This window comes from Rhinolophus ferrumequinum, chromosome 7 (assembly GCF_004115265.2).
Source record: "Rhinolophus ferrumequinum isolate MPI-CBG mRhiFer1 chromosome 7, mRhiFer1_v1.p, whole genome shotgun sequence".
NCBI lineage: Eukaryota > Metazoa > Chordata > Mammalia > Chiroptera > Rhinolophidae > Rhinolophus > Rhinolophus ferrumequinum.
The window spans coordinates 83132027-83204115 of NC_046290.1; the positions used below are offsets into that span (position 1 = coordinate 83132027).

Genomic DNA, 72089 nt, shown 5'->3' on the forward strand with positions numbered 1-72089 from the left:
TTGGGGATTATTGAGTTAAACATATTCTCATGGTTTACTGAAAAATGCTCAGATTTTATAAACTAATGTGCACTTTGAATCTTCATGTCGATGACATTATGCATTGTTTTTCATAATTATTTGACAAGAGAAGTATACTTTCTTACAGCATTTGGGAGGATTAGTGTTTCATGGAACAGATTTTAGATATACTGACTTAAAGTCACTGAATTTATCAATTATTCCATACTCCTTTGGAAATAATATGTTTGAATAATTTGGGTTATGTCAACATTTAGTTTATCTTTGGATATGTGTATTCATTTTTAATGTGCTTCCCTTGAGCATTTACAAAACTAGGCAGTTCTTAATTTAACTTGGCAGCTGGGACAGAAAGATAGCATGCACAAATATGTTTATAGATTATTTTTAAAAACATCTTTTATCCATTTTCTTTACACCTCCCCACATAATAAACATCTTTTTCTAAGAAATGAAAATCTTGTAATATTTGCAGCGTTTATTCTCTTTTCTTATGCTTACCTACTAGGATTTTAAAAAAATAAAAAGTGCTGTAAAGGGCCGAGAGCTAGGAAATTGGACAAATGGAACAAAAACTTTCAAAACCCATAGGTGGAATTTGATCCTAATTATTTCGAATTATTCAGAATACTAATTTAAATATGTATGGAAATGAGGGAGAGTTGATATTTCAGCAAATGTCAAAACAAAAACTGCTAACATGAAGTTGAGAAAGATAAACAAGTAAGGAAGACATTATTCAAGGTTATTGCAATAGGGTGAAGCGGCCAGAATTCAAACTGAGCTAAACTTGACTTGAAACATAGGGCTGCAGATCTTTTAAGAGCTAGGTTGGGAAGATCATAGGGCATTCTTTTTGATAACTGGCTTTACTAGAGGAAAAATAAACATTATCTTATTTTCATCATAGGAGGTAGTTTTACAACTTGGAGCCAAGTCATTCTGACAAAGTTAGGCTCCTGTCTTCCCACAGAAACTGGGAGAGAGGGGTTCTATCTTCCGTGATGATTGCATTTCAAAGGGATGACTCCCAGGTCCTTGAGAAAGACATTGGCAGGTTGTAAAACTTACAAAGGAAGCCTTTAAAAAGATTTACATCTAAAGAGGCAGTGAAAGGATTTACAATTAAATGCTTTCTAAAGTAAATGTTCTAAGAAAAAAAGAGGTCAGGGCTCTGTAGTCAGGAAGAAGCCTGTCTAAAGTTTCATCAAGCTGAGGGGAAGATTAGGCACAAAATATAACCAGAGATGGAGAGTGTGAAATTTTCTGGCCATTTTCACAATACTAAGTTTTAAACGTACACATCGCCAGATACACAGATCAGTAGAAGAACATCTCTTCTTAGGAACTGGACAAAACCAATATTTTTACTCTGTCTCTGTTTCCAAAGGAGTCTGTTCACTAAAAAGGAGAGCAGCAAGGGACATGCTTTTATGCCTCTCCTCTGAAATTGCTCTCTGAAAAAAAAAATTTTTAAATGTAAGAACCATCATAATCCTAAAATTCCTACTGCAAAGGAAAAATAGCTACACACTAATATTTAACACTTAATTTTAAGTTATGTGATTATTCACAGTAGAAAATATATATAAAATGGATTTTTCTTCCTTTGTATTATTTACTCTGGTTTCCTAATTTCCCCATGCCTAATTAGCTAACACTTACAAATGAGGGCACATTTCATGGCTCGTCATATCTCCTTTATTGGTACTTCGCAGCATAAATACTTTTGGAGATGTCAGGGTTATCTCATATGTGCTCATGTATAAATCTGATCAGCCATCTTTTGACTTTTTTTACACAACTTCTGCCATTGAGTTTACTTTTCCACCTAGGCTGTGTTTCACTGCACCCTCAAGGCGGTTCAACTGCTGGATGCGGGTACTATTTTACGCAGGTACTGTGGTCTTAACCAGGACTCTTAAAAATGCATTGATGTTCTCAAGATGATGTTTGTGATGAACTGGTACTTCTTATTTTCTTCTTTTTGCATAAAGTTATTTTATGCCGCATGTACTCTTACATATAACAGAGTGTTGAGTTAACATTTTCCCATATTTATGAGTTGTTCTTCTCAATAGGACTCACAGGGAAGTCCATGACGGAAGGGATATTATATTGATTGCATGGATATTATATCGATTGCATTTCTTAGCATTCTTCTCCGTCCTTGAGGCTTTAGGAGTGTGTTATGCTTGTCACATCCGGTTCCCTCTTCTTTCAGGATTTCTTTCCAAGAATCTCATTAGATACTTATGCACACAGATTTCTGGCTGAACAACCCCACACATTTTCTTGACTATACTCAGATACATCTAATTTCCAGGTTAGGTTTAATCTGGTATCTATAATATTTGATTTTTGGAGTATAGATTATTTTGCTTGCTCGTTTTTTTTTTTCCTCTTAAGTTCCATTAATTCAAGTGTGTCCAATTACGGTCCCCAAAATGTAATCATTTTAAGTAGGCATGTAAGTTTCAGTTCTACTTTACATAAATATTAAACACAATTTTCAGAAATATTTAGAACATTGATATATTTTACAAGTTACAAGAAAGTCATGGCCCACATACTACTCACCTGCATTTGCAAACTCCTGTTTTGCTATTTCTTTCAAGAAAATGCTATCTTGTGTCAGTCTAGGCATTTAGTTACACTAGTGAACAAAATAGACTACAATTCTTGTCCCCATGAAGAATATCATATGAAAAAATAAAAGATTAAGAATTTGTCTTCCACATACGAGTATGTGCCAAATATTCTCTATTGTTTCTTTTGGCCTTATCGTGTTCATAAATGTTTTTATGAACACAATAAAATTTTCATTTCCTTATAATTAACTGTGACAGCCTCTTTACTTAAATGTTGGTTCTTTTCACAGAAACTGTCACTTAATTTTTGAAAAAAAATAAAATTTTTCTTTTTTTCTTAAATGGAAATTCATGGTAAGGAGACAAGACAATGGAAAAGATTTCAAATGTAAGAATCCATGCTCCACCACAAAAAAACTGTGTTCTTGATTACTGTGACTCTGTTTCCTCATCTGTAAAATGCAGCTAGTGATAATTTCTTGAAAGGGTTGTTACAAGAATCAAGGAGCATAATAATTATGATCATGGCTGCTAATATGCCTGGGACTTAGCACTTAATAACACTGATTGTATTCCCTTGTTACTCTGACTCTCAAAAATTAAGTCTGGCTATTTGTGAATCAAAATTGTGTCAAACTTAAGAAAACTAGTAAAATTTAAATAAAAATGGCCCTACCAAATTTAAATCCTGTCTTTTTCAACCCCCTTCATACTTAAATTTTGAACAAAACCCCTATCACCTTATGTCTTGTGTTATACTTCTTACCTTCTTATCTCATGGCTCCTACTATAGTAGGAAATCCTTGATGGTCATAAATATACCAGAGTCATCTCTATGTTCTAAAGAGAGCCCTCGGAAAGGGGTTTGCCCAAAGTACATTCTTAAAAAGTAATTTCTGTGTTTTTAATTTGTGGATGTAGCCCTCTAAGTTCACATAGTTTTCCCCCGGTACTATACTGTTAAAATAATAAAAGTATGCCTTTTATATAGTTTATCTGAAAAAATTGATGACATTTACCTTTAAAAGATATTCTCAAGTTCTGTTTTTCTCAATTTAGCTTTTAATTTTCAATATTTCCAAATGCACACAAACATAAATTTCATTTCTTTCTGTATACCCAGGAGTCTCTTAAATATATTGCTTCTGTTGTAAGGGACAACCAAGATAAATTATATTACATTATTATGCATGACAGAGCAACAGAGCACCGTTGGGCCCAATGCATTCAACTTCTACATGTCTTTTATGAGGTTTCCCACATAGAAGCAGGAGATTTAAATACTCAGAAAGAGTTATGTATCCCAACTATATAAATTCTCTTTTTATAAGTGGAACACAGGCTTTGCCACATGCAGCCTCATCAACTATGTGTCTCAGGGGTAAATAAATCACCAAGGAGATCAAGTTGTAAAGATTTTCACTTCACTAAGTAATAGCACTCATAGGGAAGAAATTCTAAAAAGTTTCCAAATATGCCAGATGCATATGAAAACATTTAGGAGAAATCACAACCAGAGACTCCCTTAAGCGTCATTTTACTTCAGTTTAGCCAAACAGAAACCTTTCTCTGAAAAACAGGCAGTCAGATCAGAAAGCTGTGAGTAGTTGGATGCTATTCTCACCCTCCTTCTGACTTAGGTCATTTCAGCAAGTTCTTTAATGATTCTATGCTCTTTTTATCCCTTCCAGAAAACCAGGATTGAAAATTGGGTGTCTTCCATTAAACGGACAGAAAAACAGTGAAGACAGAAGTAGGTTTCAGTTTCCTGTGAAAAACGTCACTGACTGATAATAACATGAACAGTATGTAAATTTAGATCTCTTGGGCTGTCATCTAAAAGACTGAGAAATGCAATACTTTGGACGCAAGAGGCTGAAAATACATTAGGAAAGGTATGATTACTAAAACTGGCATAGTTGATTGTCTTAAAGTTTTTATTAATTTCATTCCTTTTCATATATTGACCACACCTATCCTGCCTTCCAACAATGGCAAGAACAACAAAGGTTTAGGGAAAATTATTCTTTAAAGAAAAGGATAATGGATGGTTTAAAATAATTAGATTTGTTAGTCTGATCATGATGTTTCACCACAACTGAGCCTTATACCAGGGTATAAGAAAGAGAGAAGAAAGTATTTTTCAGTTTAGAGAAAACTGGGAACCAGGGCACACAGGCTATGATGTCAGTGCTGAGAAAGTTCTCTTGCTTGAGATGCTGCTGCGCTTACAGGAAAGCCACAAAAACATGACTGAGAATTAGGAGAAGTAACTAATATTTATATATTGACCTCATCATGTTCTTTAATTCTGGTTACCTATGAGGCAGGTCTCATTGTTACTCTAATTTTGCAGATGAGGAGATGGAGGCTCAGAAAAGTTAAAAGAAATTGTCGAAGTTCAATACCAATTATTTTTATATTTAAAACTTGGTTCTCTTAATAGCACAGTCCAAGTTGTTCCTAACTGTCCAGTAACATTGCTTTTTAAAAGTCACTGAGTACATAAAGATATAGCTCTAAGTGAATAGTTTAGAAAATATAAAATGCATACTAGAAGTAGTGATTGGCTCTTTTGTGAAAGGATGAGACAGTCTATCCAAATTCAACATAATATCAAAGATGCATATTTTAAAAATGAACTGATGAAAAAGTAGAGAAACCCCTCACCCTTAGCCCCTGCACCTTGTAGGCAGATCCCCTGCCTGCACCCCTCAGTGACTGCTGGCAGCTCCCTACCCCCTTTTCTGAATTTAAAGGGGGCACAGCATTATTGCCTCCCCCAGTGGGTGACCTCTCAGGGATCTCTCTGCCAGAGGTGCCCAGCTGCTGAGAAACAGGGCAAAAGCAGAGCAGGTCTTGAGTCTCAAGCTGCAGCACCAGATCAAATTCTGAGGTCCATTCACCGACATTGTCGCCACCAGCCTAAAGCTTGGCAACACAACAGACCCAAATGTGCGTTTTCAAGTGAAGACCGGGGCGCAATGTGGCTACTGTGTGAGGCCAAACCGTGGGAACAGTGATGCAGGGGCAGCAATGAACATATCTGTGATATTACAGCCCTTTCATTATCCCAGTAAGAAAAGTAAACACAAGTTTATGGTTCAGTCTATGTTTGCTCCAATAGACACTTCTGATGCTGAAACAATATGAAAGGAGGCAAAACTGGAAAACCTTATGGATTCAAAACTTAGATGTGTGTTTGAATTGTCAGCAGAAATGATGAACCACATGATGTAGAAATAAATAAAAGTATATCCACAACTGCGTCGGAGACAGAAACACCAATGGTGTCTAAATCTCTTGAGTTCTTCTTTGGATGACACTAAAATTAAGGTTATGAAACAATGTAAGAAGCTGCAAGGTGAAGTTCAGAGGCTACTGGAGGAGAACAAACAATTTAAGGAAGAAGATGGACTTGGGATGAAGAAGACAGAGCAGAGCAACAGCTGTTCCTGCCTTAGCCATGGCTGGGGGGAGGGCCTCAGCACGTGGCTACCGCGCTGCAGGGTTTGTTCTTCTGTATGTTCAGTTTAATCTTAGGGAAGATCTCATTGCAGAGGCAGTGTGCGAAGGATGGTCAACTGGATTGTTGGATCCTCCATAAAAATTAAGACCCCATATAATGGGATTTAAATTATCATAACCATGTATAAAAAGAAATTGATATACAATGCTATCTCACAGGTCTTAACCTTTAAATTACCCCTCCCTGTGCATGTACTCGGACACCCACGCAGACACATGCACACACACACACACACACATCTAACTATCTTTTGGAAAGTTAAAAGTGTATATATACTAAATGATTGGGGTTAAAGAATGGTCTTTATTAATAACAAGGGAAACCATGATTAAATAATGGCATGTTGTATCATTTTCAGCATGGGTAGCCTTGGTACATGATGTCAGAAAATCCTCTCTAAACCTGACACTGCTCTCCACCGGTTGGTGCGGGCCCTCCAGGAGCCAGCACAGTGGGGAGTGCTGTTCCCTCCACATAGTAATCACCCACTTTTCACTCACTGCCCAGGATTGTGTTCCATGCGCTGCCCAGGACATCAGTTCCTTGGGACTGAAGAACAGAGTCAGAAGTAGAAACAAATTGTGCTGTGGCCGCATCAGATGTGCTCTCAAGAGTGGGAGGTGCATGTTGACTGATTGACTCAACACTTTGGAAATTAAAATCAATTCTTTGTTCTCTTAAAGGGACCAAGCTAAATTACTGTTGGTTCATGTATTGAGATTGAACTCTTACTCAGAGATGTTTAATGCCTATTTAACTTATTTAATGCGTTTCATCTCATGTTTTCTTATTATCATGAGATTAGAATTAATGCTGTGGCCTGAAAGTCACTTGTGCTACCTAATGCAGGTGGGTGAAACTGGCATTGCTGCTGGAGAGCTTTGGGCTCCTCTTTGGAGGTTCTGGGCTCTACATACATATGTAGGTATGGTTTCCTTGATAGATGTTGGAGAACAGTGGCCAGGAAGTATTTTTCTGTGTAAATAAATAACTTTCATAGAGAGGAAGGTTTTAGTGTGACAGCAAACTCTGTATTATCCTTTTTTATTTTTATTTTATTTTTTTAATTTATTGGGGTGACAATTGTTAGTAAAATTACATAGATTTCAGGTGTGCAATTCTGTATTATCCTTTTTAATAGAGAAGAATAGCCGATCTTCCATATTTTTCTTTCACTGCCTGTCCCTCAACCACTACTCAGATTTCCAGCACATATGCCCCTAGTCTGGTCCTGAACTTTCCGGCATAGCCCTAGCTTTGGATCAGGGTGAGTGAGTCAGGCAGCAGAGTAGTTAGGAGAGAGGGAACCAAATAGGTGGGGGTGGGGAGGGAATGCTAGAGGGTCTCTTCAGATAATCTATCAAGTAGTAATGGAGAGTTTGTGAATTAATTTTAAGCCATAAAAGACTAATCCAATTCTGTTTGATTATGTAGCATCTTAAAAATAAAAAAAAAAAAATAAAATGAAGCCCTAAAATTCAGAGTTAAAAAAAAGTAAAGAAATAGATGTACAAAAAAATGCCTTGGATATTATTGAAATAGTCCATTTAATTGGGTTCTTAGTCTTCTAAATGCTAAACCGAACACTTTAGTTGCATTAAAAGAAAATATGCAAGCTCACATATAGAGAAGTATTTCTTTCTAATATTAAATTACTAGAGTATTTTTTTGGCTGTTTTATTCTTTATAGAGAGGACATTGGGAGTATAATAAAACATAGCATCTACTACAATTGTGCCGAAAGATATATTATTAAAATACATATTTACTTTTTCACCTAGATGTAAAAATAAAGAGTCCAAGATACAAATCAGGGAAGCCAGTTCTTGGGAAGTTAAGATTACATGACCTCATCTTATTTCTTTATATCATCTATTTTCACACTTCCTAAAATGTGCTATAGGAAAGCCAGTTTAGCAGGATTATAATAGGGGTGATTGGTTAAAAAAGCATCCCAAGATAAATAAGCTTGGAAATTCTGGGTCAAATTAAACAGTTTTATTTACTTCAGGGTGATGAGATCTTTAGTTGTGATAGTAGAAACTCAAATTTTCTGGAGGTAATTCTGATGTTCAGCATTTCCCACAATCATGTGACCGCACAACATTTATCATGGAGCATCTTGGGGGAATCGACTTTGGAAAGTAAAGATCTAATTTCATACTGGGGTAGAACATAGGTAATCTAGAGAATTAGCCACACATCCATGATAATTGCTCTCTAAGTGCTAATTACCACAGAGTCATGGCTGTGACCCAAATATCCATGCTCTGCATTGTTAATTACGTTGTGTTATAGATTCTTTAGTTACCCGATAAATGTCATGCTTTGAAAAATAGAAATAAACGCACTTGCTTTATCACCTTCCCACTTTATTTCCTCAAGATTCAGAAAGATAAAGTTGTCAGACCACCAGGCTTTTTAAGTTCCTCTATTTTTTGATCATTGTATTCAGGCATTTTATCAAGCACTTGATAGAGACAAAAGAATTCTGAGACATATGATGAGGAAGAGATTATTTTGTTTTGAGAAATTGTAAGGGTAGGATTATCTCTTCTATATCACATACACCAACATTCTTTTGCTAGGTAATGTACTACAGACAAACCCAAATTGGATAGTTTACAAAAATAAAGATTTATTTCTTCCTCATGTTACTGGTTAGCCATAGGTTGAGTCTTCTGTAGTTCTGTGCTGTGTGTTTCCTATTCAGACTGAAAACAAAGCCTCTATTGTATGTCTCTTCTTTCATTGTGGCACGTATTACTACTGCTCATAGATATGTTATTGGTTAAAGCCAATAACAGAACTAAGCCTGACATCAGTGGGTAAAGAGATGTATTACTTCTATGGGGAAAATTTTAATTGGGGGTGGTTTTCATGCTTCTCATAAGAAGGCACAGTTTTTTTGTTTGTTTGTTTTTCTACATAAAATTACTAATTTTGATGTAGAATATATATATATATACATATATATATATAGATATATATATATATATATATATATATATCATAGGAAAGAACAGGGACTGTTGTGTGTTATGCTCAAGAAGGTTTTCACAACTTCTTATTTATACATATTTTTTTCCTTTAATCTATTTCTAGTTAATTATATTGAGTGCTTCAATTGGTTATGAGTTGATTTTTAGGGTCCGTGTATCAATTTTATTCCAACTGTATTGTAATATACAGTGTTATCTTACACATTCTTTTCATACACATTTGAAAGGCCAACTTTTCTTATACTAATTTCTAAAAAAATTTTGCATTATAAAATTTTACCTTGGCATATTTGTTTAATACTTAATAATAGCACACTATTTATCACTAACCTTTTTGCTGCAGGTTTTTATAAATGACTACACAATTTTGTAGTTACTTTTTGTCTTTTCTATATTTTTCATAATCTTGAGTCATTTGCACATTTTTTCTTCTAATAAAGTTTAGAATAATCTGGTTGTTATTACATCTCAGTATATTTTTTATTACAATTTCAGTGATGTTACAGATTAATTTTAAAGAGAAATGATGTTTTATTTGTCCCACATTTGGTTTAGAATATTTTTCTAGTTATGGAAAATGAGCAAAAGAGTAATATAATAGGCCTAAGATATTACAGACAATATTTTGGAACAATAGATGTTTAATAATATCTTGGACCTTATGGGGCAATGGAAATATGTTGCTCCAATCTCTCGCGTGGGGAGCATAACTTACTGACAGCTGCACACCTCTGAAACCATTTCTGTCTTCACATGTGGACATACATCCCACAGGCAGCTCCCAGCCAATGACTGTGCGTGGCAGAGATATTAATCAGGCCCATTCCAGCAAGACGTGTACTCCTCCTCCGATGACTAACTCTGGGAGGAAGTCTCAATGTACTCGCCAAAAATTTCTTGAAACTTGCTACTGCAGTCCTATTTTTCCTATCCGATTCTCTTTCTTCTCTCACTGCTTCTATAGGTGTCATAACTGCATCATGGTTTGAGGCTCTCTCCTGCTCCCCCCTCAACAAAATTCTTGCACATTTAATCATGTCTTGGAATTTACTTTTAATAACTCAGACTTGTATACAGTGGAGACCTAACAAAAGTCATTCACTATTAAGACTAGCTATTATTGTATCTAAACAGTCAGCAAGTGGCTTGTGCAAGTTTACATTGTTATTTTTGAATAGGCATTTAGTTCCCTGAAAATTAATATCAACCCAATCTAATAGCCAGGATGTGAACATTTGGTTCAGGAAGACTGGAAAGCAGTTCTATTTCTATGTTGCCCATTCTTATATTGCTTTTCACATCACATTCTATCTTAGACACATGCATAGGCATGCCATTTAATATTTGGATTTCAAAAATCATTTCCTCCTGGGTTTGATGTTGCCTTCAAAGCCAGAATTGAGAAAATAGGCAATATCTAACTACAAATTGAGTAGAGTAGATAAAAATTGTCAAATAATTTAAAATTAACATGTATTTCAGGTTATCAAACTTATAATTAAAATAGACAAAAGGATGTTCTCTTAAGGATTTATTCTTCTGCCAAAAATCATATATGTTGTACATTTTTAAAGTAATATTATATCACATTTGTAATATAGATCAATAGAGAATAATTTTAGACATTGTATCATATACATGTGATATGTGTATATAATTAGATATGTTCATAATTAAATAACTATATGTTCAAGCTCAAAATCACTCACTGTGAGCCATGATTCGCATGACTCAAATCACTGGAAGAATTTTTTAAGGTTCTATCACTGTACAAATAGAGAAACAAATTTAAAAATATTTTGGCCGGCCCGGTGGCCCAGGTGGTTGGAGCTCCATGCTCCTACAGCTGAAGACTGCCGGTTGGATTCCCACATGGGTCAGTGGGCTCTCAACCACAAGGTTGCTGGTTCGATTCTCGACTCCAGCAAGGGATGGTGGGCTCTGCCCCCTGCAACTAAGATTGAACACGGCAACTTGAGCTGAGCTGCCACTGAGCTCCTGGATGGCTCAGTTGGTTGGAGTGCATCCTCTCAAACACAAGGTTGACTGTTTGACTCCTGCAAGGGATGGTGGGCTGCGCCCCCTGCAGCTAACACTGATAACTGGACCTGGAGCTGAACTGCGCCCTCCACAACTACAATTGAAAGAACAACAACTTGACTTGGAAAAAACCCTGGAAATACACCCTGTTCCCCTATAAAGTCCTGTTCCCCTTCCCCAATAAAGTCTTAAATATATATATATATATATATATATATATATATATATATATACACACACACACACACACATATATATATATACACATATATATATACATATATATATATATCATGCCAGATGTTCTTCTTCTGTTTCATTTTCTGCTGTGGAATTTTGTGAGAATGTCCCTGTCTGGTTTGGTAACCCATGTAGTTAACTGACTTTGTAAGTAATTCCTGTTTGAAGCCATCATTTATCCTGATTTTATTGCAGTTGAACTAATGACTTAGTGGATAGATTTATCAAGACCTTCTGCTAGAATTAATGCGATCTGTCTTTCCTGGACAAGTGAAAGAACAAGCAAAAAGAAGAAAATAAAAAGCAGAAAGACTGGAGAAAATAGTAATCCATATAATTGGGAATTTCAATTGTTCTTATTGGAACTTATCTCAGTAGTCACCATTTATATATATTATAAACCTTATGATAAATTTTGCTGATCTGTTATTTCCATGGTACTATAACAATTTATTTGATTTACCCAAAATATGTATATAATAAATTAAATTTTATTTGAAATGACCATCTTTGTATTTGGCAAAAACAATAAACATGAAACACTAGAAAGGCATAAAATACCATCAAAATTAACAATACCAAAAGAATGAACGAGAATAACATTATTTTAATATAAAAAAACCTAAAGAGATAATTTAAATAGGCAAAGTTTAGATTCAAAGGAAATAACATCAGAATTGTAGTAAAATATAGTTAGCTATTGATACATTGCGGTAAAAGCAGAATTGTACATTATATCCTAGAAAAAATGTAAACTTGCATTATTTCTATTTCCAGGTATCAGTTAAATCATAGTCTTTATTCTAGTAATGTTCAGTTTTTGAATAATAATAAACTATTTGAGATAGAGGTTTGAATAAAATATTTTTGAATAAAGGATATGGAGAAATATTCTTATGTAATTATTTCTCCTATTTAACTGATTAGATTATTTTGGGGGGAAATTTGATATGTAGAAGTGAATAAGGACAATGTAGGTGATTGTGTTAATGGATCTGCTTTTTACTTGTAATTTTATTAGTACGGGAGAAATTTTAACAAAATTATTGAATCTAGAACAGACGTACTAAATTACCATTGTTCTCTCACTAAATACACTAAAACTAAGCTTCACCACAAGATAATAAAGTACAAGAGTTACTTTGGGGTAATGTTCTGATCCAATTGGTTTACTAAGGTATATAACATGTCCTGGTCAGTTCTGGTGTTATAATAAAATACCGAGAACTGGGTGAATTAGACAAAAGACATTTATTTGTCACAGTCCTGGAGACTGACAGTCCAAGTTCAAGGTGGGTCCTGGGGAGAACTCTCCTCCTGGCTTGCAGATGGCTGCTTTTTCACTGTCTCTATTTGATAAAGACAGAGAACTCTGGTGTCTCCCCCTCTTCTAATAAGGAACTAATAACCATTGTGAAGGTCCCACCTTCATTGTCTCATCTAAACCTGATGATCTCCAACGGCCCCAACTCTAAATACCATCACATTGAGAGTTTAAGCTTCAACATATGAATTTGGGAGGACACATTTCAGTCCATAGCAGTCTGTTTTTAAAATAGTCAATCTGCATTTTGTGCTTGCGTGCCTGAATATCCTAAAGAGAACAAACGAAGCTGAACTTTCTATAATCCTGTCTTTAGAAAGAATAAGCTGCTGAGGCTTTGCCAACAAATTTTCTTTCATTTTCTTTTTTCTAGATGTCCAACTGCTTATAGGATTTGGAGAAGAGGAAAACAGACAGGAGGACCCAGAAAGGTGGGAAACAATTGCGTTGTGTTTTTCTTAAATGTATACGCGTATGTGTGTCTTTAAAATTAGTTTTTAGTATGTCCTTCTAGCAGTTGGAAAAATGCCACACAGTAGAAAAGCGTAAAAACAGTAGACAGTGACATATTTTGTGTTGCTTTTGTGCTAACTTGAATTTATATTTTATTACCTGAGAGCAATGCCGCAGGGCAGGGAAGTGGTACAGTCTATTTGCATGTTGACAAAAGTTCCAAAAGGAATATTAAAAGAAGAGACTTTATTCAAGTGAACAGTTTGCAAACTGGAGAAATGCAGCCTCTGATGTAAATCGAAAATGTGCTCCCCTGAGACAAAAGAGAGGCCGTCTTTTATAGAGAAAATCCATGCCCAAGTTTTCATTTAGGTATACATTTGCAAATGAGGTTTTGTGAAGTTCCGATTGGTTGGGGCATGTTATAGTCTATTGGCTAGACAGTAGTATGGTGATGACTGAACAAGGAACTTCCCTGCAGTGGTCTACTCAGACTGAGTAAACAGGCAGGGCATAGTGTAGGAGGTTAGAAACACAGTCTGTGATTCTTCCTAGGGTGCAAGGTTGAGAGACCCCTGTCAGCAAAAGGCCTCTAGACTATAGTTTAAATATAGGCCCATTTAACAACGGGGAGTCCGTCTTGGGTTCACATGCATGATTTTCAGGTGTGCAATAGAATTTGTATTGCCTCTCTAGTCCTTGCCCTTTGTTGTCTAGTGTTTTCATATCTTAAGTTATGATTAAGTTTGGATCTCTATTCTGAGTCATTCAATTTTCAAGTAAATATTTCTGAAGTTACACTGATAATCTTCAATATATTTTTGAAATGCTTGAGAGTACCTGTCCATTGAATGCCAGCGAAAGCATTCATCTCTACCCAGTCATAACACACGATGGAACAGTGAAGGCTTAAGTGGTTAACAACAGAAACACAGAATGGAATGGTGAACCATGAAATGATCTGAATCAGATCTTAAAATGTATACGATGACTGGACAATCTAACACAGTTGTAGGTACACAGCTGTCACATGGAAAGGCTTGATGCTGATTCTATCCTGTTTTATAGTGTTTGGTATAGGATAGTAAACAGTGGCTCTTAAAGGTTACCTGAATTATTATTCTTGCGTGTGTGTGTGTGTGTGTGTGTGTGTGTGTGTGTGTGTGTTTGGGGGAGAGAGACAGTGAGTTGGGGGGAGAGAGAGAGAGAGATCTGTGTTAATAGTAAAAAAAAATAGAAAATTTGTTGATTCAAAAATTATGCTGATCTTGAAGTATTTATACTTCTGTTACTGGCTTATTTCATTTACCATAATATTCTCAAGTTTCATCCACCTATATGAAGTATCTAAAGTAATCAAACTCATAGAAATAGAAAATAGTATGGTGGTTTTTCTTCAGCTAAATACCCAAAAGTGGAATTGCTGGATCACACGGTAGTGCTAGTTTTAAAATTTTGAGGGAACTCCATACTGTTTTGCAGTGGCTGCACCAATTTACATTTCCACCAAGAGTGCACAAGGGTTCCATTTTCTCCACTTTCTCACCAACACTTGTTATTTCTTCTTTTTGATAATTCTCATTCTAAGAGCTATGAGGCAATATCTCCTTGTGGTTTTGATTTGCATTTCCCTGATGATTAGTGATGGTAAGCTTCTTTTCATGTGTCTGTTGGCCATCTCTACGTCTTCTTTGGATGAAAGTCTATTTAAATACTCTGCCAATTTTTTATCTGATTGTTTTTGTTTGTTTGTTTGTTTTTGATATTGAGTTGTATGAGTTGTTTGTGTATTTTGGATGTGAACCCCTTATCTGATATATAATTCGCAAATATTTTCTCCCATTTGGTAGGTTGCCTTTTCATCATGTTGATGGTTTTCTTTGCTGTGCAGAAGGTTTTTAGCTTGATTTTGTTCCATTTGTTTATTTTTTTCTCTTGTTGCCTTTACATAATTATTTTAAGATCAGTTATTTAACCTCTCACCCCCAATATCTTTATATTTAAAATGACAATTAAAATAATACTTGATTTATGAAGCTTTAATAATTAGGTGACATAATGCACTTAACACTGTGCCAGCATATGGTCAAGCTTATTATTAATAATAATTACTATTGATTACATATTTAGTAAAATGCAGTCACCTTATAATGCATGAGGTAATGAGCATTCACAGTGTTTATGGTATTCTGAATTAATATCCATTCTTTTTATCTCAGAGTGATGTGAACTTCATTCATTGATTCATTCAATCATTCATTCATAAGATGGAGCATCTGCCATGTGCTGGCTCCTGTTGGGTCTTAGTAAAACAAAGATGAATAATAAACATTCCCTGCCAATAGTTGCTTATGGACTATAAGGTCGGGCGGGTATTTGGGCTATCAAATGAAATAGAGTTTGGCAAATGTTGTAATGGAGTTACTGTGATGGTATAATAGAAAAAATAATATCAACTTTGTTTCATAAAGAGAAAAGCAAGGAAGTCTTCCTAGAATTAAAAAAAAAAAAAGTTTGACCTGAGTCTCAATTAGTAGGAATTTGCCATGAGAGCAAACGAAGAAATGCATTCCAAAAAGAGGAAAAATGTATTAAGAATAGCTTAGTGTCATGGCGATTATAAAAATGCAAACATTTTGGTGCGAATAAATGCTAAATTTAGGCATAATTTCTTGGTTTAGAAAATATTTACATGTTACCTCTTTATTATTGTAGAAGAGCACACAGCGTAATTCTTGTGTTAAAGCTGTGTCACATTCTCTGCTTTCTCTTTCCATCCCAATCCTTAGAATTCTTTAAAGGCAGCCTCTACATTCAACACAGGTAAAAAATGTTTTGTAAAAGGCAAGTTAATTAAACTATTGGGTGAAGTTTCATGACAACAGTTGCTCCTCTTGTTTTTGTGTTTATAATGTGCAATTTAACAGGATGGGGGAAGCGTGGTGGAAAAACATCTTTTTCCTTTCCTATTATTTAATAGACATGGATGGAAGTGGGCAAGTTGTTCACTAAATAAATAGCAGTTCTGGTGATTACTAACTAGTCTAGAAAGTCTGCTCTGTCCTGAAGTTGAGCCGAAAACCCTGTCTGCTTTGGTCATCTAAAGCCAGCTGTATTTACTACAGTAGAGGTAAGTACAAAATCAAATCTACCTTTTAAAAACATATTGCAGAATTTAAAGGTGAAAAAAAAGTGATGTCAGATTTAAATTTCTAAAAATAACTGAAGCAAGAAAACGTTGTCTTTTGAAATAAAGACTAGTGTCCTTGTGAAAACAAATGAAGTAATTCCTGCGGGGCTGGTTCCAGACGCCTACATTTTATCATACTCACATACTCACATAAAAGATATTTTACTGCCAATGTAGCCATATCAGTGATGTGTAGCTGTCTCCTTCCTCCATACCCCTAAAAAGAAGCAAAGGACAACATTTTGCATGTCAGAGATAACTACTCTTATCTCTACACAAAATCAGTGTAGCTGAGAAAAGGAACAACATTAAACAGATTTAGAAATAGCATAAACACTTTATGACTTATGCACTAGGGAAGTATAAGCAGTATAAATCATATAGCTGGAATAAAGTTGAACTTTCAATATGTTCTTGTAATACAAGTTAAAGCAATTAATGTTTAAATTTATTTAAGCTGTAAGCATGCTAAAAATGACAGGTAATTTAATTATTTATGACAAAATTTTAACCCTGATTTATATATCAAATTATTTAATTTTAAACAGCATATCACTAATTAAATGTAGTAATAAGCAGTAGAGTTTGCATATTTCTCCTTCTTGATTGAAATGGTCATATTTATTAAATACATCTTCAATGGGGTTCATCATTGGAGAGTATGGTGGTAGAAATAATAAAGTGTTTCTTGTCTAATCAACAAGTTCATGTACTTAGTGGGTTTGTGGAGGTTTATATTGTCCAAAACAAACCACACTTCCTCCAGATTATCTTCATCCAATTTCTGCAATAATTTCTGAAGAAATTCGCAAAAAATAAGTAACCGTACAATGTGCAAAAAAAAAAGTAACCGTAGAATGTGCAATTACTTCATGCCACACCATTCCCTGAATGTTTATTGCTGCAATTAGAGAAACATTCTGTCCTCTAACCATTGCCACAGTCACACGAGCTGGTGCATGTATTAACTTTCAATTGTGCCTTCGTTTTTCAAAAATTACGTTCTGCGTAAGAAATATTTTGGCTGATCCATCAAACCATGAACATTTAGTAGATGTTATTAATCATTCTGTTGCAACTATTACTCCTACAGCTTGTCATAATTATTTTATGAATATGTATATGAAATTACCATGAGCAGTGGCAGGAGAACTGTTATAAATGAAGCTATAAGTAAATAAGTATTTCTGATGTTAAATATAAGTATTTTATGTTAATTATTAAATACATACAATACAATGTTTAATTTTAACAATAAATTAACATTGGATTTATTTTTATTACAAAGATTAAGAAAACATTTTTGTGGAAAAATTTAATCTGCAGAAGGATGAATTTGATTTGCAAAAGGGTGAATTTGGAGCGCAAAACATGTATCTCTTCCTCTCCTCTAATGGACGAACCCGCTTGGGCTAATTAAGGATGGACAAAGCTTCCAGGGCCCTGGTAATATCGCTCTTCTCTGGAGCCACCCAATAAAAAACTATTCGGTTGTCAATATTTTGTTGTCATATGTTATATAAGGTAAACATATCTTTTTATGGAGTTAATATTCTTTTGCATATTGCATTATTGATAGCCACCTTATCTTAGGTGGATTTCAATACATCATCTCTGTTTTCCTGAAAGGTCCTTCCTCAGAGTTCACTGTGTGTGCGGTTTAGTAAGATGAAATACTCTACTTTCTATTACCACCTATCTTTGGGTGGTTTGTTTTATGACTGCAGTGAACTGATGTTACTGAAGTGATTATGGAGAGTCAAACGTTTCAGGATGCTGAAAGTTGGGGCCTGATTTTAGGGACATTTTTATGACCCTGAGGACTAAAGGTATAAAATGGAAGGAATCAACACTGTATCAAATGACCTGATACATTTGGATTCACTCAATGTTTTAAATATTTGCCATTATAGTTTGTCCATGTTAAACCACACGTTGATGCAGACTCTCTTTCTGGGGCTGGCCCTCAGTACTAGTTTCGTAAGTCCACAGTTTGAGCAGTAATACTTCATTCTCTCGATACCCCCTTACCAATGAAAACTCACAGATTCTTTGCCCAGTTCCTCAGGACATTGTTCTCTAAACAGACCAGAAAAGTCAGTACTCCACAATGTTGACTGTCTCTCCATTTCAGTGAATTTTAATTTCTTTAGGAATTCAGCAAGTGTAGGTGGGCTCAGGGAGGCTGACTGGGTAAGTCAAGATTATTGTTGTTTTTTCATTTTAGCATGAAGATACAAATGCAGTGCTTTTAAACAGAATGTCCTAGGCATTCTTCAAGGGCTTCTCTTCTATCTGTGCAACTCTTCACACATACTATGATGCCATGAGTGAGGCCAGAGATATTGAGGACGGAAATACAGTTAGCAAGTAACAGTTTCTATACATTGGCTCTTGGAATAGGCTGTAGGAGGGGAATGGTTGGAAATAGAAAGATTAGCAAGAAGGCAATTGCAGGAAAGGAAATGGAGATCTCGCAATCCAGATGGTAACAGTGAATGTGGTCAGAGAGATGGCCAGAATCTGGATATATTTTGAAGCCAGAGACCATAGCATCTCCTGCCTCATTAAACATGAAGTGAGAAAAAGAAAAGGTGAAGTTTAAATTCAAGGTTTTTTTTTGTTTGTTTGGTAAAGGAAGGATGGAGCCACCATCAGTTGAAAGTGGGAAGGTTCTAGACAGGATAAACTTGAGGAATCTAGTCAACATTCAAGTAGCAATGTTAAATGGGTAGTTATATATATGAGTCTAGAGCAGGGGTGTCCAAACTTTTATCAACGTTTTTTACCAAGGGCCACATGCGGTAAAATACACAAACAGCCGGGCCACTCACTCGAGGTGAAGTACGTATTGCCTCACCTGGTTTATTTAAGTAAACTAAATATATTTTTGGAATTTGCTGCGGGCCAATTAAAAAATGGATTGTGGGCCGCAGTTTGGACACCCCTGGTCTAGAGCTATCAAAAAGATCTGTACTAGTTATACACATTTTTTAGTAGTCATCATACAGATGGTATTTAAAAACTGGATGAGAAAATTAAGGGAATAAGTTTAATTAAAGTAGAGGAGTAACAAATGAGTTCTGGACACTCCAATGTTAAGAAGTCCATTTGATTCAAAATAAGATAAACTTGAATTCTACATCAATCATATATTCCAAAATGAATCAAGAAAGAGACACGATTTTCAGTGCATAACCAGTGATATTCTAAATATGATCCATGTTTTTTGTTTTGTTTTACAATAATATTCTGCAGTTAGCCACAATATTAATTTCTAGAAAGCAAGAATTATGCAGTTCTCAAAGTATTTTTTGACTTTAATTAATAGTACAGAAATAGGAACTTTATATTTTTAAAGTAATTTTTATATTCTCAAGAGACTATCTAGAGATAGGAAAATTATTTTATTTCCAAAAGTCCCATTTTAATTAAACATTAAAATGATATTTAAAGTTGGTATTTGCTTTGTATTTTTTACTTTATTATCAACTTTCTTTAGATGTTGTTTAGTTATTTCATTATTTTTTGAACATTTTGAGTGAGCATTTCCTTCAATTATTTAAGTGAAGTTGCAGAAAAATAACACAGATTTTACCCTAGGAAATAGACTCTAACTATAAGATTTCTTATCTTCTGTAATTCTATTATATTGGCAAAATGTTTATTATGTCATGAAATAATATGTTTTGGATGTGGTTGACTTACTGAAACAATAGAATTATGCATTGCAAGTCAGTTTACTCTTATTCAAGAATTATCATGGGAACTGGGGTGCCCAGATATGTATGTCTGTGCATGTGTTTGTGTGTATACGTGTGTGTGTGTGTGTGTGTGTGTGTGTGTTTTAGGTGTTTGTCCAAGAGCACATTTTTAGTGTTTTTTGCTTTCATATCAATCTTCATAAGTTACACATGAATACATGTAAACCATAAAAAAATTAATATATATTGGTCATCTCTTACAAACCAAGCAGCAAGGAAAGTAATAATTATACAAAAAAAGGCACAGTACCATATCCCAAACTGATAGTTTACCTCCTTTTTTATTGTAAGTGTTCTCAGAGGCTCTATCTAACTATCTATCTATCTATCTATCTATCTATCTATCTATCTATCTATTTATTGAATTTATTTTCCAATTACAGTTGACATACAATATTATATTAGTTTCAGATGTACAGCATAGTGATTAGACATCTATATACCTTACAAAGTGATCCTCTTATGAATTTTTAAAAACGCAGTGATTTGTTTCTGTAAATTTGCAAATAAAATTCCTTCATGTGGACTCTGCCTTTGAAGAGCTCCTAGTTTAGTGAGGTAAAACAAGGCTTGCCAAACATCATTATGATATTGTGTGGAAAGTGAAGCAGAAGGGGATCAGCTGTCATACAGCTAAGGGGAACGAGTAATTTGATCAGGTGTAACAGGGAGGGTGTCCATATGGTAGTGGCAAGTGTTGTACTTCTGGAAGGGTGTCTAGGACCCTTAAATTTCTGCCATCTCATCCCCTTTCTCCTTAGTTAACTGCTATCATTCACTGTGTCTCAGCTCCTGCCATTTTCTCAGGGATGCCTTCCCTGATGACTCTGGCTGATTCATGTTCCTGTATTATATGTTCACTTCCTAACAATGGTTTTCCTTTCCTTAATTTGTAATAATACATTCACTACTGAAATTATGTGTCTGCCTTTCCCCGAACCTCTCTCCACATTAGAAATCCCATGAATGAATGCATGGAATGTGTCAGTTTGTTATTCCCAGCAGCTAACAGAGTGCCAGGCCTGACCAACAGGAGAAGTCATTAATTACTTATCAGATGTAGAATTAAGAAATTTAAAAAATGAGTTGAACTTCCGGGTGCCTTAGTGAAATATGTTTGTATACTTATCAGATTTCTAAATAATTAATTGACATTTTCAGGTCTCTTCGCATTGATTTTACTACACTAGAGTGATAATTTGCATCATTGAATTATTAGATATGGTAATTAACCAATGTACTTAATCTTTTGGCTCTCTAGTAAATTTAAATATTGTTTTCAGTAATTCATAAATTTCCTCTCATGTTTACTTTCCAAGCCTCCTCATAATTTAAGTCTTTGTCATTTTAACTTTTTCATATCAGATATCTTACATTCTACATTGTTTTCTTGATCATTGTTTTAACCTTAGCTTCCTCCTACCCCCAAACATGCCATTATAGGCTTGTCAGTACTTATTTCTTCTAAAGTCTATTTGCAATATTTACAATAATGATAATGTATGACTCTATTTGTATTTTTAAATGATGTATAATTTTTAACCATTGTTTTATGTGTTGGAATTCTAACATCAGAAAGAGAAAACTGTCTTTCACCTATGGAATGTTTTTATCAAAGGAATAACTCTGAATGTACTGTTTCTTTTTCCTATAAAGAACTTGCCATTTTCAGTGATTTATTACTGAGAAACAGTTATAAGTAATAAGACTAATTACTTGTGTCAGACAGAAATAAGAGAACCTAATCTTTCATAGCATCAAATGTTCTCTGCTTGTTGGCAATTCTTCCTGTTGTATTATTATTTTTATCATAGATGAAAGCTGTAAATTGGTATCAAAAGGAAAACAATCCAAATTTGAGAGATCAAATTTGGGAAAATAACGTTAAAATCCCAGGGAGTTCCAGTCCGTCAATTTAGGAGATATACCTATATATGGGAAAAAAATCATCACACAAACTTTAGAGAAAATAAGGATCACCAAATCTATTTATGGGCTAAAGCTAACTCTATATTGTTTTTAATATGAATTTTTAATGGTAAAGGACTCTGCCTATGCACAAAATAATGTCCACTGCCTTTCTAGCTGAAACTTCCACTGTTTAAATAATAAAATCTTCCTTAGAGTTAAAAATTTGTGAGCATACCTCATTGATACATATTAGTAAATTGGCATGGACTGTATATTGATTAGTCAATTAACTAAAATCAGGATCCTGAGGTTACAAGATATTTTTAATTATATAGAAATGTCATGTAAATGTCATGCTGTGAAGACTCTGGATTCTGTTGTATTCCTTGGACGTGTCGATTCCTTTATTTCAGCAGGCAGGCATTAAATTAATTGAAATCAAACTCTAAACTGGCATTTGGGTGTCAGCTCATACCTCAGTTCTGTTCTTTCTCTAGCTGGAATGCTCAGAATATAACTACTAATGCATAACTCTGGTTTGCTTGGAAATTATGGATGAGATTATGTACATATTTTGAATATCCCTCTCTAATTCTTTTTGTGATCTCTCTACCTCTACAAGAAGTTTGGTTGTCTCATATTCTGTCCAGTTCCTCAGCCCAGTTAAAAGTTTTAGGAGTTTCTAATGGTCCAACTGGACTCAATCCAAAAGAGGCCTGGCCTCAGTCCAAAAGCCACAGAAATTTGAAATTCACCCCTACCACTCTCTTCCTCCAAAAATCAGCCTGCTTTCAGAATCAGCTGCCTCTGCTCTCTCTCCAGGGCATTTAGAAGCTAATTTCTTCTTCTTTTTTTTTTTTTTTTTTTTTTTTGCACTCAATCTAAGGACATTTTATTATGTAGGAGGAAACTGGCAAACTATAGGGCCTACTGGAAACGAGTTTTCATTCAGGCACAAGAGAACAACTTTTTGCATAAAACAAAATTTAAAACGATAGTAGGAAACACCATTAAGAGAGTACAAGGGCAAGCCACAGAGTGGGAAAATATGCTTATAATACATCTATCCTATAAAATTCTCATATCCAGAATATATAAAGTATTCCTACAAATCAATAATAAAAAGACAGATAGCCCAGTGGGAAAATGAGCAAAAGACTTGAATCTCTCAAAAGAGGCTATCCAATGGTCAATAAACACATGAAAAGGTGCTCAACCTCACTCGGCATCAGAGAAACTAGAAGCTAATTTCTGTGTGCTCTCTGAAGTTTACAGCTGTCTACTATGACAGGTTTGCTGCAATAGTAGCTTACTTCAATATATGTGTGGTTTTAAAATCAAAGTTTTTGATTTATTCTAATTAGTCTGAGGAGTCATCTATTTATAGTTTATAAATCTATGTATTTATAAACCAAAATTTAAAGAATTAAAAAAATATATTCCATAACTTTGAGAGCCACACGTTTCTTATTTTTAAAAGCCAGTAATAAAAGTCATTATGAAACTCATAGTAAAAACTTTGTTTTTCTTTAAGCTGCAGCTTTTAGCAAGATGCAATGAGATGCCAACATATGTTAACCATTGAAGTTTAACTTTTGCTCTCTCTGTCAAATTTTATGTTGTATTAGATTTGTTCATCTGGACAAGATATACTTTGTGTACACACATAATTAGAGAAAAAGCTTTTGGTGAGTAAGTCTTCAAAGTTTTCCAAGAAAAAGAGAAACAGAAAGTAAAGAGGCAAAAAAACCAATATGAAGTAAGAGCTGCTTATGGCCAGATATGGAGAAGGTTACAAATACTCGTTCAGTATAGGGAAGTTCTCAGGGGCCTTAGTTATAATTCTGAGGGATAAGTAAAGGGACAGGAAGGAATTATGATGGACAATAGAGCTTGTTCTATTAAATGATTGTCTGTGAGCTTCTGTTGTTAAGATAGTTCTTGCTAGTTCTTGCAGTTTTACTGGTAACGTTAGAAATTCAGTGTCACAGTACTGTTGAAGCCTTTTCATAATCTATCAGAGGCTTCCAGTTCTTGAATTTTTTTTGGAGAAAGATAGAACAGTGACAACTCTGTTGACCTTCTTAGAGAATACTTATAGAATACTGACAGGTTTTTCATTTTCTGACTACATCAAAACAATTGACCATAAGGGAAGGGAAACCTGGAGTGTACGAGTATACCTAGGACAAAATTGAATTCTTCAACGAATTTTCCTTTTCCATTGTGGGTCTCAGGAAGCCCTTAACCATGGTACAAGGAATTGAACACAATCAGTTTCTTTTAATTAGAAGATTATAATTTTAAGGTATACTGAAATACTATGACCACTTCAGGAGAAGGAGCAGAAGGGAAATGTAAAAGGGGGGAACCCCGTGAATAAGCTTTGGTGGATATACACTAAGGAAATATAAAGTTTCTTCCTTTTTAATAGTTTTAGCCTAAGAGTTTTTAAGGGAGATGATTCTAGAATTCAAATTGCACTTAAAAGTCTCATTTTAATAAAGCAGACTATTTGATAGTCAAGATTTTGTTTTCTTTTTGTTTAATGTGCCTTAAATAATCTTGTTCATGTCACAAAGTGTCCCAAAGCAATCCTAAATTATCCTTAGTAAATGTATGCCAGGCAGTACATAGATAGAGAGGCACGTGACTTAGCATTATAATATGAAAAAATGATGGAAGCAGGTGTTTTGCCCAGAAGCGGCACGGAATTGCATTGATATGATTCAATGTAAAACTTTAACAGCTATAAAGGTTGGTGCTTGTGCAACCTCACGTCTCCTTGTCTGGCCACGTTGGCAGAAGCACACAAAGGGTTCTCAGATATGCTGTTACCAGGTTAGAAGTCTGAGATTAGGAACTGTAGAAAATGATATGAGACTGTTATTTTGAAACACTGTCAAGGAAACGAGAAAAATAAACTGCTGAAGACAATGAAAGTTAGGTTTTCATTTAATTGAGTTGTTTTAAGATGACAGAGATCTGTGCATATTGACAATAGAGGTATGAAGTAGGTAAGAGGTCGGAGGTCATTTAGGCTCAGGGAAAGGAGGGTGGGGTTCACAACATAAAAGGAATGATCACCTTTATTGATTAGAGACATTGTTTTTCAACCTAAGAAGAGCAGAGAAGTAGAAAATGACTTGTGAAAACAAGAATGTGCAGAAGTATAAAATAGAGGGGGTTAAGGAGAAGACCTAGAATAGTAGGGATAAGTAAAGGGACAGGAAGGAATTATGATGGACAATAGAGCTTGTTCTATTAAATGATTGTCTCTGAGCTTCTGTTGTTAAGATAGTTCTTGCTAGTTCTCTTTGCAGTTCTATCTCCTTGCGTAATCACCCGAAGCTTTCAATACCCAGAGATTGTGGGCCTTCATTTTAAATCTTACTGACCTTATACAATATCCGCAATACCTCCAAAATCAAATCTAAATATTCTACTCACCCTTACCTAATAGGAAATGGAATAAACTATTCTGTTTTTCCTAACAAAATTAGTATGTTGAGGACCTAGTTAAAAAAAAAAAAAGGAAAGTTCCTTTACAAAGTATAGTCAGCCTTTAATACAACTTGCTTTATTTCTCATATTAACACCAACAAGACCAACAACAACACTTGATTTAGGAACATTCATCCCACTTCATAATCTCTCTCTCACTGTCAATTTGGAGTGACCGCTTTTTGTTGAGTGAGGGCTTTCACAGATGCAGTCAAAAGCCACTAGGGATTTTAGCTTAAATCTCAGTTCTGAAAAATTGCCTGACATTTCCCCCACCACCCTCCATACCCTGACGTTTATCCAGAGCTATTTGGCATTGATTCCTCCCCACCCCCCATTATTTGTCATTGTTTTCTTAACTTCTTTCTTAAGCAGGACTCCTCCTCCTCCTGCTGCTGTTGCCTTCAAACTGTGAAGTCTGACCTATCACCAACCTCCTTGGCAATTGCTTCTAAATTTTATTCTGCAGCAGTATCTAGAGAGTGCATGCAGACCCAGCACTCAATCCAATCCAGTAGATTCAGGTTTGCCTACAATTCTGTATTTTCAATTCATTCCCTAATCACAAATATGTTTAATTCGTGTATGATTCCAGTAATAAATTTTATATTTTTTTCTTTTCATTTTTTATCCTCTCTCTCTTTGTTTTGATAATGAAGGGGAGTTGTAAGTATATGAAATCATCCCATTGTCTTGATCTCTTTGTTATTCTAGAGTTTGGTGAGTATCATCGCCCAGGTTTAAATCTCAGGTTTAAATCAAGATACAAAAATGTTATCAAACTAAGCATCAGATTGCTTTTGTTCTTATATAGCTTCAGGAATCTTTTTTTTTTTTTGAATAGACTGTGTATTTTAGAGCAGCTTTAGGGTCACAGCAATATTGAGCAGAAGGTACAGAGAGTTCCCACACACCTCCTGCCACCACACATGCATAGGAACATCCTGCACCAGTGATGAACTGACGCGGACACATCGTTATCACTTAAGGTCCATAGTTTACATTAGGGCTCATTTTTGGTGTACGTTCTATGGGTTTGGAGAAATTCATAATGACATGTATCAACCATTTTAGTGGATCCACCATACAGAGTAGTTTTGCTGTCCTAAAAACCTTCTGTGCTCTGCCTTTTTATGCCCCGTAACCACCCCTCCAACCTTGGCAAACTCTGATCTGTTATTCCCATACCGTGTTTCCCTGAAAATAAGACCCAGCCGACAATCAGCTCTAATGCATCCTTTGGAGCAAAAATAAATGCAAGACCCGGTCTTATTGTACTATAAGACCTGGTCTTATATAATATAATGTAATATAAGACTGGGTATAATATAATATAATATAATATAATATAATATAATATAAAACAAATGTAATATCGGGTCTTATATAACATAAGACCGTGTCCTACGTAATATAATATAATGCAATATAATGTAAATACGGGGTCTTATATTAATTTTTGCTCCAAAAGACACGTTAGAGCTGATTGTCAGGCTAGGTCTTATTTTCGGAGAAACACGATAGTTTTGCCTTTTCAGAAAACCATATAGTTGGAATCATACAGTATACAGCATGTTCAGATTGTCTTCTTTCACTTAGTGAACAAGATTTATTGGCAATTGTTTGCATTTACTGAGCATAGACTCAATGAGGAAATGAATAATGCACATCTGAATTTTCTCCGTGTCTCCACCTATAGAAAGACACCTTGGTGGCTTCCAAGTTTTGGCAATTATGAATAAAGCTGCTATAAACATTCACGTGCCAGATTCTGTGTGAACGTGTTTTCAACTCCTTTGGGTAAATACTAAGGAGCATGATTGCTGGATAGTATGGAAAAAGTATGTTTAGTTTGGTTAAGAAACCACCAAACTCTCTTCCAAAGTGAGTGAAGCATTTTTCATTCTCACCAACAATGATCCTGTTGTTCCACATCCTAACCAGGACGTGGTGTTGTCAGTGTTACAGATTTTTGACTCTTCTAATAGGTGTGTAGTGGTATCCTTGTTTTAATTGCGTTTCCCTGATGACATATGATGTGGAACATCTTTTCTTATGTTTATTGGCTGTCTGTATATTTTCTCTGGTGAGGTGTCTAGTTAAGGTCTTTGGACCATTTTTTTTTATAGATGATTTTTTATCTGATACAGAGGTTGGAAAACAGAACAACAAAAAAGACTGATATATTACATATTTTACAAATTAGTAAGAAAAATATGACTATACGAATGAAAAATGAACAAAAGTTAATTCAAAAAGATACAAAATGGCCTGTTAACCTATGAAAAACAGTTTAGCTTCCCTGGTAAATCAAAGAAAATGCCAATTAAATTTAAATATGAAACACCATTTTCAATACATCAAATTGACAAAAATGAAATGGCTGGTGCCAGCCCATGTCTGGTGTACTATTATCACGGATGAGCTGAAGTGGGCTCTTCAGCTCATCCGTGAAAAATGGAAAAATGGTAGAAACCTCTCGAGAAAGCAAGTTGAAAGTAGGCATCAAAAGCTTTTAAAATATTCAAATACTTTTCATTTCACAATAGATGCAAATCAAGCCATTATGCTATATGCCTTAAATTTATACTGTGATGTATGTCAATTATTTCTCATACAAATACACACTTTGATCCAGTAATTCTGCTTCCATTAATTTATCCCAAGGAATCACTAGAATTGCATTTGGAGGTTTCTGTCCAAGCACAGTTTGACCACTGTCTTACTTAGACTTCATGTAGCAGAAACCTGACAGAGGCTTAAATAGGAGTGTTTTTTTTTTTTTTCTCTCCTGTATCAATTCCAAAGGGTTGGCAGCCCAAGGCTGGTGCAGCAGCTTCTGGAGGCACGCCATTGCATCCAAGCTCCTTGAGTCTTTCCACTGTACCCCCCATGGCAAGTGGCTGCCTTCCTTATGCCTAAAAATGGGCCCTATACTCCTAGGTTTCATGTCTGTGCTCCAGGCAGCATAAAGACAGAAGGACAAAGGTGCATGCCTGCCAAATCTCTCCTTTTGCATCAAAAAACCTAGTCACTTTATTAAGCTGACTTCCATTTGTGTCTTCCCTCTTTTTTACACTGTTATCAACTATAGTCACCATGTTATACATTAGATCCTAAACTGTATCGAGATCACCTGTATTAGATCCTTACTTGTACAAGACCCACCTGTATCGCACAACTTTCCAGAGCTGTCATAGAACTACGCTTAGGAGGATTTGGGGAAGAATTCTTACCTACGGACATGATCTTCTCCCCACCTCAAAGTGGGGCTCTGCTGATGAGGAAGATACAACAGGGGTTCTGTTTAATTACGAAATCCTCTTGTTTTGAATTTTACTTAACTGGAAAAATGCTCACAATTTAACATCAACTGAGAAGCAGTATAGAGAACATGCACAGTATATCTCAAATTTTGTTTAAAACTATAATTTACAGGGCAGCCGGTTAGCTCAGTCGGTTAGAGAGCAGTGCTATTGACTAGGTTGTCAGTTCGATCTCCACATGGGCTATTGTGAGCTGCGCCCTCCACAACTAGATTGAAACAACTGCTTGACTTGGAGCTGATGGGTCCTGGAAAAATACACTTAAAAAAAGAAAGGTTAAATGTCTACAGAGTTAGCATTTCAAGTTAAAGTCGTATGGATGGATGGACATACTTTTTATTTTATTATTTTTTTCTGTATTTTCTAAAATGAACTTGTATTATCATTATTATAAGAAAAAAATTATTTTGAAAAACACCCCTTGTGCTCTTAAACACTAAGTCCAAAATCTTTATACTTACTAATTTTCATCTCTACTGTCAAAAGAAAGGAAGCTTCTGTTTTTGATTTGCCTACATTCTTTTTAACTGAGTCCTGCTCATTTATTTCATCTTCACTTGTCTTCTTCGAGATTGCTGTTAAATCTGAATATTTTGCATCTGAAGAACGCTTGACTGCTTTTCGATACATGATTCTTCCATCATCTGAAGCTGGTTCTTCATCTGCTTTGGCAGCCTGTATTTCTGCTTTCATTTTCATGACTTTTTCAAATGACAGGTCTCCCTTTTTTAAAAATCACCACTTGGGGCTGTTCACCACCTTCTTTGTCACTGTGATCACCATCTTAATCTGGGAATTGGGCCTGGATTCTCTTGGTCTCTACGGTGGCCCCTTCCCTGTGGCCGACCTGTTCCTTGAAGCAGGCCAGGAACTCCAGCTCAGCTAGCTGCACATACAACTCCTGGTTCCGCTTGCTCATGGCTACTCTGGACATTTTTTTTTTTTTAATTGGGTTGTTTGTTTTCTTGAGTTTTAAGAGTTCTTTTTATATTTTGGGAAAAAAAGGTCCTTTTAAATGTGTCTTTTGGAAATATTTTCTCACAGTCAGTGGCTTGCTTTTCATTCTCTTGATAGTATCTTTTGTAGAGCAAAAGAAACTTAATTTTAATGAAGTCTAGCTTCTCAATTTTTTTCTTTCATGGAATGTGCCTTGGTTTGTATCTAAAATTCTTCATCTAACTCAAGATTATCTAGATTTTCTACTTGTTGTCACTTAAGAGTTTTATAGATTTATGTTTTGGTTTGTGATCCATTTTGAGTTAATTTTTTGAAGGGTGTATGGCTTGTAACTAGATTCATTTTGTGTGTGTGTATGTCTAGTTTTTCAAGCACCATTTGATGAAATGACTGTCTTTGCTCCATTTTATTGCTTTTGCTTTTTTTGGTCAAAGACCAGTTGATCATATTTATGGGTCTATTTCTGGGCTTTCTATTCTGTTCCATTGATCTATTTATTTATTTTCCCCCCAATATCATACTGCTTGATTACTGTAAGTATCAAAATAAGGTAATATCAATCTTCCAAATGTGTTCTTGTCCTTGAATATTGTGTTGGATATTCTGGATCTTTTACCTCTCCAGATAAACTTTAGAATCAGTTTATTGATACCCAAAAATAACTTGCTGGGATTTTATTGGTATTTCATTGAAGCTATAGTTGGGAAGAACTGACACCTTGGCAGTATTGAGTCTTTCTATCCCTGACCAGGGATAAAAATCTGATTTTATTTTTCAGTTTATCTTTACAAAGAGATTATAAGCTTAGGCTCATAAGGAAATGCCATACCAAGTGTCAGATCTTAAATATCTGAGTCTATGGCCTTCACTTATAGTTTTCCTGATAGTATTATTCTCCAGGCTATTTTTCTCACACCCCTGGCATAATAATCAGTATTTCTGTGAACATTAGCAAGGCTGACATTACCTCCCCTATATTTCATGTTGGATTTCTCTTAACCTAAAACTAAACATATATTTCAAACTTTCATATCACCTCCAATGATACTTTTCTCATATTCTTCTAAAGTACATTTTCCTCTACAGCTTAAAATTCCAGTGAGTGAATAATTGATGGGGATGATCCCAGGTTTGATAAAATACTTTCTGATGGTAAACTGCTTTTACAGAAAATAAGAATTAACAGCTGGGATCTACTAGAGTGATATTTGGTCATGTGCCTTTTCCAGTAGTCTAAATGTTTCCGTCAGAGTGTTAGCATATTAAATTCTCTGAAAGTACATTTCTCAGGGGGAACACCAAGGCATCAGGAAATAATGATAATTAATAGTACAACTGTAGCAACCTGAGATTTTATAGGGACAGAGTGTACAGGTCAATCACCAACATTGTAATTCTTAATAGACTTGTAATGGAATAAGACTTGAATGTTTTGCAGAGCTGATATTTCCCTAGTTCTAGGAAAACAAGAGCATGGTTTCTGAAATTAAAAAACAAATTGCTTTGCCTGGAACAGTTTAACAAACCTATCACATATAATTAACTTTTAGCCTATGCATGTGCCATGACATATTCCAAAGACACTGCTGTGGGGTTATTACAATTAGTAATGCATAAAATTTGCTTGTTTGTACCATGTTTCCCCAAAATAAGACCTCGCCAAATCATCAGCTCTAATGCGTCTTTGGGAGCAAAAATTAATATAAGACCTGGTCTTATTTTAATATAATGTAAGACCAGGTATTATATAATATAATATGATATGATATAATATAATATAATATAATATAATACCGAGTCTTATATTAATTTTTGCTCCAAAAGATGCATTAGAGCTGATAGTACGGCTAGGTCTTATTTTCAGGGAAACACGGTACCTCACAATCTAAAATGGTGGTACATAAGACAAAATAGCTGATTAAGGCAAAATTAGATTAAGTATATGATCATCTAATTAACAAGTAAAGTAATTTTTTTCCTTTGTATTTATTTTGAGATAGAACCATTTCAGACATATAAACTTCTATGAATAAAAAATATGTAGACTATTACTGCCAACAGACTTGGACCCACCACCAAGCTAAAGAGGTATAATATTGGGAATATAATTCACGTGTCCTTTTCATATTTTCTTAGTCTTTGTTAACAAAAACAGAAAATAACAACAACAATGAAAAAACAACAACACTATCCCAAATTCTAGGTTCATCATAAGTTCATTATTTGTTTGTTAATACCTATCTCTTAAAAGTATCCCTCACATATTTCGAGGGATATATGGGCTTCTGCTTTTGCTCAGGATGTAGAGATCTGAAAACAGTGTTGCTGCCACTGTAACAATGAGAAAAAGCCAAATAAACTACAAATTCATAACTTTCCTTGGACCCATAAGAGAACTGAATTTGCAAGCAATGAAGTAACCTAAATTCCAAAGAGAGATAAGCCTCTCCAAAAAGAAGCAGAACACACAAACTGTCTCACCTGTGACAGAAAATAGGTGCAAGAGGCATCATGCTAGCTGGAAGGAAAGTAGGAAAGGTAGAACAAAAGTCGGAAAAAAGAAAAAAAAAACTAATGTGTTAGAATACCAGAGATACTCTTGCTTACTTACTCTGGCAACGTGTATGAGAATATTCATATTAGCACTCTTTGAATAGTAAAATACTGTTTTTACTTGAAAAGCAATAATGTCCTTCCACAGAAAAGTGGCTAAATAAATTATAAGAAAATTCAGTTCTAAATTACAATGGCCAAAGTGTGACCTACATGTATCAAGGATCATGAAACTTAGAACCATAATATTAAGCATGAAAGCAAATAATAAAAATACATATGACACATGCCATTTGATAAAGTTAAAAAAACATACAAAGCTAATAAATATTTTATTAATATATACTAGATACTAATACTATATATAATAAAAGTGAAGATTTTAAAAAATGATTCATTGATGAGGAAGAGAAGGTTAGAACTGTTTAAGAGTGGGGACAGTTGCAGTATATGGACTTTAAGGTATTTTGTAAAGATGCTTTTTCTTAGTTATGAGTACTTAGTACTTAGGTACTATTGAATTATTTTAATTAATGATTAGTTATTGTTATTATCAATATCTCACTAATGCAATATATCATTTTTATAAATATAAAGTAGTTAACAAGTGATCTAATGTTATTGAAAACAGAAAATACTAGAAAAGATTAAAATATGCAGAAAAAACTGTAATTACGTGTGTGTTCTCAGACTTAAACCTACATGTGTACAAAGGCCAACAATGGCTTCGCTTGATAGAAAATTCTAGGATTAAGGTAAACGCTGTTTCCCTCAGGTTTGTCAGAGAAAGTATCTTGAATAAGATGAAAATTGAGCTGAAAGTTCAACAAAGTCAGGAGCAAATGAGATAAATGCAGGTCACTGCGGGAAGAACATTCTAGTAAAAGGAAAGTCTATGTAGAAAAGGGGCTACTTGAAATATATCTATATTCTATTTTAATTAGCATTTATGGAGATACGATTTTCTTCCTGGACAGATCAAGGTAGTAGGGGATGAAAGGGAAATTAAAATGATGGAGAAGGAAAAGAGAAATTATAATGGGCATTTCATGTGTCCTATCTTATTTTAGACAGGATTTAATCAACAGAACACTTACTCTGCTACCATCCCAAAGGATTATCACTTGGACATTTAATAAAAACTGGAGGTAAAAGATTATAGGCATCCTAAATGACTTGGAAAACACATGTCTAAATAATGAAAGGGGAAAAAAAATCCTACACAAATAAAGGGGCTTGTCAATTTATTGAACTTCCTGGGCCAATGGAGTTGAGGGGTGTATTGTGTTATCCCTTCTAAATGAAAAGATAATGATGTCAGAAAGCAGCACACATTTATTTGGCGTTTGAACTTTGTAGGACATCTCCTTATTTGACTGGGTATTTTGATGCAGTTGTTTGGGTAACTGAAAGGCTGACAGCTTTGAAATGAGTCAAGGGCAAAGTCTCTGAAGCTGGTCCAGACTGCAGTGCAAGTAATTCTCACACTTGGCCCATATGACATAACCAACCGGTTTATTCAGCTTGAATATGTGATGGCAGAGTGAATGCTGTGGGTAGCACTCAAGGAGCCCTGACTGAATTATAGTGGAGAACCTTGGGGAGCAAAGTCCCATCTTTGCCAGAGGCTGGGGTTATAGCTGGCAATAGGAATTGAATGTAATGCAGCTTTACAAATAAGAAAAACTGATTATGGCATGGTATCTTGTAAGGAGGATCAAATCAGAATAGAAAAATAAAGAAGCTACATTTTCAATGTATTGTGATTAAATTTTTGCATAGTTTCATTTTGGGGAGTGAGAGTTGTTAAGTATGGGAAAAAATCATACACAAACAATGCAAAAGAGAACAGTACATTAATATACAACAATATACTATTCATTTTCCGTATCAGTGCTATCTTATGTGTGGAAGAATATCACTAGTTAATTATTCTTACTTTGGAAGTTTTCGGTTTCTGTAATGGCTTTTCAGATAATAGAGTGGGAATTGTATATGGAGTAGGAAACTGAGGTCCCGAGCAAATATGACTGAGTTGGGTGTCCAAATGAACCAAGTAGTGCAATTGCAGGTCAGGATAAAAATAATACTGATGGTGAAGATGATGTAATTAGGATACCAATCTGCCAGTGATGATTCTGGCCAACTGTGACTCAGAGGAAGAATTCATTAGAAAGCTGCAGAGTTGTCTATTTTGAGCTACAGGTTCAATAGATGTTTCCCTGCCCTTAATTCACCAAAACAATTTTGACTTTTAAGATATTCTGACTAGATTTTCCCATCATTGGATCTATAACAATTTGTTTTCCTCAGTGCATTCATTTAATCAGGCAAATGTTTTGAGTACATATGGCAGTTAATGTGCTAGATGCTGGCTTTACATTGGTGAACAGGAAGGATACCTGTTCTGAAGCAAAAGGGTGCATTAAGGAACATGATATTTGATGCTGAGATTGGCACTAGTTTCTAAAATTAATATGACATAATAAGTCATTTTAGACCTACATAAAATAGTAGGCCTAAGGAATATTCTAGTCTTTGCATCTGCTTTATAACGTCCTGTTTTAGATAGACTGCCTGTATAGATGAAAAAAGCAGAAAATATATTTAAAGGAGGCTTAAAAGTTAGAAGAAACTTGAAATAATTCTCAGTTCATACTCATAGCAGATTGACACATATTACCATATCAACCAGATAGGTATTTGATAATATATTTGCCAGATGCTTATATTGTAAATAAATACATACAATCAGGTCTGGAAGTGTAAAAATAAACAAAACAAAACAAAACAAAACTGATAACTTAGGTTAACCTTGAGGACGTGGACTAGTAGATCTAAATGAGTACTTCAGTATTATTTTCATTTTTTTACAGTTTATAATGAAAATGTATTAACGTCTTACCTATGTATTTCAAAAGTCCTTTGTTATTCCTGTTATCGAGATATGCCTCTCATACTGCTTGCCAATTCCAAGCTTGTCTGCTTGGAATATGAATTTATGATCTTGTATCATACTTTATAAAAGTCCTAACATAAGGCAACGGGATGAGGGATGACATTTGTCTCCTCAGTCTCATCAATGTAGATTTGAACCTAAGAACATTAAAACTGTGATCTTCAATGGGACTAAATTGAAGACCAATTTAATACAAGTTCAAATAAATTGACTTATCAAAGCTACCAAAAGGACTGATGCAGTTAAAAACATACGTGCCAAAGTCTTAGTAGATTCACCTGAAATCCTATTTAGAAGTTGCTCATTTCAATATGCAGTGTTCCATTTAATAGTGTGTAATACTAAGCCAGAAATTTGGACTTAGTTATGTAAATCTGACGGAATTCCACATAACTAAGATATGTGGCTTAAGCCAGTTATTGACTTGTGAATTTTTGTTGGCTTTCTCTGAATTTATTTAAAATGAAATTAATATTGAATGAAAGTACCAGAAAAATGTAGCATTTTACTTAAAGGATTACTACAACTTAACCTAAATTAATGACTTTGAAATTGGCTGAGATTAAAATTCAGAGGTTAAGCATTAAAAAACACCATACTTTGGGTTAGCACATACTCTATGATCTTTTTACTTGATAGAAAAAGCTTTTAGATGATGGAGATGTTGAACATTCAGTGTTCCAAGGATTGGATATGAATTGGAATTGCCATAAACGAGCATTTTGGACCACAGAAAAGACAAAATGTTAGAATATTATTAAATGTTGAACAAAAGAAAAAGACTTGTCAGAAGACAAACGTTTTTTGTGTGTGTATGTGTATGTGTGTGTGTGTGTATGTATGTATGTATGTGTGTGATCTACATGCTAAGTCATCGCATTTCTCTGATATCATGAGTTTGAGTTCAACACCCTCATGTACTTTGTACTTTGCAGTCCAAGCACACTAGCCTTCTTCCTGTTCCTAATGTCTGCTCACCACAGCTGAACTGCATGGCTTTTATATTTTATTCTCTGCCTTACTAACTTCCTCACTTCTTTTTGTTCTCTGCTCACAGGACACCTATCCTTGAAGTCTTCTCTAACAACTGAACACATAGTAAACCACACACCACTATGGTCACCACCTTCACTACCACCATCACCGCCCAGGCTCAGCCTCACCCCGGTCTCACTGCCACCATTATCCCCACTGCCTGGCCTCTTTACAGACTATTTTGCTCACTGTACCTGCTACCATCTAACATCATATATTTGTTTCTTTAATTTCTGTTTTCTTCCACTAGATTACAAGTTCTATAATAGCTGAGACTTTGTTTGGTTCATGGATATATATCTACAATCCCTAGGACAGAGAGTGAAGCTTTGTAATTAAAAGGAACTCAATAAATATTTGTAGATTGAAGAAATAAAGTTTCTGTTCTCCATCTAGAAAGCCAGTTTTTAAAAACCATCTTCTGTACAGTTTACACATTCCTCTTTTGATAACATAAGATTATGCTACAGTATGAATCGATCTGCACTTCCCCTTAATTCCATTTGACTTTTGTCTTTTCTAGAAGTATTAGCGTATTTTCTAATCCGGAAATTTTAGTGTATCTCAATAAATTGCAGCACAGATCCCACTTCTTTGTTCTATATTTTCCAAGTTACCTGACTTAATCTTATATCTTTATCTTTGTTTCAATAAAAATAAGATTAGTCAATTTTCTATTACAAAACACCTGGAATTTGTTTTATAATTACATATAATTAAGAAGTTTATTAAGGAAAATAGATATTTGAAATACTTTATAATTTTAATATTTAATTTTCTATTATGTTTTTCTAATTTATTAGAGGGGTTCAGGGAAGCTGATGTTATATTTCTGAACTTTGTCAAGAATATCTTTTATTATTTTTTAATTGGTTGGATATACTCATCTTCCCTTTTAGTTCTAGGTTTTTGCGGGGGCAGGGAGGGTCACAACTGAAAAATGGTCATGCCCGTGCCTAGATTTGAACTTTATATTTTCTCGTCTTACTATTTTTATTTTCTTTCTTTCTGTTCTCCGCTCACCCTTCTCCCACTCTCACTTTCTTATTTACATTTAGATTGCCATCTGCATTTATTCCGATATAAGATGTAAGACACCCATCCAACTTTATTTTGTTTTCCCTCATTATCTACTCTATATCCACCAAACTATTTATGGAGCTTTTATTTTTCCACGCTGGGGTAGCTGCTTTCCTGCTTTTGCTGTGCAGGTGAGAGTCACCTACAATAATAATAGTATTATTATTCAGTGCCAAACCTACACTTTTTATTTCTCACTTTTATTTAATTTATGTATGTATGTATGTATGTGTGTATTTTTATTAGTCTCAGGTGTATAAGGCAACATAATAGTTAGACATTCACACCCCTCACAAAGTGACAATCTCACTTTTATTTTAATTATGGCTCATACCTAACAGTAATAACTAAATACTGGTTTACATAGCAATGTTTTAGTCCCAGTCTTAAAGACTTATCATGTTTTCCCATTCAACATGATATTTATTACCTCACTGCATGACTTTTCTCCTTACTCTCTGAATGACATCTTTTGATAAGTAGAATTTTTTAAATGTTAATATAGCTCATCAAAATGTTCCCATATTGTGAATGCTTCTTATGTCATATCTTGGAAAGCTTTACCTACCTCAAGATCATTAGGATATTGTTAGCTGTCATTTTCTAAAAGATTTATGTTTTACTTTTCTTCCTGGGTAAATCCCATTGAGAATTGATTTGGTATAGTGAAATGTTGGGGTAAACATTCATGTATTTCCTAATAAATATCCAATTGAACCAGCACCAATTTCAAAAGATCATAATCTCTCCATTGAACTCGTGCTACATCTTTGTCCTAAGCCGGGGAAATGAATATGCTGAATAAACAAAATTCGGTTTTGATGTGTAGTTCTTTCTATACATTACTGAGGAATTTGATATGCTAATAATGTTTTTCATGATTTTTGCTTCATGTTTATAGTTATTTTTGGTTTATAACTATTAATTCTTGTCATGCACTTGTTAGATTATTTTTGTTGACTGTCATTTTTTTTCTTTATTCCTGCTTCAACAAAAGTAATTCCTCTTTCATCTTTTCATGTACTGGGGTGCCAAAAAAATATCCACATGACTTGTATTTATCTTTTGTTATTGGTATATATTATTACAATTTAAATTTTTTTTATTGAAATTTATTGGGGTGACAATGGTTAATAAAGATACATAGGTTTCAGGTGTACAATTCTGTATCACATCATCTATATATCACATTGTGTGTTTACCACCCAGAGTCAGTTCTTCCATCACCATATATTTGACCTCATTTGCCCTCATCTACCTCTTATCCTGTGGTAACAACTAAATTATTGCCATTTTTTAAAAAAAATGGACGGATCTTGAGATTATTATGCTAAGCGAAATAAGTCACACAGAAAAATTGGAGAACCATATGATTTCACTGATATGTGGGATATAAAACTGAAAGCAACAAAGGAACAAGACAAAGAAACAAAAACTCATTGACACAGACAATAGTTTAGTGGTTACTTGTTAAATTTTAATATCAAGCTTATGCTGGCCTGAAGAAGAGTTAGAATTAGAAGCATCTCTTTTTTTACTACCCTCTGAGAGATTTCTGTGAAGATTGGTATTAGTTACTTAACATAGAAGAAGACATTGCTAGATTTACCTTTCATGAGGATTTTAAATTACAGTTTCAATTTCTTTATTAGACATAGATCTATTTATATTTTCTATTTCTTCTTTGATTATCATTGATCATTTTTGGTTTTCGTAGCATTTGTTGCTCCTATCAACATTTTCAAATGTGTCCGCATAACATTGCCGTAATAAATTGTTCATAGCTATAGGATTTGTACAGACATAACCTTTATCATTTCTCATACTTGCAATTTTTAATTACCATTTTTTCTTTATTAATTTTGCTATAGGCTTATTATATTTATCAAGAGGTTCAGAACAAATTTAGGAGTTTTAATTATTTTCTATGCTACATTTGTTTTCTAAAGAAAGAAGGTGCTCACTCTATTTCTCTTCCCTTTGAGTTTAGTTTGCTATTTAACTTCTAGCTCCTTGAGATCAATGCTTATATTATTGTTTTTCAGCCTTTATTTTACATAAAATAATAAGTTGCTGTAGTTGATTATCACAAATTCTGTGTGGCACAATTTAATTGCCATCAGTTTAAAACATTTCTAATTTGTATTGTGATATCATTGAAAAGTCAAAAGATATTTAGAAGTGTATTACTTCATTTGCTAATATTTGGAGATTTTTAAATTATCATTTTTGTTATTGGTTTTTCACCCAATTCCACTGAGGCCAAAGAAAATGCTCCTTATGATTTTAATCATTTGAAATATGTTAAACTTTCTCTATTTCTCAGTATGTGGTCAATTTTTGTAATGATTATTTGTACTTCTTGAAAGTACAAATTACAATAGTGATATGCAGTTATTGAGTGCAGAACTCTTAAGGATATAGAAATTAAGGCTATAGAAACTTTCTATAGACTTAAGACAATTTTTCCTTGATATTTCTATCAGTAACTAAAAGGTATATTAAAAGAGACTTCAAATATGATTTTAGCTTTATTTATTTCTCTTACACATTTTGCCAACTTTATATTTTGTACATTTTAAAGCTACATTTTTTTTACATGCATAGACATTTAGGATAGTTATATTTTCTTGTGGGGATTCATCCCTTTTTTGAAAAATAAGGAAATGTCCTTCTCCATGTCTAATTATACTTATGCCTTAAAAAATCCGTGCCTGATATTAATAAAGGTAGTTCAGCTTTCTTAGTGTTTCTGTTATAATATTTCCAATTTTTTTCATTTTCAAATTTTCTCTGTTCATATTTGTAAGCTTTAAATAGTTATTTTTGTTACTAATGTTTTAGTCCAGTCTGACAATCTTTATGTTAACGAGAATATGTCAAATATTTCATGTGCATCACCAATAAATGTTACTTTAAATCTAACAACTTAATGTTTCTTTTCTATTTGTACTATCTTCCTTTTGTTCCTATATTTCTTTCCCTTGTTTGCCTTAATTTACTTTCAATAAATATTGCTTTATTATTACATATTCTTCTATTAATTCGAAATATGTTTTTTTAAAAAAAATTTTAATTAAAGTTTAATTGTCACCCCAATAAATTTTAATTAAAAAAAATTTCTTGACCTATTAGATTTTAACTTTAATTACTCATTACCACAACTGGATAATTCAAGGACCTAATGATTCTGTGATCTCACTTACTTCTTTATCTGATTTTGTACTGTTGGCATCGTGTGTTTTAATTCTTCGTGTGTTTAAATTTCAACATTTAATTTATTATTTCAAATAGCCAACATTCATTTTTTGTGCTCTTTATTCTTTTCTGTATAAATGGACCAATATCAGAGATCATGATCCTTCTGCATAAACACTTTTTTTTAGAATTTCTTTTAATTTAAGTCTGTTAGCAGTGAATTCTGATAATTCTTTGTGGACAGTTGTTCCTTTCAATATTTTGAAGATATAATTTAATAGGTTCCATTGCTTCTCTAATTTTTATTTATCTTTTATTGAGAAAAATGAATATATATGTTGTAAATAACATTTTTGTTTGAGAAAAAACATACTTAAAGGTACTTTTGATTTTAATGAGAGCCGTTAATGGAATGTTAAGAAATAAGACAAACCAAGGTAGGTAAACACTAAATTTGAAGTGTGACAGAATATATCTTTCTCATTTTGACTAGTGTAATAATTTGTGAAAATCAGGGAAGGAGAAACACCTCAAAGAGAGAAAAAGACACTGGAAAAAAAATAGTGACATAAATATGTTGTACAGTATATCAAATTTTGTATTGAATTTTGTTGAGCATAGTACTGTGTGCCACTTACTAATCCAAGAGGAGTACTCCAAACACTTCTGCCCTTTGCATCAGGGCACCACAGTCACCAAGGAAAACAAAATACAATCAAGTACAAGGTGGAACGACCCTTTACTTACAAAGAGAAGAAACACAACATCATCAGCTCCAACAGTGTAGGTGGGGCCCTCGTGGCTAGCACATCCGTTCCTCCCCTACAACCTATGCTGGAATTTACCTATTTTACCAATTTAACCCCTTAGGCAGCCCTGACCTCTTCCCCTTGGAGTCTGAAATACTGAAAATTAGAGGTGTGCTTGAGGACCACTGATATTTAAGCGCAACATTTAAGCAGAACAAAAGAGCATGAAATAGGGAAAGACACTCCCATACAAGGGATAAGCCTGGCCTAGGTTGTGTGAACTCTTTATCTCTTGGCAAGTAGGTGTTCCAGGCCTAAAACCCACTCTTAATCAGCCCAGTAAGGGTGTGTTGAACTGCCTTTCCAAAGAAACTTAATGACCTACATATTTTCATCACTCTTTCCCGTGTGTTTTCTTCTGAAAGAGAACTGTGCAGAATATTCTAGTTCTAGGCTAAATTATTTGCTCAGCTATCCTAGGGAAAATAGTTTTTCTTCTGTTTTAGCATAGTGTTCAGGATGAATATAATTAGAAGAAGGGAAGAAGGGAGGGAAACAAGAAACAAGATAGATTCTGAAGAACATATAAGGACAACATTGGGGTTGTGAGAAATAGAAATAGGGTCAGAGCCATTTGATTTGATTCTCAACAGCTGATTATAGCTAAGTGAACATCACCAAGCCATTTAAAATGTTCATACTTCAGTTTTGTCACTTTAAAACAGAAAGGAACTATTAACATCATAAATTGGTTGTGAAGATGATAGTATAGAAGTCATCTATACAAAAATGTTTTATAAAATTAAATATAACATCTTTGACAGAAAACAGTTTGAGATATGCAGACTTTTCATTTTTCATTTTGAAGTGGGGAAAAAAGAAGGAGAGGGAGAGAGAGAGAGAGAGAGAGAGAGAGAGAGAGAGAGAGAGAGAGAGAGAGAGAGAGAAAGGGAGAGAGAGAAAGAAGGAAGGAAGGAAGGAAGGAAGGAAGGAAGGAAAGGAAGGAAGGAAGGAAGGAAGGAAGGAAGGAAGGAAGGAAGGAAGGAAGGAAGGAAGGAAGGAAGAAAGAAAGAAAGAAAAAGAGAAAGAAAGAGAGAAAGAATAATAACTAAATTTAAATCTTTTGCTATACCAAGTAAGGTCTTGGGAAATCATTAGACAGTAAAAGTCTTTGTTCTTCCTATAAATAATATTTAAAAAATAGTTCATTGTCAAAAGCATCTAGTACCTTAAAGGAAATCTCTATGAACCCTAAAATGGATTTTGAGTTTTAGCTGAATTTTATTTCTACATTTTCACTATTCTAACATTCTGCCTAAGTAAATATACTAATGCTTTAAAAGTAGATTGGATGAATCGGTGATGGAAAAATAGTGACCACAAACCAACATCAAGCTGAAAAAACAAGAACCCGTAATCTCCATATGAGATGAAACTATGTGGAGAGAAGAATTTAGTGGGTCTGGGTTAAAGTAGTAAAAACATAATGGATGTAGTTAAAATAAACAAAATACAGCTTTTTAAACCGGCGCAAGAAAAATAAAGCAAGGACATTCAATTTCATTAACAAGGCATTTAATTTCAAATCAAAGTAAAAAAGATAAATCATTATAACATAGAGATGTTCAGTGGTGTTGACCGTATAAGAATTTGGCTAAGGTTTTCAAAGGGCTTCAGCATTTTAAAGCTATAATAATATTTATCTTGGACGAGGTTAAAATCATAAAGATATCGAAATTCAAAGAAGAAAGTCAAATGCCTTTTTGGGGTCAGGAAATTTGGGAGTCAATAATTCACATATTTTCTTTATTCATAAGAAATGAAATTTAGTCTTTTATATTTCTTCCCATCTAATATAGCAATGTGGCAACTATTGCCAAGCAAGAAAGATAAACATTTGGGTTGCTTCGGATAAGTCTTTCTCTTTATTTTTCTTTGTAACAGCAGATATGCTTTCCTTTTTTTTTTTTTTAATACTCGAAATATTTCACTGCAGCTTTCTACATTTCATCTCTATACTCTGCTTTATAAAATTTTTAAAATAGTCTCTACAGTTTATTTTTTTCACTTTCTAAGCAACTTTATGCTTCAATTTATTCACCTTTACATTATAAATTATAGCTTTACATTCTCTAACTCTAATCTTGGTTCTTATATAAAAATTAAAATAATATTTTTTCCCATTTAATTTTTTGCATTTTGATTATAGGATTGATTTTGAATTCCATGTGTTTCTTTCCTATCGTTTGTATTCCTATTTTATTCTAATTTGTTCCCAATATCAATACATACATATATATGTATATATTTTAAAATGTGCCTTTATCTGTATTCGCATAATTCTTGGGGAAAAGCATTTTGTTTCGTTTTTCTTAAGGATGAGGAAATATAAATATAAATATATATATATATATATATATATATATATGTTCTTTATTGGCAGCTTACACTATGCCAATCCCTGTATTTAGAATATGACCAGTTCTCAAAATTTAAGATGGGTATTATTTAGCTAATCAAACAGATACAAAAACTGAAAGTCACAGAGGCTAAGTAACTTGCCAAAGCCAGCAAATTACTAAGCAATGGAATCAGAATTTGAACCCATTTATTATACTGGGGTTTTTGTTGTATTGTACTAGATTGGAGAAGAGTTAGAAAAGTAAAGATCTGACTAGCACATTTGGAGTTTTTCTTCATTGCATCATTTAGATTCTTGCTGTTGGTGCTGTTTGTTTTCTATGTGTACTGTATTTATTTAAATTATCAGTAATCTGGCAAGTTGCACAGTGAGTGAATAGTGTTTTAAGTTAGAGGGTTTTTATATGTGTTAGGAATTTGTACAAATACCACTTATTAAGTAGAGCACAGGGTGCTGAATGGTGATGTTTCCTTCAACAAAAGACCACAAGAGAAATTGAAATAGAGACGTTTATAACTTGCAGGCTCCGGAGAAAGTACCTCACAGGCCTCACCTCGGGGGCCATGTGGGAAGTCAAGGCAGAGTGCAGATACAGAAGAGATAGTACCTTTGGGGCACATGCCTTTATTAAATTATGTGGGTGAAAGGCTTTGGGGTTCTTGGGCTAAGTCCAGATTGGTCAATTCAAACCACTAGAATGGAGTTTTGGAAAGCTCCACTGGGTCTTGTTTAAGGGGCACATAAAGTAAAGGTGATAGAAGGCAGGGGAGACTTGATCAGGGGAATCAAGGAACTTATATTGGCTCGTGACTATGGGCTGCCCTCTAGGGCATGAACTCACGTGAGTGTACTAGTGTCAGTGTAAAGATTTACACTATAAAACCAAAATGTCCTTTGGAGGTGTGATGTTACAGGTAATTTTTAATTTATTAGTCATATTAGTTCATCTTCTACGTTTTATACAATGTATATACCTAATTTGTATACACATTTTTTTTTTTAATAAACAACAAAAACTACTGCAGATTTCTAAGGTACTTAAAATCAATTAACTCTATTCAATGAAAAACATTTGTGTCTGAATCCTGGAATTGAAAATAACAGTTTAAAATGTCAAAGCAACGCTAAGTTTAAGTCTCAGCTTACTGCCTAATATTTAACTTCTAGAGTTAGTTTGCAATTTAAATAGCTAGTAAATAGCAAGCACTTGGCAGAGTACTCAGCTCATAGCAAATGATCAATTAAACAAGAACAATCTTGCAAAGTACCATTTTGTCAATTTTACAAGGCCCTGGGGTTTCATCACCTTGGTATCAGTACACTCTAGAGTAGAGTTTTGTTTTGGAAAGGAATGGAAAAGGGAACATGTGAGGCATAAAGCTGAAGCTATGCTAATTTTACTTTAGTTTTGCTGTAGCGGTGTAATATATCTAAGTAATGTCCTGCCAACTCAGAAGCCAGGAGTAGGCGTACAATTTTCTGACTCTTCTTGGTAGTTACAGAATATGCTAGAAGTGTCACTTTGGTGAAGCCTCTTCTGCAAATCCAGTGAGTTTCACTTCATCCCCAGGGTGAATCTGGCAGAGAGCTCTGCCTTCACTCTGCCCTCAGGAACCTCTAACTATTCTCTACAAGATTTTCAGAAAGCTGATCAGATCACAGTTACTCAAGGAATTCTTTCCTATTAAATTTCTCCAGAATATAGTTCTGTGTTTATTAAGTTTCTACTCAAAAGTCATACATCTAAGTTAATATCCACTTGTTTTATATGTGTATTTCTCCTAATATAAATCATAAATTCTACGAAGTGGTAGTGTAATTTTACTCAGTAAGTTATATAAATTTGCTTTATAAAATCTTTTAGCATTTATTGAGAGCCTGGAGAATGTCTTGTAGCTCTCTTTAAATAAGTACATTATCATTTTATTTATGCCACATAACTGCAATAACCAGAGATTTGGCAGGGGATTATATAAATGTTTGAATAATTGAAACTTTTCTCAATAAGTCAAAGGAACTAGAAAACATTTTCTTAGAAAGCAATGTGAAATACTTTTTGAACCATTTGTCTAAATAATATACCAGTGGAAATAACTTTTTAGCTTTTAAATACAACAAGGAATTAGCTTTTTCCTAAATTAATAAAATATAGAAACATCGTCTGTCCATAGTATAAAATTGAACTATAATCCAAAGTCATGTTACAAAGAAGTAAAAAAAGTCTGCTCAAGCACTGCAGTCTTTGCTTTTAGATGATCACTAAAATGTGGCTTTGGAACAAACAGCAAATGCATCCAATATCAGACTTTTCTAGTATTGTTATTTCCAAAGTTAGGTTTCCTTCAGTGGTATATTAAAAACAATCACTGTATATTCCCCAAAATACAATCTTTGCATATAAGGAAGGACAGTTCTGGTGAAAGAACAGTTCCGGTGGAAACTAAGTTAGTAAGTTAAGACTGTCAGTAACTTTATGTATTTTTAAAGAAACAATTGGTTAAAATGTTTAGAGAATGGAAAGGGATGGGGAAAAAAGATGAAGATCTCAAATAATTTGTTAAGTTGAGCTTAACAAGATAGGAAATGCTTTTTGTTTCAGGAACTTTCTATGAAAGTGCTGGAGATAGGTAGTGTATGTAACTTTTACAATGATTTTCTAAACAATTAGATCCTTGTAAGCTCCTCCGTTTGTTCTGCAAAATGTTCTCTGCTACAGTAGGTGTAAGCCTTCCCATTTGTTTCTCTAGTTTGAGAGTTCAGTAGATGGGTATATTTAGGATTGTTTTTTTGCAACATATATAGGGTAACTGAAAAGTTTAGAGGTCTCCTGTAGTGCCTGTGAAAGATACCTGCAAATGGCAGCCTTGGCGATGGTGTTGTGATCATGGAAGGGAGGGGTGGTTTGCATACGTGTGTGAAAGGAGGCTAGAATTAAAATGACGCCCCCATGCCAAACAATTTTACTTTGCTTTTCTCATCTTCTACTTTCATACAGAATTTACTGTCTTAATTAAACTTTCTACCAAATATTTTAAGTTTTTGTTCTAAATCTCCTATATATATATCCACCCCAGAGATTCATACCAGTATTGCAATATTTCATAATTTGATGTGAACTAATTGCAAGTAAAGTAAAATATTTTCAAAACTGGCTGTAACCTTAACAAGGTAAACAATTACGTTTAAAAATAATAGATCCTTGCCAATAGGATACAAGTCATGTTAATCTGAGCAAGAGGAAGTTGTTCAGATAAGTATGTGGGTCTCTGTAAAAACAATTTGAAACCATAAAGAACAATAGAACCCTGCAATTATTTCCATTCAATTGAGAATTTTAATATTAGTTTCATTTTCAAATATAAAAAATCAATAAAATATTAAAAATAGATTCTATCACTGCATAAATTCAAAATAAGAAATTAGTAGCAACAACAAATAGTAAACAGGTACAACAAATACCCACCATTCATTACTTTCTAAATATTGTTATTATTCACCACAAGGCTACTTATCTATGATTATTTATTTCAAACACATTAAGTTCCATAGCAAAGTAATTATAATGTGTTTTGCCTTACTAATTTCATATTTGTTATAAGTACTAAATTAAATGGTATTAACTATAATTTTCTTTGTTTAATGATTTAATCTAATGTTTTACTTTTACAGAATGCAGGTGTGAAAATTATACTATTAAAAACATTCTAGAAATTGCTTCACTCTTTACAACATACCTCAAACCTTGCCAAAATTACATTTGTGGAAAAAACAAACAAAAAAAAAACTTTAATAAGACATCTTAATGTAATGAGTGTTCTGAGATCAGAGACTTAATTGCATACCCTGAATTTTTTAACAGATGGTATATATACTTAATATATAAAATTCATACACTTTGTGTTTATTAACTTTAAGCACCGATATATGCATATGTTGTTTGCTTTTTTTAAAATCAAGAAGGTGTTTTTTTTTCCCCAAAAATCTCTCCAAATTAGTTTTATTTCTAAGAAAATGTATAATAACAAACATTAAGCTATATTATGTAATCGGTTTTGATTTTATTGTGTAGGCCCCCAAGCAGCTGGAGTGATAGCCTCTGTAGATGATACCAAACTGTGTCTTACAGCTTTGAACACATGCATATCTTTGTAGCCACTTTCATTCCTGATAACATGGTCTAAATGTAGGCCAAAATAACCAAAATAAATTTTATTTTTCCTGGCACTGAGGCTCTGAGCTGAAGAGCATGGTGTGGGGCTGGGAAAAGAAGTCCCATTACATTTGGCTTTGAAAACCAGCAGGGATTGTGTCAGGGAAAGAAAAAGTGGGAGACCTAGACATGTTGCTATCAAAGGGCAGCACACAAACTCACGCAAAAGTTGTCCCTCTAAATGCCAGAGCAGTGATAGAAGCTCAAAAAGTGCCAAGGACATATAGGAAAGAATTAAATTAACTAACTTTAGGCTGAAGGCTGAAGAAGCAGGGGTTGCGGCAACTCTCTCTGGAAACAGAAGCACTGGCAGACATGACTGTTTCTTTCTTGAGCCCAGGGGAGACCTCTGCAGCCGAGATGTCCCTCCTGGTTCTTAGTCGCTACACTGTGGATGTGGGACCTGCCTGTTCCACATTTCTGCCCTTCCTGCCATTTTTGACATGTCTTCTTCTTTATATTCTTAGTTATAGGACTTCTTTTCAGCTAGTCTTCAGGTGGTTCTCAATGCTGGACTATAATTTAATTGTAATTTTGGTGTGATCATGGGAATAGGTGGGCACAGAATGTACCTATTCTTCCATCTTGACTGGAAGTCTCCCCAAAACCATCATTCTTAAAATGAATAAATTATGGTATGCTCATAGCAGATCATGTGAAGTCAGAATTGCTCTGATACCAAAACTGGAAAAATAAGTACAAAAAAAAAAAAAAAAAAAGGAAATGATAGACCAGTGTCTCTCATGAATTCAAATACAAAAATTCTCAACAAAATATTAACAAATTGAATCTATAAAAACAGTTATATACATGGCCAAGTTGGATTTATTTCAGGTATGAAACATTGGTTCACTTTTAAGAAATGAATCAGTGTAATCCATCATATCAACTGGATAAAGAAGGAATAATAATCATATTAATTGGTGTGGAACATCCAACACCCAACACCTATCTCTTGCCAAGTTAGGAAAAGGAGAACTACCTCAATTTGATAAAGAACACCTAAAAAGCCAGCAGCTACTAACTAAATAGTGAAAACCTATGTGCTTTTGAGATTATAATCACAGAACTATTTGAGAAATTATATGTATACATATATACCATTTCCCCCAAAATAAGACCTAGCCAGACAATCAGCTGTAATGCGTCTTTTGGAGCAAAAATTTATATAACACCTGATCTTACGTTATTTTTTGCTCCAAAGATGCATTAGAGCTGATTGTCTGGCTAGGTCTTATTTTCGGGGAAACAGGGTATGTATAACTTAATGAAACCACTTGAGAAGCTCTGAATTAGTGAGTCAAGAAGAAGGCTGTGCATATACAAATCTCTGGGAAATCCTTGAGATTTCAAATCCCCAAAATTCTGAAAAATCTCTGGGATGTGTACAGGAGTAATTCAAATTGATCAAGTTTTAAGAGGGAAGAATCTCTTATTACCTGCCTTTTGAGAAGAGACATATTATAATCAACTCACTTAACTACTGACATTAATCCACATATAAAAGTTTAGGAGAAAATTGATTACTCATAAAAATATTGTTTATCGACATTCTTTGGATTTCAGTTTGCTTTACTTCCAGTTGGGAAGTTATCTATAAAATACAGAAGATGAGGATAGGTGGGGGAAAGTGTTCTGAGACAGATGACAAGAAATATGTCTAAAAAATTAAGTGTTTTCATTCAGAATAGAAACATTAATTATGAATGAATTGGTATGTAGCAACATCAGATGCTTACTTTATTTTGTTATGTTTGAACATTAAAGTTGTGGGAATGTAACTCTCTGCAGGGGAAAAAATAGATGAAAACATGATCATTAAGAAAGAAAATTGGCATGCTTACCTCTCTCTCTATATACATATATATTTATCCTGACTCTATTACAGGCACTATGCCCTGAGCCTCTAATTCTTGTTAATATATTTGCCAAGATGAAATGATTATTAATGGCCCATTGTGGGTGTAGAATGTTCTAGAATTGAAGCTGTCAGAGTTGGGTTGGATATTCTTAGATAAGATGAAATTTAATCACACGCACAAATCACACAATTCCCTGTTTACTGATTTTTCTACCAAGCTGTTGAATTTTAATGCATGCTCTTTTTTAAGTCCTGTAAATAGCTATTTAGGGTGACTATTTCTCTGACATATTTTCATTTTCCAAGCTGAATTTCATTTTTTTATGTTTATTACTATATTCATTACCTCTCTAGATCGATTTACTTCTCTGTTTATTCTACTGTATTGTATATCTAGCAATTTGTTATCATTCACGTGTCCCAATGTGCAGTTTACTTCCCTTTCTAGATCATTAATTTAAAGTAGACTATTACCGCTCTCATCAGCCTTCAGATCTTTCTCCTTGACACGTTTCACATTCCATTCAATGACATGTGTCATTACCCTTTCTTTATTAATTTGGGGTCTGTTTTCAATCTGTAAAACTTTTCTTCTCCAAATGCATTTAGGCTAATTTTGCAAATATTATTTTATACATGGTGTCAAATATTTTATAAAAATGATTGACTCAGAATAAAAGACAATATCTAGAATATGATACATATTCTCAGGAAATAATCTATGACTATGTAGGCTCATTCATGTTTTTAAACTGCTGAATGATACAACCATTTTGAAACATCAGATAAACAGAGATATAATCGGTTCCTTATAAATTTAGCCAATGTTATATCTATCTATCTATCTATCTATCTATCTATCTATCTATCTATCTATCTATCTATCATCATCATCATCTATCTATTGAATCTCCACAGCAAACACACACACAAACATACACACACACTTATTTTGAGTCTTCTATTAATATCACTTGAAATGTAGTATTCAAAATAGTCCAATTACTTTTTCACTCAGAAATATGCTCTCAATCAAAAACATATGTAATTGAGTCAATTCTTGGCAGTTTTTCAAATATATCAGAATTACAGTGGTATCCAGTATACAATATATTGGCTAATTAATTCAGTTGAATTAATTTAAAATTTTTAAAGCACTTTTTATAATGTTTTGTTAATAGCTTCTATCATAATACTCAACTTCCTATAAAACATGTAGTTTGCATAATAATTGTTAACTGTTCTTTTAATAAGTAAAGTTCTGTGTTAGCATAAGTCTGAACAAGTTAACTTAGTGATTGATTGGAACTTTTTACCCCTTTGGCAAATATTTTATTTAGCAGCTGTTAGTTTTCATACTCTATTCTGAAGTCTAAAGATATAATAGAAATCAATGTTTAAAAAAACTAATTTCAAGGACATTATAATCTGCTTGCAAATATTTCTAAGGTGAGAGCAAATGAGAATCACATAAACATACATTGTAACTTTTGTTATGCTAGTTTTGTTTTCATAGGATACTTGAATCATTTTGATAATGCTCAATAATGTTAGGTCATAAATGTATTAAAATCTTTTTGCAATTAGTAGAATTGTGAGGAATAAACTGGTATTTTTACTCGCGTAGAAAGACGTCTATTTTATTTCTTTAGTCTTCATTTTTTTAATTTTAATTCATTATTTAAGCCACATATTGTTGGTATTTTTTTTCCCTAAGAATGAGAATGTGCTTCTATTTGTCTTTTCCTACTGTTCATTTTTATTAAAGGTGGAAGCTTCATAGCATATACAGTCATTCTCCATTGGAACATAAAATACATGTTTTGGGGAGTCACAACGTTTCTCATTTATCATTGGCTGACTAGAGCAACTTTTTTTGAGGTAGGTATGAATGGAATTATTTATTATTTAAAATTCAGTTATCTCTCTGATGAATGTTTAAGTCCATAACAAGTTCTATTCTACATGTCACACTTATGCCTCCGTACTTTCTGTTTTCTTATACCGTCATATGTTATATAGGATGAGTGGATTTCAAGTCACTCAGTTTTACCATTTCTTATAAATTCTTGGGGAATGCTTTGAAGTTTGAATTTTTTACTAAAACTCAAGTTATGGTGTAACTTCTAAGTAGACTCTAATTTCAATCCTTCCTCTTAAAATATAAATCATTTCAAAGAAAAAGTAGTTTTCTTTTGACCAGAAGGCAAACTTCTCCTTTGGCATAGTGCCAAGGGATCTTTTTACTTAAAGGACCCATAAAAAAAATGCTTTAGTTTAAAGTTAGAAGAAAACAATGAACTTTTAGGTCAAACAAAATGTGTTAATATAATATTGATAAGCTCATCTTTAAACCTATGCAGTTATAAAACATAATTTTGAATATTTTTTGTGTATGTTTGAATGGAACAATGGGCCAAGGAAGGCAAAAGTACCTAGGACCCACAGAAGACCTCATTGGTCCTGGTTCACTTTATTGAAACATGGGAAGCTATGGAATTATTGATGAATCTAATCAATGAATGTACACAGAAGATTTTGCTCTATAAACACATCTATACACTATTAAATTTTGTGTACATTTGATGAGTAAAAACCATTACCAAGCATTTTATATATTTTTCTAATTCTCACTATTTCCTTAATAAATTAATTGTTAGGGAAAGAGAATTGGATGGGGAAGTTGATTTTGTGTAGAGGAAAATCCCAAGTGAACCCTAAACCATGCAAGTTTCGTATATTAAATGAGTATATCTAAATAGAGTTCATGGAGAAAAAGACAGAATTGACGAAACATAATTTAGTAATCAGTGTTCTCTACATGCAGCTGTGGTAGTCCCCCCAATTATTTTAGCATCTTGCCCCCAACAATCTGTTGTATATTTTGCATATAATTACATGTAGAAGTGATTGAAAACTAGCTCAGAAGTCACTAGTAAGTGTTACGGTTGGTCTTTAAGGTAAAGAAAAGAAAAAATAATGAAGAAAATTGCCAGATTACTTTATATAATAATGCGAAGATCACAATCCTATAATTTATTTTTATTTTATTTTTTTAAATAATTTTTATTTTATTTTGTTGGGGAATATTGGGGGACAGTGTGTTTCTCCAGGGCCCATCAGCTCCAAGTCATTGTCCTTCAATCTAGTTGTGGAGGGCGCCACTCAGCTCCAAGTCTAGTGGCTGTCTTCAATCTTTAGCTGCAAAGGGCACAACCCACCTTCCCATGCGGGAATTGAACCCCGGCAACCTTGTTGTTGAGAGCTCGCGCTCCAACCAACTGAGCCATCCGACTGTCCCTCCGGAAGCTCAGCAGCAGCTGGTTGTCTTCAATCCAGTTGTGGAGGGCACAGCTCACTGGCCCATGTGGGAATCAAACGGCAATCCTGCTGTTTGGAGCTCACCCTCTAACCAACTGAGCCTAAAGCTGCCCCCATACAATCCTGTAATTTAAATCACTGTTCCAATCTGTGCTGTTGTCGTTCTTGCATGGCTGTGATTATTAAAACTTTCTTTATTACTTAATGTGGCCTGCTGTTTCTATCCTCAATTCCTGTATTTATCTTTCCTTTAGAGCTAGTTTTAAGAATATTGATATGCAAATATAATTAAAACTGTCTAATTGAAATGCACGTGATTTAATCACACTGAAGATGTGTATTTCTGAACATGCTGCTTTTTAATATTCTGAATCTAGGAAGCAAAAATATAACAGAAATTAACTGTAAACTTTTAAATTTTATATATTTATGCACTGACCATCAGAGAAAAGCATGTCATTGTCTTGGGGTGTGGCATTCCTTCACTCAAACTTTGTGATTTTTGAAATGGGGACATTCTAGACAAAATTAGCATTCATTGGTTTCATCCCATAAACTCTTATTAAAATCTTTTAAACATTCAATATTAAAAGGAATACAGTGGAAACGAAATGGATATTTTTAAATGATCTGGTTCATTTCATCAGTTTTGGCAATCAACATGGGCAATTTAATCTTTACCTTGTACAGGAAGCAGACAGTGTGTGAGCTATCCATAGAGTAATTATCCTAATGCCTTTCTCTGGTGCCAGGATACTTGTCTGGCTATCCCAGGTGGGTTCTGCCCAGTGAATCATAATTGAGATTTGCTACAGGGCTTCTGGAAAAAGGTTTCGTGCTAGATAAAAAGAATAAACCAAAAAGGATCAATCTCTTACCTATATTACCTTGTTTCTCCTTTTTCCCTTTTGTGGATGTGATACTGAATGCATTGGCACATATATTTTTCTGTGGGGTGACATGTGAGAATGAAAGCATGCATGATGTGGATGGTAGAGAAGAAAGGCAGATAGTGCTGGATCTTTGACTTCATTGATGAACTATTCCAAACCCCAAAACATCTACTTGCAGAGTTCCTATTATGTGATATAAATCAAAGTGTTGTCTCTTAAACCATTATTATTTGTGCATTCATTTTCTCACAGCATAAAGAATAGAATGAATTTTTTTCATGAGCAACTCATGCAATTTTATTGTGCCAAAATGCTGTACCCTCTCTCCGTCCCAATGTCTCTCTCTGTATTCATTTCTTATTGCTGCCATAACAACTTATTACAAACAGTGGCTTAAAACAACACAGATGTGTTATCTTACAGTTATGTAGATTAGAAGTCCAGCACAGGTCTCACTGGGCTAAAATTCAGGGTGTCAAAAAGGTTGTGTTCCTTTCTGGAAGCTCTAGGGAGATATCTGTTTCCATGCTGTTCCCAGCTCCCAGAAGCCATCTGTATTGCCTGGATCATGGCCTCCTTCCTCTATCTTCAAAACCAGCAATGATATGTTGACTCTCATTCATACTTCTAATTTTTCCTGCCTCATCTTCCACCATCCCAGTCATCCTATCTCTCTCCGACCAAAATGATTCTGATCTAGTTATATTACAACTTCTTATTTATATTCCTTTTGTGGAGTTCCATTTTTTTAAAAAAATCTCTTAATTGACATGTTTATTACTATAAAAATGATAATTTTATTGTTGCAAAGATACATTACTACTAGGCTTATTTGTTTTCATAGTTTATTATTTTGTTCATATAATTTTATTAGTGTGTTTTAGAGTTTATGGACACTTACAGTCAAATTTATTGATATTTCCCTCTATAAAACATCTTTGTCTTTTTGTGTTTCATCAAAAACTTCCTCTACACTGAACCATTATTAAAATATTCTTTTTATATTTTTGAAGTTGTTTTTACATTTGCTCTTTACTCCATATTTAATTAATATTTGTATATGCTGGGAAGTGGGACTATAATTCTATTTTATATTGGCCATGTTGATAACTTTTTTTTGCTATTTTAAGTGGGGGTCATATCTTACTATATTTTTCTAATTTTTAAGAGGTATGCAGGTATAAAATTGTGCTTCATTTGTTGATTTTAATTTTTTATGCAGCCACCTTGCTAAATTATTTTACGTTTTGTAATACTTCAAATATTTCCTAAGATTATCATTCTATACAGCCGTGTGTGTGAGCGTGTGTGTTTCTTGCAGAATTAATTCCTATGTCTTATTCCTCTCTTATTTTGCATGATTTATACCTCCAAAACATTGCTGAAAATAAATGGCTGTGGTTTGTAAACATTGCAAAGTAGTTGATATAATATTGCTCCCATTGAAAGATCCAAGTCTATGTCCCTTCCTCTAAGACTTGAATGTAATTTGTAACATTTTTGACCTGCAGAGTATGGCCAGAGTGATACTATGTGGTTTCTTAAGCTCTCTCATAAACGACCTGCGGGTTCTGCCTTGTTCCTTAAAACACTGGCTTCCCTCATCTGTAATGTAGCAAATTTTAGTACCCTAAGGCCATCATTCCATGAAGAATCACAAGCCACAGAGAGTGGCCATGTGTAAGCACTCCAGGTGACAGTCCCAGGTGAGCCCAGCCCAGTTGTCAGATATGCAAGTGAAGAAGCCATCACGATTCCAGCCCCCAGAAATTGGAGTCTCCTCAATGAGGCCCACACATAATTAAGCAGAGAACATCAGTTCTGTTGGGTCCAGTACAAATTTTTAAGTCACAAATCCCAGTTGCATAATACATTTGTTATTTTACCTCACTAATTATTGAGGGTGGTTTAATATGCAAAATAGATAACTGGAACTGGGAAACAAAAAACATCTAATTCTTATTCTTCACTTCAATGAAAAATACCTTGAAAATGCCAATGTTAAATATGATATTTGGAATAGATTTTGATATTGGCTATTAGTTGGACAAGGAAATTCCTTTTTCTTGCCTCTTCCATCCTCTAGAAGTCTCCCACATTCCTTAGTTTGGGACTTCTTACTGCATCTTCAAAGCCAGTAGCATAGCATCTTCAAATCTCTCTCACTCCGATAGTCCTCTCTCTCTCTCTTTTATAAGAACCATTATGATTACATTAGGCCCACCTAGATAATCTCCTTATGGCAAGTCCCTTAACTTAATGGCATTTGCAAAGTCTCTTTTGCCATGCACGGTAATATTATCACAAGTTTGAGGGATTTGGAATGAACATCTTTGGTGCAGAGGAGCAATTTTTGTGTCAACTACACCATCCAATTTGTAATTGAGACTAAGATTAGCCTTGCCTTTGCTTTCTTCAGTGACAGTACTCAGCTGTCCCATTGGATCTGCCCTAGTAGAAGTCTTCAACAAAAGCTAGCCTTCAGCAGATTGGAGTCAAATACAGCATAAACAAGCTTGTGCAAAAAGTATAGTGAGATTGATGGGATCGTTTCTGTAACACTCAAAGCCTGGCTTTGGACAGTAATGAGTTTCAAAGAAGCTTGATCTGGGAAAAAAAGACCCTGGGGCAAATATTGGTTTTTCTAAAGAATGTCTTTAAACAATGAGGCATCTTTAGACAACCAGCTATCTTTATCATCAACTCTTCCGGTCTTCACCAGACTGCCCTGCTTCATCTAAGCTGACAGCAGGTCTTATCTATACATTGCACTATGTCCTTCTTTCTATCAAGTGAATCTAACAGATGAGACCTCATTACCAATAAGACTTTACTATCTAACAGTATATATCCAAGATATTGTGAATTGGTTTCTCCCAGAAAACAACACTTTATCTACTTGCCTACCTGGAAATCCCAGATTCTTTAAAAGATGACAGCGTTACTGCCTTCTGGGAAATCTGGTACTTAGCTAACACATGGGGAGCCAATGAGTTCCTGGTGGACACATATTAGCCGTCTCCTTTGCACGCCAGTTAAAGGTAAAAAAAATAAAAAGTAAAAAAAAAAATTAAAAAATGAAAACATAAGGTTATGGCAAAGTGAACCACACTCAAAAGGGGAATCATCTCAAAAGGCATATTCCTCATTATCAATAGAATATCCATAGTATACAAACTGGTATTCATACAAATAAAAATTTATTATAACTAGTTTTATTTTTATATGTAGTTAACTAGTTAGTTTGTTAAGGTGGATTCTACAGATCATTAGGTTCTTTCTCCATAACTAAGCCCAAGCCTCCTGAAGTATAAGAGGTTCTAATAATGATATGGAAGCATAGCTTTATGGTAAAATGAATAGAAATACTAAATCTTCAAGGAAACCATTAGTGCTTTCTTTTAAACTCACAAGCATAAAATTATAATGCAGTCTTCAGAGGAATAGAAGGAATGAAAAGTTTTATTATACCTCCAGTTGTTTGCTTGTCTCCTGGGCTTTTCTGTCCACATCATGTGGCTAACCATGACCACTTTGAAATGAAGCTTAATAGTCTTTCAATAAGTAGTGTTTTCCAATATGCAAAGGCTATTCATATGCAAAGGATAAAATTGAACTCCTATTAATACCACTCAGCAAAATTAACTTGAAAGAGATTAGATATTTAAATGTAAGACCTGACACTGTAAAAAGCCTAGAAGAAAGCATAATTTTTTTTTTTAATTTGGTATTTTGAACTCTTTTTATTAAATGTATTGGGTGACTTTGGTTAGTAAAATTATATAAGTTTCAAGTGTACAATTCTATAATACATCATCTATATATTGCATTCATTGTATGTTCATTATCCAGAGTCAGTTTTCCTTCCTTCAATATGTATTTGACCCCCTTACCCTCTTCTACCACTGCTCCTCCCCCCCTTACCCTCATGTAACCGCTAAACTGTTGTCTGTGTCTACGAGTTTTTGTTTTTTTGTTTGTTTGTATTGTTCCTTTGTAGAAAGCATAATTTAAAAGTTCCTGATGTTGGTGTTGGCATGTTTTTTTGGATATGATATCAAAAATGCAAGAAACAAAAGCAAAAATATGAGGGACTATATAAAATTTAAAAACTTCTGCATAGCAAAAGACACAATCAACAGAATGAAGAGGCAACCTATAGAATGGGAGAAAATATTTGCAAACCATATATCACATAAGGGGTTAATATCAAAAATATGTAAGAAACTCATACAACTCAATAGATAAAATCTCAAAAAATCTGATTTCAAAACGTGCAGAAGACTTGAATAGATATTTTTCCAAAAGACTTACAAATAGTCAAAATGTACATGAAAACTGCTCAACATCTCTAATAACAGGAAATGCAGACCAAAACGACAATGAGATATCTCCTCACACTTATTAGAGTAGCTGTTATCAAAAGGATAAGAAATAAATGTTGGTGAGGATATGGAGAAAAGGGAACCCTGGTGCACTGTTGGACACTTTGGTGGGAATGTGATTTGGTACAACCACTATTGAAATAGTATGGAAGTTCCTAAAAATATTAAACATAAAGCTACCACATGATCCAGCAATCCCACTTCTGGATATATATCTGAAGGAAATGAAATCACTATCTTGCAGAGATATCTAAACCCCCATTTTCACTGCATCATTATTCACAATAGACAAGACATAAGAACAACTTAAGTGTCCATTGTCAGATTAATGGATAAGAAAATGTGGTGTATACATAATAGACTATTACTCATCCAGAAGAAAGGGAATCCTGCCATTTGCCACAATATGGATGGACCTTGAGGGTGTTATGCTAAGTGAAATAAGTTAGAGAAAGATAAGTACTATATATATATAAACTCACTTATCTTTGTAATGAAAAAAATAGCCAAACTCACAGAAACAGAGAGTAGAATGGTGGTTGGGCAGGTGCTGGGGGACGGGAGATATGGGAAGATGTTGGTTAAAAGTACAGCCTCCAGGTATAAATGGAATAAATTCTGGGGATCTGATATTCAGCATGATGACTATAGTTAACAATACTGTATTATATACTTGAAAGCTGATAAGAAGATCTTAAATATTCTCCCCCTCCCTCATAAATTGTAATTATGTGAGCTGATAGATGTGTTAGCTAACTTTTTTGAGGTAATTATATCACAACACATGCATGTATCAGATTATCATGTTGTATACCTTAAACTTATACAATATTATGTGTCACTTATATCTAAATAAAGCTGGAAAATGAAATGAAGATTACATTGTCTCTCTTGGATCCTGTTTCCTACATGTTCAACTCATTTGGTACAACGAAATGCCACATGCAGAGACATAATAAGTAGTTTGGATGATTATTCAAAAAAGGCACTAATATGGAAGATTAAATTAAATGTATCCCACATGGGAGATAATCAGATAGTATATCACAGATTGAAATACTTTAATCTATGGCTGTCATTAAAAGTAAACTGAAAGAAAAATGGGAATAGAAAATTTTTTAGAAGGCGAAGCTAATTATTTGTGCTTGGTTGATTTATTTGGAAAATAATGTTCCTATTTTTCCCTTTAAATGTTGACAAGCAAGTCAATTGATTATACTTTAATGGGGTGTTCATTAGAAACTTAGACAAATTATATTCCTCACTGAGACTTTGACATTGCCAATAGCTCTCTCTCACACAAGGTTCATTTATCATCTATCTTGTTTTCACTTTTAAGTATGAGTCACTGCAGTACTGGTTTTTGCATATGACTAAAATTGCTGCATGCTAATTCAGAACTTTTTGTAGAGCAGACAAAGTTAACATCAACGATTACTTGTTTATTTCTTGTTTGGATTACTGGAAGAATCTGGTTTGTTGTCCTTTTAAAAGATCAAATATTCTATCTAAATTCAAACTATATTCATAGTATATTTTCTAAATGCTACATATCATGTTATGGATAAATACAACTTGATTTCAAAAGCTATTAACCTGAATTTTAAAATTCCTATATTAGGCCAGATATTAAACACCAGAGTAGAGTAGAAAATGCTGTCAAAAAGCCTATTTTTCTAGAAGCATCTCATTTCATTGGATATCTTTATTCTATGCTCATTGGAATCCACTTTTTTCTATACTTTCATTCTGAGACCAATACTGATTTCTAGATATTTGGAATCATGATGATATAACAGAACATCTTAAACATAATTCATGCAAAATAGCTCATTTCTGAATATTTTGCCTTTTTTTTACCTTAAATAACTTTATTTCTTTTTTTTTCTAATTTATTTTTAAATTAAAGTTTATTGGGGTGACAATTGTTAGTAAAGTTACATAGATTTCAGGTCTATTTCCTTCCCAGGTATGGTTACAGAACTGTGGCCTCTACTATTTACTATTGGGCAGAGTTTTTTCCTGTTGATTAGAGTGTGTTCATACTTGGCGTATATTTGCTACATATATTTGCCACATATTGAATCACTAGTATTAGCCATTGAATTATAAAAAGGCATCTATCAAGAGACATTGCATAGCACAGTTAATAGTATATGTGAATATGGCTTTGTAAAAATCTGCAAAAGCATTGTTCAAATGGACATTTCATAAGATGCTAACGGTGTAAGTATTAATTCTAATTTCAGGGATTTTTTTTTTCCCATCCGGATCAAAGAATAAATGATTCAAAAGTTTTACTTTCTTTGTACTTAACTGCAGAGTCAAGTAAATTTTTACGATTTTCAGGTATGCTTCTATAAACCAGTTGTCCCCCAAAATGCAATCTCTTCTAAATCTCCTATAACACTTTTCAGATAAATAGATTTTGCCCCTTCTCCTGAAGATTTTGATTTTATATGCCTTGTCTAGGATATATAGTAGTTCATATATTTATTGAGCTCTCTAATTATTTCTGATTCACAGTCACAGGCAGGAAACACTACCTTAGATTTCCTCTTTATTTCTCTCTAATATGAAATTCTAACGTGAGCTTTCAGAAAGTGCAGGATTACAGCCACTTTATGGTCAAATTGTTTTATAGCTGCTGTCTGTGACAGCGTTCTGTAATTGTTTATTTAAGATAAATTCTAATGCCAGATGTAAGGGAGGAAGCTGTTCCATTTGTTGGGACAGTTTGGGAGCTTTTCTTCAATCCATATGCACACTGGATCATTAAACTTCCACATGGAGGCAGAACACCGGAGTAGCTATTTCTCATCAAGACTGTCATTTATTTCTTCAGAGAGAAGCTTTATATACTTATAGTTTTTGGACATGTATTCAACTGAAACTTCATAGTAAAGCAACAAAAAGTGTAGAAAAAGTCTTCCTTGATCAGCAAAGATTTTAAGAGTCGGTAATAACAATCTGCTGCCTCAATCATAAATGAATCTCAATATATCCATTATAGAAAATGGGTATCAGAGGATAGTTGTCTTCTAGTTCACACCCTACCCCTGGAGTCAAAAAGAATTGGCTTGTTAAGTAATGATAATAGAGCGTGAGATACTAGAAAATGCCTGAAAACAAATAATAATAATAATGACAGAATTAATGATATTAACTAATAATAGTAGTTATTATGCTACAGTTGACACTAAACTGACCTGAGAATTGACAGCATGAACAAGGATTATATCTTTTGTTGAGATGACATATCGGTGTATGATATTTTAAACAGGAGAGATGGGTGACCTGTGTAAAATGTTTATTATGTACTGTTTTCTCAGTGATAGACTAAATATCCATCAGGAATAGAATTACTGAACCTAAAGCTTGCTTGCTCCTTCTGCAAGATATTTTGAGAAACATTATTTTTGAGGAACGTATGTTAGAGAAACATGTTGTAACAGTTAAGATTAAAACTGACCTAGAGTTTTAATGTTATCTAGCAAATTTAGAGATCTGTAATACTGAAGTCATTAAGTATCCACACTTTGAGTTTATCTTGTTTTCAATAAAATGTTAATGAAAGTAAAAGATTTGGCAGGTTTGGTGCTAGGATATTGACTAATTTTTTTTTCTGGATTCTGATTTGAGATTTAATGCAGCTGTTTCCACGTAAATATAGTTAAAGAATCCCATTAGGTGAAGTTGAGGCCGATCTACAAAATGTAAAAAATGTAATATGGTAAATATTTAATCACTGGCATCCTAGTGTAAAATCAGCTCTGATTTGTAGCATTTGCCAATTTGGCAAATACACCAACCACGGCTGATGTCAGCCTGGCAATATTATGCCATTGAACACGGAGTTGGAAAGAGACATGCAGAACTGGCTGTCACGGGAGATATGAGCTGGCTATAGCATGCATTATGCGATTTAAACTGCCTAGATACTAATAGGGAGTCATTGTTTTGTGTTTACTTTTATATACCTCACTTTGTGGAAAGTTGTTTGTTTCACAAACACTTGCATAAACAACAGACTAAAACGATTCCCAACTATCCTAGCTTCTTGGGTTTCACACCTGTGTGTAATCCTCTCCCCGTAAGTGTCACCAGAACCTGTGATTTGTTTTTAACCAATAGAATATGGCAAAAGTTATCACTCCCATGTTTATGTTCCATAAGATTACAATGTCCATTTTACAGGAGATTTTTTTCTCTTGTTGGATTAGGTAAAGCAAACAGACATTTTAGGATTTCTACCAGGCAAGGAACTGAGAGAACCTCAGGTTGACAGCCAATCAGAAACAGACCTTAACCCAATGGGTTGCACAGAGAGCTGAATTCTGCCAACTATCCTGTGATTCTTTAAGCAGATCTTCCCACGTCAATGCTTGAGATGAAGCTGTAACCCAGGACACCTTGATTATAGCCTTGTAGAGAACCCAGCTAAGCTATGCCTAGACTCCTGACCCATGAAGACTATAGGATAATAAATAAATAAATTATATATATATTAAACCAATGTATTTGTAGTAATGGTATTACTTAAAAATAACTAATACAACATTCACGGTGCTTACTGTGTGCCAGACATTATTCCAAGATCCCTAAAAAATATTTTCTCATTTAATCTCCATAACCGTCCTAGGATATTATTATCCCTGTTTTGTAAATAACACAATGAAGGCACACAGTGATTAAATAACTGTCCAATTTCACTGAGCAATGGAGTGGGTAACATAGGACACAGATAGATCTAAGCAGCTGGGCTCTTGAGTCCATATCATTAACCTCTAAACCATATGCCCTGCGGTGTCCCTGTGACAACCTTAGTGAAGCCGTTAGCTCAATCTAAAATCTGTAACTAGGATGTAACAGAACATATTTCTTTGAAGGCATAATAGTTTTTTTGTTAGTAGGTTGGAACTTAATAAGTTTGTATGCCATCTCATCTTAATTTCACTGATGTATTTTCTCACAAACATTGCCAGGACTTTGTATGCTTCCTGGCAAGCTCAATCAAACCACGAGATACAATGCCTTAGTTGGTTAGACAAGGGAGACTTAAGATTGGTTGCAGCCTGTCTACAATCTGTTTGTATGTAGTTAGAGAAGAAATCTCTGCCAGAAGACAATTAAAGTAGGACGTTGTAAATATTTTAGCCAACATTATGTAATCATTGCTCCATCTTAATAATCACATCCCATGATTTCAATCACCCACTTAGACTAAACAACCCTGGTATTACCCAATGTTAAAATAAGATTAATGGGAAACTCATAACTTGGTCTGAAATATCCTTTTCATAAATAAAGTTAAGGAAACGACAATTGATTATAAAATAAATGACAATGTTGCCATATCATTTTATATTGTAATATTGGATATCAGTTACAAGCACTATATTGTGATGCTGACTAGTGTCAGATTCTGATGACAGATGGGAGACTACATGTAATGCAAAAATTCTAGTTGATTCTCTAAATCAAACCAGATGTTCATCTCTACAAAGTAAGTGGCAATCCTGCAGTTCTAACATTGAAATTGTCCACACTATTATATCATGTAATAAATGTTTACCATTTTAACACACAGAAGTGTGGCAGATTTGCTTGCAACAAACCTATAAAACTATCCTTCCCTTACTAGTCGGATTACTATAGACATGGAAGACCTTTCTCCAAACCCTAAAAGTATTTTCACACAATAATTGCTTTCCTCACATTTCTTGAGTGTCTACCTTGTTTTTAACCTGATTACTAGTTAAACCAGTTGTATGTTATCTTACCTTATCATCCACCACCTTACATCTTAAATCAATGTATACTATGACTATTCTCAATGTTGTAATATATGTTTGTGTTATCCACCAAATTCTGAGCGCCGGGGCTTGGTCACAGTCATCTTTTTATTCTCAACACGTAACATAGAAGGTTTTCAGCAAAGTATTTATTGTATGAGTGAATACGTTCATTAGTGGTTCATAGCTTCATAGAAAATATATACCCAGGTGCATAAAATGTTCATACTGTCGATCGGTTTAGTAAATGCAAAAATATCGACCATGACACTGATAGAATGCAATTGCCCTTGGGTTTGCCCCAATAGAATGGTATCATATGCCTGGGGTGTCAGTTGTAGCAGATAAATGGTGTCATTAAATCCTTTCAATTTTAGGATTCATAAAACAAATATTTCTTTCACCTTTCTGTCAATGATAGAGAAAGACATGAAAAATCAGTCAAATGGAAAAAAAAACCACCATGGTTTACCAGGAAAAACTTTATTTTCTGAGTATGTACTTTGAGGCATTTTCTCTTTCTTCTTTTACTTTTCAAAAATCCTTAAGGAGGGGCAAGGAGCTGAGAGAAAGAAAGTGAAAACAAAGAGATCGCACTATATAATTCATCAATCCAGATAAATCTAGTTTCTGTAACACTGTGTTTTCTATCCTTTTGAGGATGTATGTTACTAATTAACTCAAAGGCTAGAAGCAAACTATATTTTATTCAGAACGCTCCCACACCCGATCTGTTCTGTCAGGCAATATTAACAAAGATTCCCATCTCACTTATAGAGAAAATATCAAACCTCCAATTGCATTAAATGTGTTGGTTTTGATGAACTTATTTTGATAACCATGAAAAAAGACAGTCTGAGGATGTTCTTACACTGAATGGTAGACATTCCTTTGTATAAAATGCCTTGAGATGATCCTTCCAGACAACAGACCTATTTTCCTCTGATTAAATGCACATTCCACTGAGAAAGGTAGCACTGCAAACTGTTCAGTCTCATAGTTGATTCAAAATACTTTTTGTTCCTTCCTTTCTCTTCCCCAAATGCCAATCTAGAGAGGTAGTTCTAGTGTCATAGGGGTAGTGGGTATTATGGTCTTCCTTCTTGCACCTGTCCCTTATGGTGATGGAATGGGGAAAACAGAAATGGGAAACAGATGTCCTCTTCTCTTACTTGACTGCCTGTAGCAAATTTGCTGAACTCTGTTGTCACTTTTTCTGTATTTAATACTATCTGGAGTCAGTTTCTTCTTATAGCAACCATTGAAATGTTTGTTCTGCGATGCTTGTTCTCTTGAACAGCATCTCAACATTATGTAATGCACACTTTCTTGGTGCTAGAAATCTGGTTAACACTTGAAATTTTCTTTTTAATTTTTTTTTATTAGGAAATATTGGGGACCAGTGTGTTTTTTCCTGGACTCATCAGTTCCAATTCAAGTCGTTGTCCTTCAATCTAGTTGTGGAGGGTGCAGCTCAGCTCCAAGTCCAGTGGCCATTTTCAATCTTAGTTGCAGGGGGCGCAGCCCACCATCCTATGTGGGAATTGAACCAGTACCCTTGTTGTGGGGAGCTTCCACTCTAACCAACTGAGCCATCCGACTGCCCCCTAAACTTTTCTTTAAATCTTCTCAAATGACCTTACTACCTTCTGCCCTCTGCTATGGGTGATCCATTGCATAAATTGACTTTTGCTTTATAACAACCCATCCCAAATCTTAATGATCTTATAATTATCATTGCTTATAATTATTGCTAGGTGGTTCTTCTGGTATGGGCCAACTTATCTAATCTGTTTGGCTAGCTCTACTGTTTGTAATCAACTAACCTGTCTGTTGGCCAATTGGATAATCTAGGACAGCCTTGCTCATGAGTTTTGAGGTTGATTGGCTGAGGTACTAGAGACTTATACATGTTTTATATTTTTGTGGGGTTTTTTTCCCTCCAGAAAACATGGTCATCTAAAATTTTCAAGTGCAGTAAGATGGCATGTCCCAACACACAAGGACCTTTTTCAGACAAATGTGTTTTTTGTTGTTGTTGTTTTTTTGTTTTTTTAAGATGATTCTACTTAGATCACTCATGCATCTTTCCATAATATTCCCACATAACTAAGGTGAGGAGAAGAATATTGGGCAAGTCAAAGGAACTGATAATACTCTATTTCTTAAAATCTGGTAGATGTTGGTTCACTATGACTTTTTAAATTAAATTCTTTACATTTAAATTTGTTGTGTAATTTGTTGTACAAGTGTATATTCTTTTATATGGTATATTTTAATATAAACATTTTTAAAAACTTGGTAATAAGAGAAATAAACGGACCTATAAATTGAATAGACTTACTAGCTTGGCATCTAGCATTTGTAGCATTAGCAATGTAAGAATTAATTAGTTACTCATTGGAAAATTTGAATAATTGAAGACAAAATAAAAGTTAAAGCAATGTATATAAAAATAAGATGGAATCCTTTCTAGAGATAGTGCATGACTAAAATAAAGCTGGTAAAATTTACCTCCCCAACTTGCTATTTTGTTTCTTATACAGTGGAATTAAACTGGAAATAAAAAAAAAAGGAAGATACCTGGGAAATTCCCCTTGAATTTAAAATTAAACAGTATACTTATGAATCAGACATGAGTCCATTAACAAATATTTTGAACTGAATCCTTATTACAAATATTAATCATTTGTGTACTTGCAAATAACTTTTCTCACTCAGGGCTTATAGTTTCACTCACTTTAATATTGTTAATTTTAATATAGTTTTATTTCCCAGTCATCTCACTTATGATCCATGCTTTTGTGTTTTGATTAAAACATTTCCCTTTATCCTAAAATTTAGTAGACATTTCAAACTCTAAAAATTCCAGATCTTACTCCTAAATCTCCTTCTTCCCTAGCATTCTTCATTTCAGATTATAGAAATGCTATTCTTTCAATTGTTTAAGCCAGAAATCATGGATTTACCCTTGAAAACTCTCTTCCTCTCACATTTCACACTCAATTGATCAGGAAATCCAATTGACCTTATCTCCAAAATATTCCCACAATTTGACAAGTCTTACCTCTACTGTCATAACCTTGATCATGATATCACACCCGGATTAATGCTATACTCGCTGAACTTTTCTCCTGCTTCTCACCCCACCTACTTCAGTACCTTTTCAACATAACAGCCATGGTGATAATTGAATATGTAAGTCATATCCTGTCATTCATTTTTAAAACCGGGCCTCATGTTTTCATTATTGAAAGATCTTAACTACTGATTAAATTCCTTAAAATGTTATAGGTAAATTCATTTTTAAAATTTTATTCTTGGCATAGAAACAGACATATAGATCAATAGAACAGAATAGGGAACCCAGAAATAAACCCATGTATATATGGTCAATTAATTTCTGACAAATGAGCCAAGACTATACGATGTAGAAAAGATAGTCTCTTTAATAAGTGGTGTTGGGAAAACTGGACAGTCACATACAAAAGAATGAAACGAGACCCCTATTTTACACCATATACAAAAATCAACTCAAAATGGATTAAAGACTTGAATATAAGACCTGAAACAGCATCCTTGCCAGTACCTGTTATCTCGTGCCTTCTTGATAATAGCTATTCTAACACATGTGAAGTGGTATCTCCTTGTGGTTTTAATTTACATTGCCCTGATAATTAGTGATGTTGAGCAACTTTTCATATGCTTGTTGGCTGCTTTGATGTCATCTTTGAAAAATACCTGTTGAGTTCTCATTTTTTCATCAGATTGCTTGTTTTTGTTTGTTTGTTATTATGAGTTCTTTACATATTTTCGGTATTAATCCCTTCTTTGACGTATGGTTTGCAAAAGTTTTCTCCCATTCTGTAGGTTGTCTTTTGATTTTTTAAATTGTTTTGCTGTGCTGTTTGATGTAGTCCTATTTGTTGATTTTTGCTGTTGTTGTTTGTGCTTTTTGTGTACTATCCAAAAAGTCATTGCCAAAGCCAATGTCAAGGAGCTCCTTCCTTATGTTTTCTTCTAGAAATTTTATGGTATCATATCTTATGTTTTAGTCTTTGATCCACTTCAAGTTAATATTTGTGAGAATGTGAGATAGAGGTCCAATGTCATTGTTCTAAATGTGTTTCTCCAGTTTTCCCAGCACCATTTGTTGAAAAGACTATACTTTTCCCATTGAGTGTTCTTGGATTTTCTATGAATATTAGTTGGTGATGTATGCTGGGATTTAATTCTGGACTTTTTGTTCTGTCAGTTTATATGTCTATTTTTGTGCCACTACCATATTGTTTTTATTACTATAGCTTTGAAGTATAGTTTGAAATCAGGATGTGTGATACCTCTGTCTTTGTTCTTTTTTCTCAGGATTGCTTGGGCTCTTTGGGGTCTTTTGTGGTTTCACACAAGTTTTAGGATTGTTTCTTCTGTTTCTGTGAAAAAATGTCTTTGGTGTTTTGTTGGGGATTGCATTAAATCATGCTACCCATGACTTTGGGTAGTGTGGACATTTTAACAATGTTATTCTTCAAATCCATAAACACTGGATATCTTTTCATTTGTTTGGTTTCTTCTATTTCTTTCAGCAAAGTCTTGTACTTTGAATTGTACAGATCTATGACTTCTTGGTTAAATTTATTCCTGTGTACTTTATTGTTTATGTTGCTATTGTGATGGGTTAGTGTGGTCAAATAGGAGCCCTAATATACTGTCAGTAGGAATGTAAATTGGTGTAACTACTGTGGAAAACAATATGAAAGTTCCTTAAAAATTTTTTTAAAAGATTTACATATGACTCAGAAATTCCATTTATGTCTTTATACCCAAAGAAATGAAAACAGAATTTCAGAGACATATTTGTACTCCCACGACTATTGCAGCAATATTCACAACAGCCAACTATGGACGCAACCTAAATGCCTATTAATGGATGAATGGGTAAAGAAGTGTGTGTGTGTGTGTGTGTGTGTGTGTGTGTGTGTGTGTGTATAAAATATTCAGCCATGAGAAAGGAGAATATTCTGCTATTTGTGACAACATGCTTGGACCTTGAGCACATTATGCTAAATGAGACATACAGAGAAACACAAATATTGTTTTATATCACTTATATATGGAATCTAAAAAAATCAAAATCATTAAAAAAATTGGATATAAAATGGAGGTTACCAGGGGATATGAGGTGGGAGAGGGATATAATTGATGCTATTTAAGGGTACAAACTTGCGACAAGTAATAAAGAAGACACAGAGATTTAATGGACAGTGTAGTGAATATAGATAGCAATATTGTACTATAATTGTGTAATGTGATAGAAGTAATTCGTATCACTAAAATGGCAATCATATTACATTATTTAAATGAATCAAATTAATATGCTGTATACTTAAATTTACACAATGCTATATGTCAAATATATTCAATTTCAAAACTTAACTGAAAAAGACCCAAAACTGTAAAACTACTAGTAGAAAACAGGAGATAAGCTCCTTGACATTGTTCTTGGCAATTATTTTTTATTTAACTCCCAAAACAAAAGTAACAAAACCAAAAATAAACAAATGGGAATAAATCAAAGAAAAAGCTATTGCACTGCAAAGGGAGCCTTCAAAAAAAGCAACCTATGGAATGGGTGAAAATATTTATAAACTGTGTATCTGAGAAGGGGTTAATATCCAAAATATACAAGAAACTCATACAACTTGATTGCAAAAAAACAAATAACCCAACTAAAAAAATGGACAAAGAACCTGAAAGACATTTTTCCCAAAAAAGACATATAATAAAAATGGTCAATATTAATATGAAAAGATGGGCACCATCACTAGTCATCAGGGAAATGCAAATCAAAACCACAATGAGATATCACCTCACAGTTATTAGGATGTCTGTTATCAAAACAACAAGAAATAACAAATGCTGGCAAGGATGTAAAGAAAAGGGAACCCTTACACACCATGGAAGGAAATGTAAACGTGTATAGCTACTCTGGAAAACAGTTTGGATGTTCTCAAAAAAATTAAAAACAGAACTATCATATCATCCTTCAATCTTACTTCTGGGTATTCTTCTGAAGGAAGAAATAAGTATCTTGAATAAATATCTGCATCCCCATGTTTATTGCAGCATTATTTGCAATAGTCAGTGTATTAGAAACAACCTAATTGCCCATTGACAGATAAATGGATAAAGAAAATATGGTTTATATTTGTATTATGTATATATAAAATATAAATATATATGTATATATGTGTACACAACACACACTGTATAAGCATGGGAAACCTTTGCAAACATATTTTAATGACTAAATTGTGACACTTGCTATATGCCTCTACAAAGCAATTTCTGAGGCTTTGAGCTTGTAATGGTTATGAAACATTTGTCCATAATGTTTGCAAGAACAAGATATTCTGCTTCTGTTCTTATAACTGTGGAGACAAGATGATTGTCTCCATAATTCATACCAGTTTAGCCTGATAATCATCAAACATTGTAGACTGCCCAGGAACAACCTTTGCTGCTTTGGGTAATTACATCTTGCTTTTCATCAGTATCTTCATAAGGCATAAAATGGGGGTCGAAAGGCTGTCAAAAAAGTGATTCCATTAAAATTATCAACACTTTATTTCAAGGTCACTTCAGTTGTGTTTCTAAGATATGATAAATGCTGGTTAATATATGATGAGTACTAATGGAGTTAAAATTAATATATGGATGAGTTTTTAGACTAGAGCATGAAATAATCAAAGTAAGAAACCAAAACACAGTTCATTCCCCTTAAGATATTTCCAATTTAAGGAGCTGTGACAGATAATTTCTAGAAGGATGCAGTCTTCCAAATTTTTCAAGAGTTTTTAATATATAACCAGACCAGGGCATCACTGTAAGAGAATGCAGGGCATTGTCAATACACAGGACATGTTTTACTGTCTAAGATTCACATTTACTACCATGAAATCACATAAGATTCACAAATGTAGAATAAAAATATTCTAGAAATCTCTAAAGCCCTAATTCAAGACTGTGCAACTTCAAACCCCGATTATTTTGTGCCCTTTTCCCTTGTAGTCTAGAACCTCTATTATGGCAACTCGTAGTGGTTGCAATCATCTGCCACATCCATACTTTCTATTGTGTCTCGTTCTAATCTGTTTCCTTTTCTATAATCTGATAGCAAAGTCAGTGTAAAAGCAGCATAACATACTGCATTTCTGGCAGAGGGGATCTCTGTGGCATGGACTCCAGAGTGATGGGAACTGTAACATAATAAATATGAGGTCAGACAATTAAGTTCATGAACTCATCCTAGAAAAAGTGCTACACACCTCATTGCTGAATATCACTACGGTCACCTTTGAAGTACTCCCCTTTGGGAAGCTATGCACCAACTCCAGTGCCTAGTCCACCCTTCAAAGCAATTTTCAAACTCTTTTTCTGGAATGGCCATCAGAGCTGTCGTCGTATTAACTTTGATGTCCTGAATGTCATCAAAATGGCTTCCTTTCAATATTTCCTTTATCTTTGGGTAAAGAAAGAAGTTATTGGGGGCAAAATCAGGTGAGTAAGGAGGATGTTCCATGCAGTTATTTGTTTCCTGGCTAAAAATTCCCTCACAGACAGTGCTGTGTGAGCTGGTGCATTGTCATGATGCAAGAGCCATGAATTGTTGGCGAAAGTTCAGGTCATTTTCACCAAACTTTTTCATGCAGCCTTTTCAGACTTCCAAATAGTAAACCTGGTTAACTGTTTGTCCAGTTGGTACAAATTCATAATGAA

At 34.0% G+C, this 72089-nt stretch overlaps 2 pseudogenes; one reads left to right on the forward strand and one right to left on the reverse strand.

Moving 5' to 3' along the window:
* Positions 1 to 6226, forward strand: part of LOC117024633 (vesicle-associated membrane protein-associated protein B/C-like) — a 7600-nt pseudogene extending 1374 nt beyond the window's left edge.
* Positions 6227 to 29355: 23129 nt separating this feature from the next.
* LOC117024459 (uncharacterized protein KIAA1143 homolog) lies at positions 29356 to 29814 on the reverse strand (annotated as a pseudogene).
* Positions 29815 to 72089: the final 42275 nt, after the last annotated feature.